General features: G+C 40.0%; 5 protein-coding genes across 8 annotated transcripts; 3 read left to right on the top strand and 2 right to left on the bottom strand.

Annotated features, from left to right (window-relative positions):
• Positions 1-32,306: 32,306 nt before the first annotated feature.
• tmem53 (transmembrane protein 53) lies at positions 32,307-34,359 on the bottom strand. Its single transcript, XM_063461909.1, has 3 exons — positions 34,107-34,359; positions 33,770-33,873; positions 32,307-33,623 (listed from the first exon to the last, which is right to left on the bottom strand). The coding sequence occupies exons 1-3, from the start codon at positions 34,159-34,161 to the stop codon at positions 32,922-32,924; spliced, it is 861 nt and encodes a 286-aa protein (XP_063317979.1). The 5' UTR covers positions 34,162-34,359; the 3' UTR covers positions 32,307-32,921.
• Positions 34,360-34,711: 352 nt separating this feature from the next.
• On the bottom strand, positions 34,712-39,482 carry toe1 (target of EGR1, exonuclease). Its single transcript, XM_063461884.1, has 8 exons — positions 39,146-39,482; positions 38,988-39,028; positions 38,789-38,885; positions 38,408-38,566; positions 37,950-38,063; positions 37,456-37,604; positions 36,865-37,027; positions 34,712-36,663 (listed from the first exon to the last, which is right to left on the bottom strand). The coding sequence occupies exons 1-8, from the start codon at positions 39,257-39,259 to the stop codon at positions 35,911-35,913; spliced, it is 1,590 nt and encodes a 529-aa protein (XP_063317954.1). The 5' UTR covers positions 39,260-39,482; the 3' UTR covers positions 34,712-35,910.
• Positions 39,483-39,760: 278 nt separating this feature from the next.
• si:ch73-382f3.1 (uncharacterized protein LOC100151273 homolog) lies at positions 39,761-42,960 on the top strand. Of its 2 annotated transcripts, XM_063461567.1 has the most exons (5): positions 39,761-39,867; positions 39,983-40,153; positions 40,401-40,560; positions 41,012-41,187; positions 41,372-42,960. In XM_063461567.1, the coding sequence occupies exons 2-5, from the start codon at positions 40,004-40,006 to the stop codon at positions 41,753-41,755; spliced, it is 870 nt and encodes a 289-aa protein (XP_063317637.1). In that variant the 5' UTR covers positions 39,761-39,867; positions 39,983-40,003; the 3' UTR covers positions 41,756-42,960. The 2 variants fall into 2 exon arrangements, with proteins under 2 accessions (XP_063317637.1, XP_063317636.1); XM_063461566.1 differs by lacking the exon at positions 39,761-39,867 and having other exon boundaries at positions 39,880-40,153.
• Positions 42,961-45,840: 2,880 nt separating this feature from the next.
• On the top strand, positions 45,841-50,243 carry selenop2 (selenoprotein P2). 2 transcript variants are annotated; one of them, XM_063461115.1, is made up of 5 exons: positions 45,841-45,946; positions 46,530-46,784; positions 47,511-47,723; positions 48,007-48,115; positions 49,259-50,243. In XM_063461115.1, exons 2-5 carry the CDS (start codon positions 46,558-46,560, stop codon positions 49,532-49,534), a joined length of 825 nt encoding a protein of 274 aa, XP_063317185.1. In that variant the 5' UTR covers positions 45,841-45,946; positions 46,530-46,557; the 3' UTR covers positions 49,535-50,243. The 2 variants fall into 2 exon arrangements, with proteins under 2 accessions (XP_063317185.1, XP_063317184.1); XM_063461114.1 differs by having other exon boundaries at positions 46,526-46,784.
• A 295-nt stretch (positions 50,244-50,538) lies between these two features.
• Positions 50,539-57,105, top strand: elovl8a (ELOVL fatty acid elongase 8a). 2 transcript variants are annotated; one of them, XM_063461116.1, is made up of 8 exons: positions 50,539-50,675; positions 52,567-52,627; positions 52,724-52,911; positions 53,675-53,755; positions 54,473-54,529; positions 54,792-54,906; positions 55,025-55,152; positions 56,883-57,105. In XM_063461116.1, exons 1-8 carry the CDS (start codon positions 50,670-50,672, stop codon positions 57,048-57,050), a joined length of 804 nt encoding a protein of 267 aa, XP_063317186.1. In that variant the 5' UTR covers positions 50,539-50,669; the 3' UTR covers positions 57,051-57,105. The 2 variants fall into 2 exon arrangements, with proteins under 2 accessions (XP_063317186.1, XP_063317187.1); XM_063461117.1 differs by lacking the exon at positions 53,675-53,755 and having other exon boundaries at positions 50,540-50,675.
• The last annotated feature ends 14,261 nt before the right edge of the window (positions 57,106-71,366 follow it).

The raw sequence follows: 71,366 nt of genomic DNA, 5'->3' as shown, positions 1-71,366 counted from the left end.
CAGAGGTGACGGTACACGTCAGGCTTGGCCAGAAACTGACAGTAACCACGAAGAACTTCTGGTGGTGTTTTTATGTTGAAACCATGTTTATGCTTACTGACAAAGTATTAAAGATTAGATAACATCAATCTGTCTCTACAGGAACTCCAGGATTCCAAAAGCAATAAGAGAAAAAGAGAGTAAGTATGAGAAAAGTCCAACAAGACACAAACTGCAGTTTTGGGCTGCAGTGACTCTCTCACAACTGCTCTGATTAGTCTCTTCACTGACCATCCATTGACTTCTTGTAGGTTGCTGCTGCTGGTGTGGACACTTTAGTCAACCCCGTCAACACACACCATCACCCTGTCGTCTCTTCCTAATCAATACGGGAATTAATCATCCAAAATATCTACGTGACAAACCAATTATTAATCTGCGCTGTCAAGTCCAATACAGTGATAATGAATTTAGTGGGAATGCTGTGGACTCCATTTGTTCATTAACTGCTGATGGCTGCTGTAATGACTGCTCAGTGTCACCTGGATAATCTACTGCTATTGGAAGCACTGGGCACACACTCAAATACACACACACACACACACACACACCCACACACACACAAAAGGATATATGTATAAATATATGGAAAATTTTTAGAAAAACAAGTAAAATAATTTCCCCTCCCTGTCCTCCTTTTTCTTCTTTCCTTCATTTTATCACCATTTACTCTCTCCTCCTCCTCTCCTCCATCTCTTCTTATTGATGTCTTATCTCCTCGCTCCAATAAGCGTCTAATCAACAGCAGAGCGAATCAGATCAGATCACAGCAGGATGATGAATCTGGGAATCATTTACTGGGGCTGACCCACTCTTCTAAACCACAGGAACATATTTTAAGGATGATAGCTTGATGAAATGATGATGTGTACGTTCCACACCATGAGTCTACTGCTTGCACTAAATAAGAGCTGCAAAACTTAGGATTATGTTTTACTGCAAAATAAAAGGCATGTTATTAATCAAAGTTTACAAATTTATAGGACTGTATTTTCCATTTCTTTAAAAGTCTTCCATCATACACTGCTGACATTATATACTGTTAGTTTATACTGTAACTGGTAAACCAAAAACTAACGCAGGTATCCCTGACCTGAAGTGATCAAAATGTGAATACTGTAAGTTTGACACAGTTTCATATTTCACTTAATGGTATGCATTCCCAAAGCTTTTTAACAATGAAAATGTACTTTAACAATGAGCACTTATATAAAATAAAAAAATATATAAGTTATTATTGGTGCTTAAATGTGATGTGAAAAGAAATAGAGAACTATATCCTATTGCTAGGTGGTTGCTAGGCCATTGAAGTTTTGCACATATGTGACCACTAATCACTTAACTTATTCACAGTTTTGGATGTGTGAAAATTTTTGTGACAATGGAGGATCAAGAGGATCAAGTCCCCAATCACATAGGCCTATAGGGAATGGTCCAGCAACCATGTGCCAACCAGGGAGGCTAGAGAAATTTTCTAGGCTGGCATGAAAGTGGCATGGGAATCAAATGGGGTGAAAAGTCAAAGCCATTTTTTACCCATGCTGGTGTTACCTCCTGTAATGTCCATTTTATATGGTTAAAATACAACCAAATACAGTAAGTATACACATGTTTCATTTAAATATAGTCTGTAACTTTATTTTCTTTAGCCCAGATAATTAAACAATTCAGTTACATAAAACATGTGAATTTTGATGTATGTACTGTATAGCCTGTAAAATAAATAAGTATTTAGGTAGTATAAAATCCAGAAAGCTACACAACATGGGGCGGTTCATTTGGTTCAAACCAGGGCCGCGCAGAGATGTTTAAAGGGGCACATAGAACCTAGCTGAAGAAGAACAACCCACATTCATCAAGAATCTAATATAAAATCACATCAAACTATATCACTGGTGGGGACAATGCAAAGCAAATGTAGCCTATGTTTTACCTGATGGGGTACAATGTTGCTGTTGAGGGGTTGCTGCTGCTCCTGTTACTGATAGCGCTCGAGGGCAGGGCTGTGGTGATCTGAGATTGTAGACTGTAAAAAGTCCATAGGAGAGATGGTAGCTGATTAAACATGTGTTATGAGATAATAATAAAACACAAAGATTGGTGACAGCGCTTGGAACCATAAGGCAACAAAACTGTGAGAAATAAACTAAACGCTGCCTGTGAGTCACTCTTTGCCTCTCTTCCTCCTTCCATCTCCTCATCTCATCTATCACTCTCCACTTGGTGTCCATCTGAGAACAAAGTGTAATTTGCTATTGAATTTATCGATTATTTAATTATCCACACTTAAAAACTCTTGCACCTAATCCATAATAAAGTAATAATAGAAAAATGTTATAGAACCAAAACATTGTGTTTATTGTTGTTTTTATACTTGAATACCTCTGCAATGCATAAACTGGTACATGTGTTATTGTTACCTGTGCTCTTTTTAATCCAGCTGCTGAGAGATCCACTGCCTCACACAGCTCCTTTTGTCACTGTTCCTCCTCATGTCCTTACAAGGCATGTCTGGACAATGTTATATCATGAGTCATAATTTAAAAAATCTATACACATAAAACACGCACACACATACACACACACATACAGTGACATTTTATACCTTCTCCAGAATACTGTATATAATATGGCCACAAGTTTGCATCATGGTGCTGATCCAGAATCCTTCCGTTATTATTTATTCCTAGTGCTGTAATAATAAAGTAATTCAAATTAAAAAATTAAGTAATAAATATAAAATTATGTATTTATCAGGATTCAATTTCTTAGACTATCCTCTTTAAACTGTAGAGACACAATAATTTTGCTGTTGTAAAATCAGGATTTTGTCATATTTGAAATATAAAGCCAATATATTCTGCTTCTTAATGATTTTTTTAAAAAAATACAGTGTTTTTTCATAATATCGTAATTATAATAATCCATAATTATGTGGATATGCATATCAGATAGTTTTTACTGAAATATAAGTCCTCCAGAAAGGCAAGGAAAAATATGTTCCCTAAAACGGTGGACAGAGCTACAGACCCATGACACCCTTACCCAGTTCTAGCAGCTAGGACCAGCACTACTTGTGAAGTTAATAAAAGGACAGGTATTGTTTGTCGCTCTGTTGCACACACAGCACGCTCAGTTGTTTCAATTCGTCAGTTGTCACAAGACAACTTACCAACGTGTACATAATAAGCTAATACTCCTGTGTGCTATAGACTACAGTGTACTCTGTACACCTACTTACTGGTTTTTGCTTCATCAGTCTCCCAATTAATTTGTGTTTATCCTACAGCTCCGCACCGCTCAGACGGCAAAAAAACCCCGCGCATACTCTTTCCGAGCTCGTTCCCGGCTCGTAACCAGCGCGCTCTGATGGAAAGGGAGATCATTGGTTAATGGTAGTCATATGACTGATGCAAGCCATATTCTTTTCTTTAAACTGTGATTAATAGTGAAATATTATTGTTGAGGGACATAGGCACGACTCCACACGCACACACACAAAAAAAAAAAATTAAATAAAAATTAAAAAAAATAAAAATTTGCCTCAAGAAAAGGGCACTTGGGGCACTCATGAGGAAAGGGGCAGGTGCTCAAGCCCCTTCCGCCCCTCCCGTGCACGTGCCTTTAAGTTTTTTTGAGATGAAGCGCAGATGCAAAGAATGTACTTTCTCCGATTTGGCTCCAGCAGGCAATGAGGTGTGCTTACTGTATCTCGGTCAATTTGAGTTTCATGAAACCGTGATAAACAGGTATTTATGTTTCTACACTTTTACTTGCTGGGTTTATTTTGATTACAGTGTTATTGCAAACCATGTCACATGATGGTTTAAGTTATTTAATTTCACTGAATATGTCAGACAAACTAAAGTAGCATTACATTTTATGTTTAGACACAGTGATGTTTCTAAATGTACAGTGGCTTGCAAAAGTATTCGGCCCCCTTGAACTTTTCCACATTTTGTCACATTACAGCCACAAACATGAATCAGTTTTATTGGAATTCCACGTGAAAGACCAATACAAAGTGGTGTACACGTGAGAAGTGGAACGAAAATCATACATGATTCCAAACATTTTTTACAAATAAATAACTGCAAAGTGGGGTGTGCATAATTATTCAGCCCCCTGAGTCAATACTTTGTAGAACCACCTTTTGCTGCAATTACAGCTGCCAGTCTTTTAGGGTATGTCTCTACCAGCGTTGCACATCCAGAGACTGAAATCCTTTCCCATTCTTCTTTGCAAAACAGCTCCAGCTCAGTCAGATTAGATGGACAGCGTTCGTGAACAGCAGTTTTCAGATCTTGCCACAGATTCTCGATTGGATTTAGATCTGGACTTTGACTGGGCCATTCTAACACATGGATATGTTTTGTTTTAAACCATTCCATTGTTGTCCTGGCTTTATGTTTAGGGTCGTTGTCCTGCTGGAAGGTGAACCTCCGCCCCAGTCTCAAGTCTTTTGCAGACTCCAAGAGGTTTTCTTCCAAGATTGCCCTGTATTTGGCTCCATCCATCTTCCCATCAACTCTGACCAGCTTCCCTGTCCCTGCTGAAGAGAAGCACCCCCAGAGCATGAATCTGCCACCACCATATTTGACAGTGGGGATGGTGTGTTCAGAGTGATGTGCAGTGTTAGTTTTCCGCCACACATAGCATTTTGCATTTTGGCCAAAAAGTTCCATTTTGGTCTCATCTGACCAGAGCACCTTCTTCCACATGTTTGCTGTGTCCCCCACATGGCTTGTGGCGAACTGCAAACGGGACTTCTTATGGTTTTCTGTTAACAATGGCTTTCTTCTTGCCACTCTTCCATAAAGGCCAACTTTGTGCAGTGCACGACTAATAGTTGTCCTATGGACAGATTCCCCCACCTGAGCTGTAGATCTCTGCAGCTCGTCCAGAGTCACCATGGGCCTCTTGGCTGCATTTCTGATCAGCGCTCTCCTTGTTCGGCCTGTGAGTTTAGGTGGACGGCCTTGTCTTGGTAGGTTTACAGTTGTGCCATACTCCTTCCATTTCTGAATGATCGCTTGAACAGTGCTCCGTGGGATGTTCAAGGCTTGGGAAATCTTTTTGTAGCCTAAGCCCGCTTTAAATTTCTCAATAACTTTATCCCTGACCTGTCTGGTGTGGTCTTTGGACTTCATGGTGTTGTTGCTCCCAATATTCTCTTAGACAACCTCAGAGGCCGTCACAGGGCAGTTGTGGAGCTGTTTTGCAAAGAAGAATGGGCAAGGATTTCAGTCTCTAGATGTGCAAAGCTGGTAGAGACATATCCTAAAAGACTGGCAGCTGTAATTGCAGCAAAAGGTGGTTCTACAAAGTATTGACTCAGGGGGCTGAATAATTACGCACACCCCACTTTTCAGTTATTTATTTGTAAAAAATGTTTGGAATCATGTATGATTTTCGTTCCACTTCTCACGTGTACACCACTTTGTATTAGTCTTTCACGTGGAATTCCAATAAAATTGATTCATGTTTGTGGCTGTAATGTGACAAAATGTGGAAAAGCTCAAGGGGGCCGAATACTTTTGCAAGCCACTGTAATTGCCTTTATTTTAATTAGTTCTCACGATGACAATGCTGAGCGATCCTGTTGGTGAACTTAGAATAAATCATCTGTAAACAAAGAACTTGTCCGTGTGGTGACTGACGGGAGTAAAACCGACTCGTGAGATAATTAACGACTAAAAAATACATCTATATTTGTAAAGTATATGGGGGACTAGTCCATTGTTTTTATCAAAGTTTCAATCTGGTAGAGAAGCGTTTCTTTCTCGATCCCACAAGCACCACTGAGGGCCTACCTGCTGCATAGAGCCGACTGGAGGACCTGTGTCTGTCAGACCCTGTCACAAATCCCCGCCCCAGCTCTCAACTCTGCACTCAACAGTTTCCTCGTTTCATATACTACTTCTAATAATAATAATACATTTTATTTATAGGCGCCTTTAAGACCCTCAAGGTCACCTGTGTAAGAGGGGTTAGTATGTATGGAGAAGATCAGATAAATTTGGATGAGCGAGGTTATGAAGCGCTTTGAAAGTAAGAAGCAGGATCTTGAAATTGACACGGAGGTGAACTGGAAGCCAATGGAGCTGTTTAAGAACAGGTGTTATATGTTCAGTGGATCTAATTCTGGAGATAATACGAGCAGCTGTATTTTGAACTAACTGCAATTTATGGAAAGATTTATGAGGTAGACCATAGAGAAGAGAATTACAGTAATCTAAACGAGATGTGACAAGAGCATTGACAAGTATGGCGGTACTGTTTGGAGTGAGTGAAGGACGAAGGCGGTTAATATTACGGAGATGAAAATAGGAAGACCGAGTGATATTATTTATATGTGCTGTGAAGGAAAGAGTGCTGTCGAGGATGACACCAAGACTCTTAACCTGAGGGGAGGGTGTGACAACAGAGTTATCAATGGATAGTGAAAGATTTCTGGTTGGGACTTTAGTCAGTTTTGATTTGGTGCCTATTAAAATGAATTCTGTTTTATTGCCATTAAGTATGAGAAAGTTGTGAGTAAACCATATACTGATGTAATTACAGTGATTTTAGTAAAGATTATTTACTTTTGTTACATAGAAGAAAGAGTAATTTGCTGATCTTGGCCCATGAGAAGTCCATAACAAATAACTTGGATATGGATAAAAAAAGAGTTTTTGGAAAGGGAAGCAGGAAACTGTTATAGAGTGGATTTAGGAGAAAGAAGAGTGGAGCTGTTCAGTTGCAAACAGAGTTCAGTTCCTTGCGAAACAAATAAGCTTAAAACAAGACAAAATCTGTAATGTTCTACAAATTAATTTGAGAATTCTAGCAATATTTTTGGCAATTATTATGCCAACCCTTTTTAGTTTTGTAAATATTGGCTATATTAAGAGGTCTTATTTTATTCTTACTTTATTTTGCAAATTTATTTGAGAATTAGGCAATCCAACTAAGATAGATTTTATGTTGTTGGTTGTAAAGATCTGGATGGATATTTTATTTTATTCTTTATTTCTATTTTTCAGTTTTATTTCTCAAGATTTTGTGGATTGTATTTGTGATAACTTGGCCTACCCTTTTTAGTTTTGTTAATATTGGCAATATTGAGAAGTACTATCATTGTACTATTGCTGGGTTCAAATATACTTAATATAGGCCATCCAATTAAGGTAAATGTCATGTTTTTAGTTGTTAGAATCTGATGAGCAATATTTTATTTTATTGTTTGTTGTTTTATTTTTCAGTTTTCCCCCTGAGGGTTTGCCACCTTAATGTGGTCAGGGGGTGTGCATGCCCCCACCTTCAGGTGGGGCATCCAAGTTGGTCAGGTCTTAGGGCAGAGGCCTGACAAAGTGCAATCCAATTACATGGCAAAAACAGTAATCCAGAGCACCCCCACCCCTTTTCCGCCTCCATTGCCACCATGTGCCCATTTCTGTCTGGCCCTTCATATATGCCTGTTTAGACTCGGCCCAGGGTATACATAGGTTTAATAGACAGGTATAAAAAAAAAAGCTTCAGATATTTTTGTTTAAACTTGAATACCTTTGAAGAGCAGAGACTCTTAACTACATTAAAAGGGCTTGAAGTTTTCATTATTTGCACAGCCAAAATAATGATGAATCATGTCATGCAGTCTGCTCTGTGTGTGGGTCATCTTTCAGTATTTCTGCCCTCCATGTTGTCTGATGCCAGCTGCCTTCTCATCTTCCAGCAGTCTACAAATTTGCATACAAATGAACATCTAAACGGGCTCAATGACATAATTGACTCGCAATTAAAAATTTTCTTGAGCTGGTCACTTTGCACTGGACGGACCAAGTGCACAAAATGAAGAAGGACACATACACACATAGGAGAGAAAATTGCTGCTATTTTGCATATTAATGAGAGTCATTAGATGTCGCTTGGCAATAGCTGACAAGGGGACTTATTTATGCCCTGGCCCTCAATGCCTGACTGGGGAAAAGTGTCCACTTCAGCGACCAGCGCTAATTGTTTCTGAGCATGTTGTCCGGCCGATCATCATCATCATCATGGGAAATTAGGCTTGCTTCAAAAAGACGACTTGGCTGACGTTGAGCATGGCCTATTATGATAACTCTGTGTAAGCTTTTAACTTCTGGTGCTCTACAAGAGCCAAGCTTTTAACTTGGACCCATTAAGGGCCTTGTATCTTGCTGTTTCACCCCCAGTAACAACTATTGAATCCAAAAAGCTGAAAGACGAGCCAGAACAGGAAGCCATTATGCTAATATTTTGATAAATCAAAGTGGGGACGTTGTATGACTTGCTCCGTTCTGCACAGAAAACAAGCAGAGTGCAAATATGTTAACTTAGACTGTTTCAAATCAAATACTCTGGTGTTAATCTCATTAGGCTGCAACAAAAAACCTCTCCAATAGATTACTGAAGTCCTTCACAACAAAATGATACTGTCCATTTGCTACCTGCCAGCATTCATGACAGCCCAGCACAACTCTTCTGTGACATCTGCCAGTGATTTGTTTCCATTCAAAATGTTATACTAAAAAGGACTTTGATAATCGTATGCTTGAAAATAGGATGAAGACCAAAATAATCCCATATTATGGCAGTAGTTTTAGCACTGTGTCATGGGGTTCTGCTTTTGCCGGTAAATACACCTTCACTGCATTAAGAGGGTAAGTAGCAGCGAGGTATTGATAATCAAATGAACTTAATTGATCACCACCGAGTGTGATCACCTTCATGAAAGCAGACCTTTTAGCAGTTTGCTGGTCTGAAGCATTCAGGTGTGTATTAACACAAATGACAGAGTCTTCCCAGAAATTAACATCTCACAGATTTACCCCAAAGTTGGACCATGCAACGCTCAGAAAAATTGCAAGAATAAAAACAAAAAAACCCTAAGAGCTACTTCTTAGACCAGGGGAGGGAACTCCAGGCCTCAAGGGCCAGTGTCCTGCAGGTTTTAGATATGACCCTGGGTCAACACACCTGAATCAAATAATTAGTTCAATACCAGGCCTCTGGAGAACTTCAAGACATATTGAGAACTTAATTTAGCAATTTAAATCAGCTGTGTTGGATAGAGGACACATCTAAAACCTGCATGACACCGCCCCTTGAGGCCTGGAGTTGCCCGCCCCTGTCTTAGACTCTACAGGCCTCAGTGAGCATGTTAAAAGTTAAAGTCCTTAGGTTAACAGTAAGTTGTTCTTTATACCTAAGAAAACATGAATATGAAGCCATCTATCTGAAAAACATTCCTCCACAATAATGTCAGAGGCTGATAAAGTTATACAGAAAACAGTCACTTAATGTTAAAGGTGGTTCTACAATTGAATGATGAGGTGTACTTAATTTTTCATACACCTGAGTCCTGTCAGATTTTTTTACTGCTGTACATGAAACGAATAAGCCCCATTGTCTTGATTAAGGCGTATCATCATGCTCCTTCCTCTTTCCAGTATTGTTACTTCATATGAAAATTTACTTCAGCTGTTCAGCGTTCATCCATGGAAGAAGGAAAGTGCCTCTTGAATCTAACATGAAGACATACATGGTCAGGTTTATTGCATTATTTTTATCACGTGGATGAGTAAATCCAAAATGTTTAAAGCAGGCAGTTATATTATATCAGACACAAATTTATAATTAAAGAGTAATTTTGCATGAAACTGCCACTCAATTTGCAATCCAGTTGTGATGAAAAATATTTCATTAATTCATAAGAAACTCCTCAATATTTCTGATTTGATTAGATTTTGACCCTGTAAGTCATCATTGGCTTCTCGCCATATTGTAGCGCGAATAGGCTTCATAAACCCACTGTGACCATAAATTGGATAAGGGTACGGGATGGACTGATGGACAGATGAATGGATTGATGGTAGAGTACAGGTAGGAGTTGCCCTAATCCTACTCTACCCTAACCCTGATATTTTTGGAGAAAGGCTAAATGGAATGTCTTCTGATAGTCCAGGTTAAAAGGCAGCGCTTGGCGCTACTGTCAGTAACAAATGGCGAAAGCCAAGTTTCCATTTCCAGCATGCAAATACTTATATTGTTTAATTGGCATTGTAGATATGTGACTCTTTTGCTGTTTTGTTAATACTCAGCCAATCAGGTAAGTAACAAAAACTAACTAATTTGGACATGTTACATTAGTGCATGCAGATTGTAGTGCTTAAAACATTCGTGTGGCAAACAGAATGTCACAGGTTTGATTCCAGACATAAATTCCCTTTGAGGTTGTGTCAAGAATTGTATCTGATGCCAAATAAAACATCTGGAGCTCCCAGCTTTGGTGGCCCCTTATGATAATGGAGCACCTTTTTTAGGTTATTGAAACTTGTCATTGGCATTTTCTCTATTTGTAAAAAAATAAATAAATAGATGCATTGATAAAGTCAACTAAGCCCCTGTCCTAATACACAAAATATATCCAGACTTTCTTAGCTTTTTATGATCATTTTTACTTTGTATGTATATTATCTAATGTCTATCTTACAATGTGTACTATGTGTGCCTGTATATCTACATTTTAGAGGAACCACTAACATGTAGGTTTACAGGCTGAAAAGGTCTCTTTCCTCCTCTGTCTCTCTCAGCTGGAGTGCCAGGCAAGCTGCTCTGCAGCGACCCAGAGATGAGGAGTGTGACAACAAAGAGGTGGAGGACAAGGAGGTTTTAATGCACACACACACATGCACACACATACAGCAGTGTGCGGTAGTTATGGTCTCGACAGCTTTAGCACCCCCATATTGTAAACAGAGGGGTGGTGACCGCCTCCCTGTGCTTGTTAACATCATCTCCGTCATTCAGCAGACGCGGCACTGTCAGCACCTTGCTGTGCCCCGACACAATCAACATTAACTATGACACACACACATACTTGCACAGACACACTGACTATGTACGTTGATACAACAATGCATTCAAATTCACACACACACACACACACACACACACACACACACACACACACACACACACACTCCCAGCAGCAAATTTGTCCACGTATACTGTGATAAATTTACACACAAATATTCACACACACACACAGCACTGCATATCTTGGCAGACCCCATGCAATCAGCATTATCCATGTGAGCTCCTTAATGGGCACCTCGTAAAACACACGACAGCTCTGCTACCAAGAACATCCACAGGAGAGACAAACTACCTGCGCTGACACACACACACACACATGCAGCACAACTGTGTGTATATTTCTGTATGTGTGTTTTGGCTATCATTATTGTATTGTAGTTACACTACTACGTTGTTAACTGAATTTAAAACCTTTTGATAGCCGTATGTTCTTCTCATGTTATCTCTTTTCATTGTGTGAAAAGTGCTCGACAGGACCACCATCAGTGGCAGTGACAGGTAGTGTTGCCAATGTTCCCAAATCTCAGTAATAATTTTGGAGAGAAGTGGTTGGTGCGGCAGTTAGTACTTATTTTTTAGAACATTTTTACTGTGACAAGGCAGGCATTATGAAGCCTCTTTTATTTTATAATCAAAATAATAAGTCTTGTTTTCATGGACCACAGCAGAGCATTTTGAGACAGGCAACGATTAACTAGTAAAAAGTACACTTTTAAAATGTGTTGTGACATTCGCTTTCCCACAAGCCAAAATTAAAAGGCGCACGGAGGACAGAAAGTCAGCACCAGTGATGCGCTTCAAGGCTCAGCTGAGCTGAAGATGCTATCAGGTAAAGCTGGTCCAGCACCACCTGGTGTGTGTATGCTTGTGTGCATAGGAAACTATGATTACTTTGACATCAAAAGGGAGCATGCCACCCATGTCAGATATGTTGCCCTTTTTGGTAACGGCTCCAGAGGCCAAAGAGGCTAACTGCCGTTACTGCCCCCACCTCTGTCACCCACAACCGCGCATAGCCTCAATCCCATTGTCCAATGCACACTCACACACTGGGGCATGCTCACGGCTGGCTGCAGCCCTCACAGTGATGGTCATTCTGTCTCCAGCCAGCTAGCGGCGACGCTTTTGCCGCAACTCAGAGTGCATTTGACCTTTATCCTTCCAGCCCTAATCAGATTGTGTCCCTCTTTATGAAATCAGACGCTAAAGGTCAGCAGGCTGTTTAACATGGGATGGAGGCCCAGAGCTATGGAATTTGCCTTGGCAGTAAATTACCTTTATTATGTTTGGTCCGTGTGATTCTATACCCTCCCAAAGGCCGTAGGGCTGTGGATGTGGTGATACATGGAGATGAGTTACATGGCTGCAGTTTTCATCAAAACCCCAAAGAAAGGCTTCACAACAAAACCCGGGCTTGAGTTTAGAATGGTGATACACAGTGGCTTACGACACACTAATTGAAATATATTCATTTACTAATAATTACAATCAACAAGTTGACAACTTGAATGGATGTTGCGCTTCGGCTTCATTTCTTCATGCTACAATTGTTAGTCTATGGGCCTGATGTCATCTTAGCATGGGAGATGGATGTTTGATTGGAATTCCAAATTATTATTAAAACAGTTAAAGTAACTCCCTGATAAAAAGCCACACAGTTTGCCCAAAACATTTGCTTGAAAGTGTTTCATCAGTAATAACGTATAGGCTATAGGTTAATGATATATCTAATGTTTTAAATGCTGTTTAACAAAGCTGCCAGCTTCCATTGGATCTGCTTCATCATATATTAGTAGTTGCTATCCCAAGACTAATTTGAAAAGAATCCTCCATTCACCAAATTTCACATTAAAAAATTCCATTTCATCCAACAATTTTTTCTTTAAATACTAAAGTGGCCTGCCATCTTTTCTCACACTCACATAGAAAGTTAATTGATATAAATGAATGAATGGATCCTGGAGCATGGCAGCCACATGTGCAGTCTCTGTGGATTTTACCTTTTGTTCTCAAGCATTGCTCCCCAGAGTTTGCAGACTATGCTCTCTAGACAAAGTTATGTGCCACCGACCCTTCCCTCACATCAACTCTGAAACCTCACAGTCATTAGCAGCCGATTGATGAGGGAAATGGTATTAGTCTGGAAACATTTGCAGCTCATCCTGAGAAGGAGCCATTTTTACAATTGGTTTAAGGGGTTATGAATGTGCACATGTTCTGTTTGAAATAGGCAATGTTCATTTTTTATCTGTAATTGTTTCTGTAGGAGGCTTTTAGTGAGAGATGAGTAAAGATTCTATTATAATCCACTATCTGCTTTCTTTCTTTCTCGTGCTCTTTTTCTTTAAAAAAAAAAGAGAAAGAAAAAGAAAAGCCTGATTCTTTTTTACTAATTAACAAGATAAAATAACAAATATATGTATATACAACAAAAAAAAATCCAAATATAATTAAATCAACCATTGAACATAAAGATAATGATGTTTCGCATAATAACTGTTGTCTTCGGTAATGCTCACCACCATCTGGCTTCTTTTATGTTACTCACTGTGTGTAAAAGGCCTTGAAAAGGTTTCCTCTTTGATGTCTGCACGTATCGGTTTCATCTCCATCATCATTCTGTTAGTGGCCCGGAGTGCAACGAATGTCAACCTGAATATATAAACCTTATCTGTTCATTCATGACACAAACACATGTATTGTGTACCACACACATACATATGTCCAGTTTAAGGTAGGTACAATGTCACATGAGTGATGATCACCAGGTATGAAGGGATGAGGTATAAGGAACTGTCTTGTGTGATGGATCAAAGGGTTACATGACAACCAGGCGAGGACTTTCTGCTTCACGGGAACATTTTTCAAATGGACATCACGACAAATCAGACATGATGTGTGTGCATGTGAGAGAAACAGATCAGCCCCTAAAATAGACAGAGTCCAGTATCTGGGATGATGTGTTTTCTTCATCTCAGGTCAGTCTGTCTGTCTGTGTCTTCATCACATCTTTCCTTTTGTCTCTAAGTACAAATACACATGTGTGTATCCCAGCACACTTGACATGCAAAACTGTCTTTTTGGTATCATTTGAAGGTCCATGTACTTTGCTGGTCAGCTGGACATGTTTTTAACCAGTCACTAACAGTGTTGGGTGTAATGCGTTACTAAGTAACGCGTTACTGTAATTAAATTACTTTTCCACTGAAAAAGTAGAGTAACTAATTACTGTTCATTTTTAGGTATTTTAATTACAGTTACTTACAATGTACTTGCGTTACATTGTAAAATAATTAAACTCGCTGAATATCATTATTAAATTTCAATAATTTGTCTTCTAAACATAGAAGTAAACTCTGCCGCCTTAACATCGCTGTAGTGCAGGTGCACGTCATTTCGCGCCAGTTTGCTGCATAGTCGTATTCTAAAGAACATGACGGACTCGGCTGAAGCGTGTGGCTGTTTTATGAAATGGACATATTCCCGTCTCTTCACTTTTCTGAAACAAGCAGACAAGAACATTACAGTAATATGTAAGCTATGTCCTGGGGAGAAAAAACTATCGGCCGCTGTTAATAGCAGGAGTAATCTACTGAAGCGCCTGACACGAGAGCATAGACGAACACTTCTGAGTGATCCTTGTTCATCATCCATGGATAACACCGCGGCAACTCCTGCTAAGCAGGCAAAACTTGATTTTACTTCAGCAGCACAGAAAGCGTCTGAAGGTGAGCTTAAAAAATGATTGCAGGCTACATTGTGGAAGAGATGCTACCGCTGCGTACTGTAGAGTCTCCGTCTTTAAAAAAATTTATTTATTATTTAGAGAGTTTAATTTCTATTGTTTGCCCACTCAAGGTTTATAGGGATTTTAAGAAGTATTTAGTTAAATTACTTATTTAGTAATTAAGTTACTTTTCTGACACAGTAATTAGATAAGTATTTTAAATACAATATTGACTAAGTAATTAGTAATTAATTACTTTTTTAAAGTAACTTACCCAACACTGGTCACTAATACTGCAAGCCATAAGTAGCCATATGACAGTTTTATTTAACGGGTAAATTGCAAGTAGTTTGATCTCATGTAAGCCCTACAGTATGTATCATTTTCAGAAAGCTCTGATAAACAATCACAGTGAACATTTTTGTTTTCTAGCTTAACCTCTTAAGCACGCACGCACCCAAAGATGGGCACAAAAGGGAGGAGATCGTGGAGATCAGAAACCGCTTGGGGCTTAGCAGGTTAAAGGGCGCCGAGTCCTTTTGGACAAATAAAATGATTAAAACCTATCTCTTCAAACCAACCTGATTCAGATATAGGTGAACATTTTATAACCATTTCTGAAAAAATAAATCTGTCCACACCTAAAAATGTATATGAACATTCACACAGTGTGTGTTGGTGTAAATGGCAGTAGAGAATTGGTTGCTTTGTTTTAGAAATTACTTTGAAAGAAGAACAACAATAAAAAGTAAGGCTAGATTTTGACAACCAGATTTTGATCATGTAATTTCATTTCCAGGCCATCAAATACTGTCACTAAGGTGTTCTGTGGCCTTGGCACCATAACTACAACAATACTGGGTCGGTGGCACAAGATTGTCAACCATGAGGCCACCGTTGATGTCTTGTGTGGGAGCTTTGTTTTAGACATCCCAAAAAGTTGATTCACATCATCTGGAGGTTGCATTTTCAGTGGGAGAAATTCATCACTCATCCAACTGACTTCTTTAATCTCAGCTCACTGCAGGTTTCTTCAGTTGGATAACGATCCAAACAGATACCATTTCATAACAATGAGCCAAAAGATCAGTTTCATGATCACTGATATGCAAATTGCCATGACCCATAGTTTGTATGGAAGATACCAACTGGGGAGTGGGGAGTGCAATCACTGTATTGTAAGACGTTAAAACTGTTAGGCCCTTTCCTCGATTCAGAGATGGCTGTTTCATTTTTGCCTAAATGGACTCCTTGACTCTTCGCACAAGCTACCATTGCTCCCAGTCCAAGAGGTGTAGATCCTCATCACTGAAAGAGTGGCCTCTAGGTATAAATAGATGGCAGTCCTGGACAGTTACTTCTTCTATTTTCTCCCATCCACTTAGCCAGAGGTTGTTTGGTTTCCCCAGTTTATAATTCACAGTAATCCCCTTGACAGTCAGCTCTGTACACTATTTTGTTTTCTAGCTTAACCTCTTAAGCACGCACGCACCCAAAGATGGGCGAATCAACTTTTTGGGATGTCTAAAACTGTTTGTGTCAGGACCAGTTTCTAGTGTAGCGTGTTTTGGTGTTTGAAAGTCACCGAGACGCAGTATTTTTAAAATTAGCTGATCACATGCCACATACAGGATTACCAATGGTTTTTGTTTCGGTAGCATTGTCCTTCTTCTCTCCTGGATCATCTGGAGCATTACTTAGGACTCTTCCCTGCTTTGACAAATGTCCAGCTGGGATAATTACATTTACAGGGCCCCTGAGATGACTGACCATGCATCGCTTTACTTGCTGTTTTGTTCATGCTTAGGCACTACAACTACTTGGTTAAGTTTAGGAAAAGGGTTTTGTTAAAATGTTAACAATGCACATTGAGAAGTGACACTAAAGAGTGCCCTTTGCCTTCAGGTCACATCTAGGCTTTGACAAGGGCCTTTGACCTATTTTGCAAATCCAACGGACAATCTTAAGACGGAAGAAATTTAAGGCCAAACTACATTTAAGGGGGTTGATTTAAAGGATAACATTTTATAGTAGAAACTATGCTTATTTAATGTGTTTAATGTGTAAAGTTTGCTAGGCTACAAATGTCTTTGGTTGGAGTGACAGAAGGTGAAAGCTTCTCATGGTGACAGAAATCCAAGATATCATGAGTCACTTATCAAAGACCAAACCATGAAGCCAACGTGTGTGCCCACACCACCATCTCCGGTTTCTGCCAATACAGGCTAAAATGCATTCATGCTAAAGGTTTTCCAAAACAGTGTCGGCATCACTTCCACAAGTGTCAGTTTATTATGTCCTTCAATAGGACACCATAATAGGACACAAAATTTTAGCTAAGGTTATGTGTGGAAAAAATGAGTGCATATGAAACTGGTCGCAGAAGGTGATGTCCCCAAAATCTCCTTGTGATTGCTTTAGTTGCTAGAAGATTGCCTAGCAGACTGTTCTCGAGACCTGTGCAACTGAGACCTTAGTATGGGCATAACCTGAAACGATGGCTTCACCAAACCAGTCATCCCTGCAAAATTCAATAAATTACAAGATGCTTGGTTTTTCTCTCTCAGCACTTCACATACAAATCCTTGAATGATCAGGCCCCATCACATCTTAAAAACTTCATAGGACCATAGAAACCAAATGGAGCACTTTAATGTCAGACTGCTGGCTTACTTGTGGTTCCGAGCATATTAAAAAGTAGAATGGGAGGCAGGGGCTTCAACTTTGATGTCCCTCTTCTGTGGAACCAACTCCCAGTTTGTAATTCGCAGACAGACACCCTCTCTACTTTTAATATTAGACTTAAAACTTTTCTTTTTGATACAGCTCATGGTTAGGGCTGAATCCAGTGACTCTGAATCCTCTCTTAGTTATGCTGCAATAGGCCTAGATTGCTGGGGGCTACCCATGATGCAGTGAGTGTTTCTTCTTCACTCACCTTTTTCACTCTCCCTGTGTTTATACCCACTCTGCATTTTTAGTTATTATTAATCTCTAACTCTCTTCCGCAGCATGCCTTTTGTCCTGTCTTACCCCCAACCGCTCTTGGCAGATGGCTGCCCTCCCTGGTGCTGCTGGAGGATTCTTCCTGTTAAAGGTTTTTCCTTCCCACTGTCGCCAAAGTACTTGTTCACAGGGGGTCATATGATTGTTGTGGGGTTTTCTCTGTTTTCTCTATTGTAGGGGCTTTACCTTATATTGAAAAGCACCTAGAGGTGACTGAATTGAATTGAATTGAATTGAATTGAACATGATCTTTGATTTGACTAGACCAGTGATTCACAGCCTAGAGCAGGAACAGCAAATGAGGCAGAAAAAGTTTGGCAAAGCACAACAAAACACTCATTAGTCTGTTTCACTCATAAAACCATAATACTCTAACTTGAATTTGAAAAAAGCTCATTTACACATTAAACACTCTACACTTGTTAAGCTTGGACTCTGTTATCATTACAAAGTCCACCACTTAAGCCTACAACATAAATACAACTACAGCGGGCTGTACAGTAAAGACACTTGAGTGCATATGCCTTCCATCAAAAATTAATTTGAGTAGCTTTGATAATTATACAAGGGCGTAAAATATTTAACAGCGAGTGGTGGGAGAGCTGTTTAGGAGAGCTAGGATGAACATCAACTTCATCCAGAACAATAATAATTACAAACTGCTGACTGCTCTCTCTCAGCCGCTGTGCATCTCACTGTGTCTCACTTATTCAGCTCTGGTTCTCTCGCTCTTTGGTTCTCTGTGGACATGACTCTTTCGGCACCTTTCTATTTGCATCTCCCTCCCGCTCTGCAGCAAAGAGGCAGTGGGTGGGGAATGGAAGGAGATGATTTAAGGTAATGAGAGGAGTAAAACATCATTAGTGCAAATTAACTTTTGTCAGCTGAGGTGATCTTGGTGGGGGCACTTCTGCCACCGGCGGCAGCTCGGATAATGGCAATTTATGCATTAATGTGTGTTATAGTGTGTGCGCATGTGTAGGTGTGTGTGGTGACGGCCACCAAGGACGCTTTCAGTCTTAAAGGGCAAGTCCAATCTTTTCAAAGGCCCTTCTCAGACACCCTAAATGTTTTCACGAGAGTTTCTAATTCTCTAAGTATTTTCCACTCTGTTAGTTCCCATTTTGTAAAATCAGTATTCCTAAGGGGGCTTTTTTAAGTTTAAATATGTTACCTCCCTTCGTGCTCTTAGCACTAAACTGCCTTGTGAATTATTTATGTTACAGCACCAGTTACAAGCCAGCTCTTGCATTGCCACATTTTGTGAATATGAATCGTAAGCCGACACGGACTCTTGCCTGCAACTTAACTTAAGCCAGCTTTAAGCCAACTATAAAACCAGCTGTAACCTCTGTGGCTAAAATGTGAAGCCAAAAACTGCAGTTCTTCAGTTGCTGCAAAGCAAGCTAATCACCATGGACTCGCATGTTAAAATGTCCAACCTAAGCCAAGCAAATAACATGTTTGCCACCTGTGTCTCTATGACACAGATTGTAAAAGGTGAAAAATCTCTTTTATACCTCACTTATTTAGATTCTGCTTAAAGTTTAAAGTTTGAGGTGTGGTCACCAGAGACCACTGCAGTGGAATTATTTCTCATTTAATTTCTTGCTGTGTGGTACAACTTGTCCAAGAAGTTTCAGTGTTGGTAAGTGAAATTTTAGGAGTCTGTTATTTAGCACTTGTGTCTTTGTATTATATCCGTTCAGTTTTTAGATGTGGTTTGCCAACTATGTCAGCTGATAGCTTATTACTCCACACTCTGCTCTAAATATGATAATTCCTGCTGAACATGCTTCTTTTACTCACTCAGTCTGCACAGTACAGTTGCCTGGGGAGAAAATACCTAAAATCATTATGCACTTCTGATATTCAGAATCAGTTGTTGGTATTTGTATTTCCTCTTTCACTGGAAACGTAACAGGTGCATGTAGTTCTGTAATGTCGCTGCTCTCTCTTGCTCTTGGTCTCCCTTACTCCCTCCATCTCTCTGTCTTCCTGGCTTTGGCAGCACAGGGGAGGCACGGTCATGTTTAATGCATGTAGTTTGTGTTGCACTCAGTGCTTGAGAATGGGCTCCAGTCCATTAATTGGTAACAAACGGCTGTTGGAAACAAGACAGGCCCAGCACAGGTCAACCAGCTCCAAGGTCTGGAAGGATGTGGACACTGATGTCCGCCCTGGGCCATCCACTGTCTGCAGCTGTGCTTCATAGCAACTCCTTAACTCAATAACTTACTCTTAGTGCTGTATTCATTTGCGCATGTTTACACGCAGCGAACGGTTGAAGAGACAATAATCTGCTGTGTGTAAACCGAAAACAATTAAGTAAAATACCAACTAGGCTACACATACACAACATACAGATGAAAATGTAGATTAGGTGAGATGGAGGGATGTGATGAAAATGACTTCCATCTACATACAAAGAGCAGGACTGGGGCATACCCATTGCTAATAAAATCAAGTGATCAAACCTCTGCTTAAATATGGTTTATACTGCTAATGTAGTCATTTTCAAATTTTTAAAATTTCTTTTCTGTTTCAATTTGAAATGGCCGTTAGGATCTGAGCTGTTACAATTAAAAGCTTTTTCTTTTGGCAAAATCCTTATTCACCCACTTGAATAGAGAAGGGAAAGATTCCTTTATTCAGTATTGTCTACAATAACCGAAACGCAGTGTCGAGATGAGATCATGTGACTGACGTGGACTTTGAAAAACATTTCTTTGTCTTGTGAAACTCTTGGGTTGTTTTTTCAGTATGCTTTGGATCAGTTTTGCAACATTTAGCTAAATTTGAGCAGAGTGTAGACTTCAGTATTCATTCGGCTGCTTCTATCTATCAGCAGTCATATCAACAAAACACACTATTCACCTGATTGCGGCGACAGTCACACATGCCTATACTATAACGCTGCTGCCACCATATTTCACTATAACACATATTACACATACCGTATTTTTCGGGCCATTAGGTGCACCGGATTATAAGGCGCACTGTCGATGAACCGGTCCATTTTCATACATGAAGCACAGTCAGATAAGTCAAACTTTGCTCAACTCATTCTTCTTGCTTCCTCCACCTCTGTACCACTGATTCATTAATGTCGAATTCTCTCTTCTGGAATGTGGGGCCTCCCTGCTGCTGCGGAGTCGGGGCGGTCTGCTTCTCTCCACCCCAGGGAAAATAGTAACACTACCTGGGTCTGGGTGCAGTTTCCCCCTCCAGGGGCAAGGGTACCTAGACCTGGGGTATAGAGTACGCTTGGGGAGTGTGATTGTGTGTACAGTGTCTATTTATGTCTGTCTCCACGTTGGGTGAGTGCTGAGTAATTGCATATGAGAGCATGAGGGTGGGAATGGATGTTTGTATCTGTGTGTGCCTGTTTGTCTGTGTCTATATGTCAGGTTGGGTATCAGACGCCACCTCTCTAGGGACATCTCAGGCCCTCCATGGTATGGAGGCCTATCTCCCCCCACCACTCCCCCTGCCAGTGGCAGACGCCCTCAGACATCGGTGCATTGGTGGTTCTTTGTGTCCGGTGATGGGCGTCCAGGTACCCACCGGCTCACTCCTGGTGGCTGCTTGTCGGGGCCTGGAGCCTGGGGCTCGCTCGGGCTCCTTCGGGGGTGGGGTGCCCTCGGCCTCTTGGCTTGGGGCTCGGTCACTCTGGCACAGCTGGCTGCCGGCGGAGCTCACGGGCACGTCACTGCAACCCCCCCTGGCTTCTGCTCCGCGGCTGCTGAGCGACCCCTCATCTGGGGCTCTCCTCAGCTCTTTCCAGGATAGTGGCACGGTTGCCCCTCCGTTGGTCTTCCTTGGTCTCCTTTGCTCTTGGGGCCTCTGGATGTCTGGAGCCTTGATCTCCTCCATGCCTGCTTCATGCCCAGGAGGACGGGGCTATGGCTCCCCACACCCTCTAGCAGATCATTACATGAAGGAACCTTTTAAATACAAGCACGCTCATGCTCACAGGTGTACACACGGGTGATCACACACACAAACTACACCCTTTTTGGCTGCTACCTCAAAGCACACTGTGCGCTGTCGATCCTACGTGCTGCACAATAATATTCAATATTTAGTATTTACTGTTATATTCACATAGATCATCGCGATGTTGTTGTTTATTATATTGCTCTCTTTTTCTTTGCTTGTTTTCTCTTTTTTCTTTCTCAACAGGTGATCCAGGTGATTGATATATGTATTTTTTTGTCTGTTTGTTTTGTTGATTTTTGGTTTTTGCCCTTTATCACCGTCCCTCTTCCCCGCTCTTTTTCTTTCCCTCTTTCTTTCTCCCTTTTCTTTTCCCCAGTCAAGTCTGTCCCGTGTTCAGCAAATGAAAATAAAATAAACAATAAAAGCAAAGGTGAATCAAATAGACCAATACGGCAAGGCTGGGATGGTCCATTTGGTAAAGTAAATCTGTTGGGGATCTTTCTTTGCCTTTAGACAACAATTCTGATGGCAAAAGAACCAAACAGGACAGGCAAAAATAAAAAATGTTGAATTCTCTTGCAGCGACTCTATTCCCATGTTGTTGCAGTATATTAAGGACTAACCTCGTATGGATTATCTCAGTTGTTCTCCTGACTGACATTTGGTCCGTTTACAGCATCCTGCCATGCTATTGCATTTGTCCCTAACCCTTGGGAACCCTCGCGTTAACTTTTATCGTGTGGAAAAAAGTTAGCGTTCATCCTCCAGCTCCACTGTGTTTATGTTATGCTAACATAGCTGTGTTGCTAACGATCACGTAGCACATCATTATATACCAGCTAGTCCAACTTCAGTAACCCTACAAAAGTCACTGCTGTTTAGTTTTCTGTCTTCATTTATGTTGGAAGTGATAGCAGAGCTGTACGCTTTAATTTTTTCAGAAATCTCTCAGTCAGAACATGGCATATCATGTTTAGGTGGAAACTAATGAGCTAACTTCCTGCTAACTTCTAACTCTGTTAAATTTAATAAATTCTGTTTTCATGGATGCCTGGATGTTAAACTTAATTGTTACACCTGGTAAAGCAGCAACGCTGATCATTTTATTAAAAATGAAAGAATTTAGACAGTTTTTAACTCTCAGTGATGCCGCAGTGTTCGTTTGACTTTGGGACCTGAAGCGGACAGAGTTTTGGACCCAGATTACTCCGCGAGGCTCCTGACTACGGCAGCCGTAATGCTCCGACAATCCATCAAGCGGTGCAGCTTCGTAGTTTACCAAAGTCGTACTAAAACGTTTTTTGACAGATTTTTGAGCGCCGTGTACCACATAAAATCGGCTTGAGGTCAGTAAGCACAACCAGAATTCATACATATGGCGCACCGGATGCACTGTCAATTTTTGAGTAAATGAAAGGATTTTAAGTGCGCCTTACGGTATATAGTGGCACATTAGATGTTTTCTGGCCTTGGAGTCTACTTTTTATTTTGGCTTGTGTAGGCTGACCATCTTTGGCTAAATTAACCTCTGATTGGTTCTTTGATTGAGTCAATGCCTCCGTCTTTTTTAAAAGACCGTTTCTTTTCCAACTTAAATTTTTTAATGGCTCAGGTTAAATCACTGAGCTGTCATAAATATCTAGATTACCATATATAACAAAACTTACCGTTCATACATGCAAGCACAAGTCTTAAGTTTTTACACCAAATTTAACGAACATATCTTTACTCTGGGCTACAGAAAGTGTTTCCTTTATTCTCTACAAAGAATGTGGGTTCATTTACCAGTGAGAATAAATTATTTGTAATTATCACCACAGGAGCATCGTGCCGAGAGAGAAAGAGAGGGAGATAAAATCTTGCGTGTTAATCAAGCCATGATGAATTGTCCATGTTCGTACAAACACAGCCTCTTCATGAGTCCCCTGTGCATTCTTCACACACACACGTAACCAGTACAACAGAGTGGGCGGAGAGGACAGAATTAATTCTATGAAGTGAGCTGGCAAAGAGACAGTGTATGTAGATAAGTGGCAGGAGTGTAGACTGCGTGTATGCGCTTCTATGTGTGTGTTCAAATACAAAGAAAGTAAGGGATTAACTGAGCACTGAGTGTGTGTCTGTGTGCGAGTGGGGAGAATGCCAAGCAGAACTGTGGCTGTGGACGACATATTCGGCAATATGTTACGTTCAGTCTGTGACTGTGTGTGTGTCTGAGAACATAAGGAGATGTACTATTGTCATCCTGGTCGCGGTGGCAATGACATATCTTAATCTACTTAGTTAGCGGCCAGGGGTCTTTAGCTAACGGATTATCAGCCAGATTTGAGTAATAGACTCCTCATTTAGCTTTAATGCGTTTTGCATAGAGAGCAACCTTCCCTCATCACTCTTTAAGATGAATCGGCTTCCTGGCTACAAGATTAAGGAAAAAAAAACTTCTAAAGATATTAGTCTGCCAGCAACTGCATAAATCATAACATTTTGCTAATGCAGGCAAAGTTAAAACTCTTACATAGCTTTTGTAGTGTACAAGCAATACAATATGGGAATTTAGGTATTTCCCAACCATAGAGTTCTGCCCTTATATACAGTCTCAAGTTAAATATAGCAGCAACGCTGGTTTTAAACTGTAATCAATCTCTTAAGCTCTCACTGACCTTGACCCATACTCCAGGTGAAAATCTCTCCAGAATCTAGCCTTTACTCCACAGCTGTAATTATAAACTGAAATGAATAATTTGATATTTTTAGCTATATATATTTTTCCACTTTGATGTTCAGAAGATGCATATTAGTTTGATATCTGTACAATAAATATAGGTCAAGGTTTAGCTGTAAGACTTCACCAAGGAGAAATAGCTAGCCTTACTCTGTCCTCTGTTTTTCCTTCATAGGAATCTACTGTAACGGAATTTTTATTTTATTTATTTATTTTTTTAAATTGACAGCATTTTGTGCATTGAAAATATTAAATCTTAAGATTAAATGGCACAACTGGCAAAATAGTACTAAGCTAACAGGGGGTTTAATTCTGGCACCTTGTGTTGTGTTTTATTCTTTTGAGGGGATCGCCTGTGTTTCAGGAGAAAAACATGACTATGGCAATATTGCACATATTAGAATCATAGAAAAGAAAAAAAATACAATATTCTTGTAAAGGTTGTGATCATATGTTTAACCTTTGAGCTTGTTTAGTTGAAGTTTCTGATAAATCTATTAATGATACACAGCAGGAATTCAGGCTTGAGAGTCTGTAGGATGACTCTGGTTCCTGAATTATTCTAAGCAGGCCACTGAACTGGATGCTGCAATATAAAATGCACTAATGTAACTCTTGATATGAAAAAGCACTATCAAAACTAGAATAAGAATAAAGAGAAACAGGAACACTACGATTCACTATAGTGAATTGGTCAAACTCATTTCAGTTGATTATCTTAAATAGTCTAATTTTGGAGGATTTTTTTTCTGTCTTTTGATTATGTTTAGTCTTTGTGGGGTTAAACAGTATTTAATACTCCCAACACAATCACACACACACACAGCTGGACATCCGATAAATGATGAAGATTCCCCATATGAAGACGGCATATAGCTATGTCGACTACCCACAGGAGAGAGGTTTCCTTTTTTTCATGATTTATCATCAGATACTCTTTTAGACCTCAGTAGGAGAGTTTTAAGTTCATACTTTTGCTTTCTTATGTTTTTCAGTTGGGCAAAATTTACTGACTGTAATGTAAGTACTGCTTATGCCCCATATGGAAAAGATATATATAAATCTTATAAAGTTTGTATCTGTCTTGTGTGAAACTTGTATGAAAAGCATACAAGAGTGAAAACAGATATAAGATCCCTTGAAAAATTATATAAATGAAACTTGTATGTTTTGGATACTTCCTAAAACAATATATGAAGGTGGTCACTTTCATGAGTAAATCATATAAACCTTATATGATTCACTATATGAAGTAGGCCACATCTGATGCAAGTCTTTTATAAGTTTTTTCTATTTCTTTTCCATATGGGGTATCAAAAATAAACTGCTGGTTATTTATGCAAAACATCATCCTTTAGCAGCCTAAGGTCAAAATGTGTACACGTATTTTACACTCTAGTTTCATAGTATCGTATATATTTTTCTTTTTAGATACATCAGCATCCTCAACCGCAGCAAAGTATGTATGTATTTGTTTACTGCAAACAAGCAAAAGATTTATGTAAAAAAAAAAAACTACTGCAAAATCCCAGTCTTTCTTTCTCATGTATATGAACACACACACACACACACACAGACTTTCACCCACCACACAGACAAACACAGACAAAGCAGCCCTAGGCCTACCACTGTCATCATACATGGGACTTGGCCTGTCTGTGTGAGACGCACAGTTTGTTTGGTAGTTTTAATTTGACAGGGCTCTGAATAGAGCCTCTGGAACACACACTAACGCTTGCACACACAGACCTACACACACACACACCTTTAATTTGACAGCGCTCTAACAAGAGCCTGCTGCTTGTCAAATGTTCTCCAGTGGCAGCAGGGATGCGCAAAGCCGAGGGGTTTCTGTTCAAGGACATCTGTGAAGAAGCACACACACTCCTTCAGTAGCACACACTCGCTTTGAATAGGCTGAGAGAGGCAGCCCACTGTACGGCGTGATGGGAGAGAGGCTGCACACACGCTGAGGGGTTTCTACACTGCTGTTCCTCTCACTCTCCATCTTCCTCTCCCTCTATGTCTCCCTGTCCTTTTTTTCCCTCTTTATCTAACATTCCATCGTTCTTTTTCTTTTTTTTTACTCTTTAGGTCTTAAGTAGAGGGCTGAGGAGCTGAGATAGACCAGGGGAGATTTTGATGACGGCTCCCCGTATGGTCCAACAATCGCTTCCCTTCTTTAACCACACACACACACGCACTTACACACAGACACACAATATTCTCTTCATTCTTCAATCCAAACACCATGAGACCTTTTAAAGTTACTCAAAGGCAGATGGGACTTTGGTCCTGATCCTCTGGATTTCATCCTATTGAAGGTGTTTGTTCGCACACATGACGCACTCCTTCTTGGGTGTGCATGTGTGGGAGCTCCCATGCTGTCTCGGACTTGGCGTCCACAGGACGCTTTGCTCATTAGAGGGAAGAGAGGGTGACTTGAGTGACTTCTATTCGGCTCCCCCGCTCAACTTGATCACAAGGCTGGTCCCGCGGAGCAAGAGAGAAAAGCAAGGTTTCAGCACCGCGTGTGTTACACGGCGAAGACAGCACGACCCAGCGGAGCACGGTGTGAGGAAGATGCAATAATCAGTGATCAAATTAATACAAAATCTGGCACAAGCTCCTATTAGTGGAAACATTTAACTTTCTCTTTGTGCTACTTCACATAAAGGGAACACCACCCCCACCCCAGAGAAGAAAAATCACTGTTATCAACTGGAAAGATAGTATGTCAGACGTAAAATCAAAATGTCAAACATTATATAAAATCAGTCCAAATCACCAGAGAGGAAGCCACAAAGATTTGCCATTAGATGATATCTCAAACCGCGTGTATCTTTGGGTGTACGTGTTCCTGTCAGATAAAATACTGCACATCCCCATCCAATGATCTAGAAAGGGGGTTCACAGGGTTGCATCCAAAATGTCAACATGTACATAAATACAAACATTTCCTTTCGATTCAGAGTGACATTAAACGGATGGGAAATTGTTGCCGAGAATAAACCGAACCACCGAGACAAAGTTCAGTGTTTGGCTTTGCATGATAACCAGCAATCCAAAGTGCAGAAGGGAAGCATTCGATTGCATTTTCTGATAAAACCGGCACTAATGTGACTCCATACTGGAGATGCTTGCAGGTTTTTTTCCGATGATGAAAAGCCGCTAGGATTATTTGAATCCTGTAAATCACAGCTAAAAGTCAACGTGTAAAGCCAAGGTCTATGAAACTATCAGCCCAGAATAGAGAACACAGACGATATGTTACCGCATTGCCAAGTGCTACCACTTAATACCATTAATCTTGGTGCTCTCCCCCTCATCTCTCACTTCATCTCTGCGTTGGAGTGCTCGACGTCCTCTAAAAGTATGGATCTTGACCGCAGCCATTTTCCTCGGAAGAAGGAAAGGCTAAAGAGAAAGCGCTGACCCCTCTTCACTGCAATTTTCCCCTCATCAACTTGTGAGACTTCATTAACTTCCTTGGGGTAATTTCGTCTTTCAGTGCGTTTCTGAAAGGGTAGCATGACGTTTTCCTCTCACCCTCTAGCTATTCTCTTTTCTTGCTTTTATCTTCCACCCTTACCACAAGCGATTTCTCTTGAGAGTCAATTGTAATCTCTGAAAAAATTTGGAAAAGAAAGGGGGTAGTAGGGTTTCAGGGATCTGATGTTGCCGTTCACCTGCAGAGGTCATTCCAGCACCAACAGTATCCACTTTTATTCAACTCAAAGCAGTCCCAACATGAACTGAAGTAGCTTTTGAAGATAATGTTCCCCTCAGGAACCAAGAATAATATATCCACTGTACTCTAGTTGGCTTAGTGCAAAATTCAGGCTTTACTGAGAAGCTGCAGCATGGAAAGTGTGAGACAATGCTGCCCTCTTCAGGAATATTTGTGTCACTCCCTAGAACGAAAGGCTTGCAGGTTTGCCTTATGGATATTGCGAGTTTCCAATTGTCATTAATGCATCATTTACATACTGTTGATATTTTTGGGGGTTTTTTTTTGGTTGGTTTTTATTTTTATACTAAAACAAATGCTAATCTTAACCTCAGGCAATCAGTATATGTCATTTTTCCTTTTATTAAATTATTCTACTAATACCAAGCAGTGGTGGTTTATGTTGGTAAATGTCATTTTAAAGTTGGTATGCAGATTCTTAACTGCCAATGTGGTGGCTGACATCAGCTGTAGTTATTCATGTTAGGAAGGTTTAGACTGCTATGATAGCACAGAAGAGTTAGAAATAAAGGCAAATACTCCCTTGGTTTTACTCTGCACAGCCATGAAGGGTGGATGAATAAACTGTACAGTAGCTCTTCCCCTTTTTTCTGTGTTTCATAGTAGCATGAAACCATACCAAGGTTGTTATCACTGGCTTTTTACCACTATGTAACATTGCAAAATTTGTGTTTTAATTACGCTGTATAATTAAATAAATGCAGTTGTAAATTCTTATATTTTTATGCCATCCAATAAGAAGTTTATGTCACAAGTAGTAATAAGACAGCATCCTCCTTGCAACTTGTCATCTAGAGTAGAGGTTAAGCATGCAAGACCCTCAACCTCAAGCAAGCACTTTCAATTTCCTGGTGAGAGGCCACCTGTTTCCAAACAACTGTGGTTTGACTCCAACGGACTTCAGTCACTCTCAGACAGACTCGTTTGCAAATACTTGCTGTCTAATTTTTGAAAGCAGGCAGATTGCCAATAGGTTGCAATGAGTTTGAGTCAGTCTGCACCACTGAGCGCAACTCATCTGCACTATGTCTCTTTGTAATATCGGACTCGACTGGTTGGTGACTGGTTGTCTTCTAGATATACTTTTATATAAAAGCATTGCTGCTGAGCCCCAGTGTCATTTTGCAGTTAAATTGCTGGCCTGCAGCAACTACATCACTATTTTGGAAGGATTATCTTTTCACATCTATAAGATTTTGGCTGAAGGCTGAATGTAAATAGTTCATGTTAATTTTTATCAATGTAGATGTCATTCAATTTGCAATTTTTGCAGATTTATTATAATTAAATGCTATATTATCACAAACAGATTATAAGTAATGTCCAACTTAACCCAGGTCAGTTGCGAACTGATAGTTGACTAATTGTGTCTTATTGTAGTCTTGATGCATCAAAGTTGTTTAAAGGTGGCAACTGACTGTGAGTGGTTGTAGACCAGGTCTCTGTCTTTAAAACAACCAATTTAAAGGCAATGAGATTGCCAGTTTAATGCACATGGTTGCATTCTTTTTGGAATCGTTACTATCAGAATAGCTCTACCATTCTCAAATCTTCTTGTCAATGTTTCTGGGGTCATAGAAATACAGTCTACGACTGGTGTTGATTTAACTTTGAGAAAGAGAAAGTGAAAATTAAATATCACAGCATTTTGACTCAGAGTTATTGAGGCAGCCATTGCAGGACATCAGAGAGAGACTAACAGCGGATCAGGGCGGCCTGTCTCACAATGCGCACTCCAGTAAGCGATGTTCATCTGTCTGTGCCGATATGTAAACTTTCCTCTTTCTCCCTTTCCTCCAAGCAGTTCTTCATGATACATGAAGTGCCAGAGCCTGGCCTGGCGCAGAGACAAATGCCAGCCACTTGCTCTTTCAAATGTCAAATCTGACATGTCGTAGACATTCAATAACCATCCCTGCCGGACCATTTCAGAGCCGTGCTCTTCAAACAGGCCCTGATGTCTCATGACAGGAGTGCGGGTGAAATGGTTGGATTGCATCTGATGTCCTCCCTTCAGTAAGCCCTGCTGATAAAGTTTATTAAAGTAGGTTATCTGTTCTTCACCAAGTACAAGAGGTGAAGGAATCTGGAACTGACATAAGACAGCCATCTGAACCATTCAAAGAACGGTTTCTCCAAATTAAAATTCCCTATAATAATCAGTTTTGATAACACTGCTATTAGGATAACATTTTACATGAATAATTAACCTCCTAGGACCTGGCGTCCATATATGTGGACATCACATTTTGGGTTGTCTAGACCAAAATACTAAATTTTGCTCGACAGGGGCCTGATGTCCACTTGCGAGGGCATTATACTGCCACTTTTCTATCGAAATTTTAAATGAATATCCTCATATGTGGCTCTCATTTTTCTTAGAAACAAAAATCAGATTAAAAAAAATCTGTTTTTACATTCATCGGGTCCTAATCAGCCCAAATATCAAAAAGAAATTAAAAATGCATGCCATGGAAGAGTTCGGGTCTTAGGAGGTTAAATCAGAGGATTTGATTTATAGGTGACAGGAAGGACTCATCGAGGGCCTGGGTACAGACAAGAAAGTCGACCACCTTCCTGTAGAGGACTAAAACACAGAGTGTAAAATGATCACCGACCATGCAGCTGTGGTGTGTGTAGCCATTTCATGTTTCCAGTTAGGTCCCTTGCAGATTCTTTGGATCTCTTTTTAGTTATTCAGCCACTTTTCTTACCCAGTGCCTTCTCTTTATTCAATATCATCATGGTTTTGTTCTTGCTTTCCTAAAAAGTGGCCATGCCACGGAGAAGTATTCAGGCTGGTGGTGAATTCCTGTACATTTAAATTAGATTTATATTCCTCAATTTGGGCTGGTGCTCTAGAGGGCCAACATTGAACGTCGTTAACCCATCAGCAGAACCATTATCTGCTCCTTTGTGCAAAGAGGAACTGGATGAGCATTGTCATAGCTACAAAATGACCTCCAGCAGCACACTAGTGTTAATGTCTCTGACCAAACAATTAGTAACAGTCATGAGGGGGGCCTTAGGGCCCAACATCCTCTAGTAGGCCCTGTGCTCACTGCCCAGATTCAAATTATCGGGCATCAGGATGAATGGACCCATTGTCAGACACTACGCTGGTGCAGTGGGTCCTGGGTTCCTCCTGGTGCACAACAATGCCCAGCCTCATGTGGCAAATATGCAGGCAGTTCGTGGAGGATAAAAGAACTGATACCACTGACTGGCTCCCACGCTCACCTGACCTAAATCCAGTAGAACGCCTCTGGGACATTATGGTTCAGCCAATCTGTCGCTGCCAGGCTGCACCATCATCTCATTATGAGGATGCCTCCAATGTTGTCAGGTGATACTACTGATGCCAAATAACTTAGTTTTGGTTTAATCTAACCACAAGGCAGACCTGTGCATTTATGTGGGCTGCAAGATTGCAGTCCATTAGCATAGTGTGTTACCAATGATGTTCTTGAGGATTGTGGTCCCAGCTGCCTCCAGATCATTAACTGCTCCACCTGATGTAGTTTTTGGCTGATCCACCACTTTTTCCATCATCATCTCACTCCATGAGGAAAGATCTTGCATGGAGCTCCAGGCTGAGGTTAACTGATGGTCATTTTATATTTCTTCCAATTGCACAAGCAATTCTCACCTTCTTGCTGATGATCTTGAGCCCATTATGGCCTTGTTAGGGTCTACAACTTCATCTCCAACATCCTTTGGTCCTAAAAATGGATTCTGTGGACAGGTGTGCTTTAGACACAGAGAGACTAAGAGTATGTGTAATTGATTGATTTTAATGTGTGCATCATATGGTAGCAAGAATTCTGGCTTGGTTGTAGGGGATCAAATACTTACTACTTTGCTTTGCATCATTGGGAGGAATAGCTCTTATGTAATGTGTCTTTCTGGACTTTTGGTTGATGTTTTGTCTCTCACTGTTAAAATGGAACAAAAACAAGTGAACAGAGACTGTTCATTTCTTCGTGAGCAAAGTAAAATAGTCAGCAGGGGGATCAAATTATTTTCCCCACTGTAGATGTTTCATTGCCGGCTTTTGTTCATTGGAACATGCTGCACTATGGCCACCATGTTGCTCAAGAGGAATCAGGCTTCATAATGGTTTGTAACACAACATCGTTATGTCATGAGACCTATTATTTGGCAAAAATAAACAAGGCATCTTACCAAAAGAAATTTACAACATGTTCTGAGCATTCAGGTTTATTGAAGGCACGTCAGTTAAAAAGTACACATTAGTTGCAGAGGACATATACATTCATTGTTAATCAGCTTTGTCCTTCAATTAAATTCATGTTAAAACTCACATATTAGGGCTGGGTATTTACTTTTTTTTCTTGCACAGGAAAATAAAAGGAATTTACTCTACGTGGCAACAATTTTCAGAGTTCCATTAATGAAGAAAACATTCAATCACGTTTAAAATCTGCCTTCCTTGAAGCACCCTTGCATTCTCATTCGATATAAAACCATTAGAATATAACCACGTATATATTAAATTTAATAAATAGGAGATACAGATCAACCAGATTTTTCATTTTCAAAACTGCTTACCACTACCGCTAATCTACAATAAATCACATTTCACATCAATATTAAATATATTTAAATTATCCTAAAGGATAGAGTCCAAATTCTCCAGTGTATAGCTACTGATTGGATTGTATTCATCATCAGGTTCATGTGGTATATAACTGCTTCACATACTTCATCAGCACGCGAGACAGTGTTTGATAAACTGGCAGGATTTCACACCCTACTGTCACACTGACTGACTCAGCAGTCTGGTTTTCTTCCCTTTGTCATCTGCAAACAACAGCTTTGCAGAAATTTCAATGACTTTGAATGTGTTGTCTCTTTTTTGTTTCGATACCTTCCAACTCCTTCATGCAGGCAACCAGGAAGTCATGGCACTTGAGAGTATACTCTTCAGGAAAATACCGGAAATGGCCAACATGGGGGCTGGAGACAAAATCAAAACTGTCCACAGGGACACCTTTCTGCTTCAAAGTCTCCAAAAAGACCTCAACATCTTTGTGCCTAATCACCTGGTCATCCCTGGAGTACAGGAAGAAATGAGGCCAGGCGGGCGGCCTGTCCTGCACGGCATCGTAGTGGTTCTTGTGAATGTACTTGGTCAACGGGTACAGCACGATTCTCAGAAGGAAAACAGTCACAGCAAAGAGCACTAGGAGGATATACCTTAAAACAGGACTTATTTTTGGCCCTAAGGTGGCCGTCAGTGCACGCAGGGCCCCACGGACGTTCCCGCTACCTGGAGCACTGTCCATGATGGCCCCGACAACAGACAACGAACTGAACTGTTTGTCACTGTGCAGCAGTTCTACAATGTAGCGGTAAAGCATGAAGCCACCATTGCTGAATGTGTGAAAGAAAATAGGACTGTTCTCCACCTCGTAGTCATAGAGGATCTCCAGCAGTTTGAGAGCCGTGTTTCTCAGCTCCTTGTATCCAAACGACTCGGAGATGAAGACAGTCTTCAAAGGAGCCGTGTAGCGGATGGTGACGCAGCCCTGCAAGCACAGAAAACAAAGACAATGAGCATGAATGAGAGAAGTGGATGTATAAAATACTGGCCAGTCCTGTGCAACATTTATAATGCCACAATCCTCATAAAGGGATGAGAGCAGGTGATTTGCTCGTGTCATATAGTTTGAACCTGTTCATTGTAGATGGAGCTGTATTTCGAGAGGTGCTTGTCTTTGCATCCAGCCCAGCCTAACAGTATCACAACTGGCTCCTTTGTCCCCTGCCAGTGTCTCTCTGAAAACAAGGCACACGATTAAAACACACACACAAAAAACAAAGAAATAAAAAAAAATAAATGAGGCAAACAGTCACAGCAAGCTAGGCTAAATTAGCTCCAACTGTCCAAACAAGCAGTTACCGGGGAAAAAAAACCCAACACATTTTTAACGCGGCTTTGTAATACACAGCTAGCGTGTAGGCTAAGCTAACAGAGGCATGAGCACACAGTACAATGAAATGTTGCTTACCCGACGTCCCTGCATCTGGAAACACGATGTTGTAGTCTATTTCATCGGCTGCCATTTCTGATTGCTAGAGTATCAGCTGCGGTTCTCTGAAGTTAACGTTATCTCGCTCATTTGGCCGTTACAGAAAAATAACTGTAACTGTGCCACAGAGCGCTGAGGTGAAGCCCCTGTTAACCAAAGGAGACACGCACATTAAAGGTCCGCGGACTGTCACCAGCTCCTCCACGTCACACACTCCTTCCTCCCGACCGGAGTGTTTCTTCTTCGTTGCTTTTTTTTCAGCAGCGTCAAGATGACCTTACTGCCCGTTACCGCCCTCTTCTGCATGCCAGGCGCCACTGCGTCTACAATTTTGCTTCTGCTCGTTTAGCTCGTCTTTCATGTCATTTCTCAGTGTGTCCCATAAACGAAAAACTACTTGAAAAAGAAAGTAAAAAGTAACAATTGTGCATAAAATACTGGGGGGGGGGGGTTCAGATAACTTGTCATTGTAATAGGTTTTCAAATTCCCTTATAATTTCTGCGAAAAAAAAAAATCTCACAAGTAACACAATCATTTGAAATATTAATTTTTAATTAAGCTAAACTTAACTCTCTATGTGTGTTTAACTGAATGGTGAAGCTCTCACAAAGAACACAGGCGTTCGCTTGACAATCACACGACAGCGCACAGAATAGCCAAAGTCCATATATGTTATCATTAAGTAGAACCTAAATACATAATTTATCAGTTCACTTATCACATTTCAAATTGTTCATAGATAATCACCCACAGCATGTTATAACTTAAATTATTTAAAGTACTAAAAATCTGATTAGATGATTTGGGGCCTGTCTTATTGTAGCTCAGCTAATAGCACTTAAAGAAACCCAATAGATTTTCTTCTTCTGACAACTCCTTTATGATTGCTACAGTACGTTTGCTTCCATATCACCCTATCCTTCTCATACCAACCTTCTGCATGTCCTCCTTCCCTGTATGCATAGATCCTCTCTGTGAGCTTCCTATGTTCCTCCTGTCTGGCAGCTCCATATTCAAAATCTTTTGTTCACTGTATCCACTATTCCTCCCCTGTACATCCAAACTTCCCTTTTAATTATAAGTCACACACCTATGGATTGTTTTTATCTCAATTACTGACGATTGCCAACTCACATTTTAAGAGGAAAACACATTTAATCTTTTAATCAACTGTAAGCATAATATTATGGGATATTTTTTCAAACGCAGAGCTGCATTGATTTTAAGAAACTGGGTGCTCATTCATCATTGTTGTTATAATTCCTCGATACTCAAGGGATCTTAAATGTAATATTTGACGAATGGATTAATGATTGCATTAGAAGGTGGTGTTCTATGAGAGTTATGTCAGAGGTATCAATTCCTCCATCCTCCAGGAACATTTCCCCATTAGGATAAAATGATGATTACACCAGAACTGTCCTCTCATTCACAGTCAGGAGTAAACCTGCCATTCACTCACAGCTTAGCACTGCTGTGTTTAGGGCTAAATGCTAACTGCCTAAATGCTGACAATGACTTAGCATGCCAACACTGAAATAACACAAATTAAGCTGAGGCTGAAGGAAAAACTAATATATTGACACTGGTATTTATTGGATTGATTTGATCTGGACAAAGGTTTTGACCAAGTATGGAGACCACCTGATTTGGGTGAACCATGACATTTACAGAAGGTCAATTACAAGCAAATATATTTCAAACAATAAACATCCCCAATGGTCACTGGATTCAAGTCCAAGTCTGTGGGATTTACTCCTTACGAACCAAGAGAGACAAAATTTAACACCTTCCGCCCCACACCATCTCCATCTTCTGCATGTGGGCCTTGGACGACTTGGAGAAGGTACTCTTTACCACATTGAGAGGCGCTGCCTTGCCGCTCAGATAGACCTTGTTAAGACAGGTAGGAAGCCACGACTGCTCCTCCTCCTCCTCCTTGTCTGCTTCTCCAGCTTCTTCCTTCCTGATGACGGTACAAGAGTAGGCGAAGATGTAACCTGTCATAAAGGCGTCAAATCCTGCCCGATGTGTCCCTGCGTCAGCATTCTTCTTCTGGGTTTCAATCCCAGCTGAGCGGTCATTCGTCTTTTCTCTCCCTGCTCCTGTCCCACTCCCTACGCCACTTTTTCCATCATTTGTGTTGTTTTTTGTGTTCCGGCTGTCATCAATTGAGGCTATTGTTATGTTCTCATCACACACACTGTTCCCCTTGCTGTCAGTCTCCAAGCTCTTTCCTTCACTCTGTGGGGTGTTTCCATCACTGTCCATTGCTGGCAAACCATCTGGGCACATCTCAGCAACTGTCCCTCGCTGGTCTCCTAGAGGATCTTCTGGATCCACTTCCATGTTGGGGATTTTATTTTCCGGAGCACCATCAAAGATGAAGGAGCCCTCTCCTTCACTTCTCTTCTTCTCTCTCTGTCTCTTCCTTTTCTTCCTCTTGTCCTCCTTATTTTTCTCGTCCTGGAGGATGATGCGGTCTGTGTCATGGGATAACGGACACTTTGTGCCATTCGGACACCAACCAAATGCCTGGCAGACAAACAAACAAACAAACACAAAGTTAGGTAAATTAGTAAAAACACACACAATTTCATGATATCTATTTGGCTCCTGCATTATAACAGACATACAAAAAAGAAAAAAAAACACAGGAGAGAAAAGAACACTTTAGTTTTCCACAACTGTACAACTGAAGATTCCTCTGGGTAAAAATCCAAGCTTGAAACTTACAGAGAAGCGCTGACAGATGTCAGTCTGTTCCTCAATAGAAGCGACAGCTGGACACTCCCTGTAGTCCACATAGGTGGACATGTGACCAGCATACTGACAGAACTCTATGTGAACATGAGGTCCAGTTGCTCCGGAGTCCACACTGCGACCATTATCCAGCTTACTGGGAAGAAGAGAACATGATATGAAAGAAGAGGGATATGTGGCTGATTTTGTTTGGCTTTAAAGGACAAACAGGGTTAATGTTTCAAAGACAACGTACGCTGACATAATTATGGACACCAGACTTTTCTGCTCTGCTCCAAATCTTAGCACCTTCATCATCGACTTAGCCAACAGGTTAAAAAAAAACAAAAAAAAAAAACGAGTTATCAATTATTTTAAGAGGTGTTAAAGGGCTTTGTTCTTCGGTTTTACATACTGGTAACTGCTGCATTACATTACAGAGGACACACGTGGAACAGTCCTGTTTACCTTTTAGAGAACTTAATTAGCATCAAGTTGTGCAAATTATATCAGTGGCAAATTAATGTCCACTATAAAATTCAATAAAAACAAAAAAAATAAATAAATAAAAAAAACTTTACTCACCATTTCTTGTAGGCGTACTCAAGATAGGAGGCAGAGAGTCGAAGTTCAAATTCTGTGACATATTTGGTGTCGTATATCCCAGCGGGAAACATCTCTGACAGGTCAGCAGTGAAGGTGGCCAGGCGCTCGGGCAGGTGAGCATAGAAACTCTAACAGAAAAAAAACACAAACATTCGTCAATCTTCTCAAACATCTCTTTGTCCAGAAAGTCATTAGAAATGTTGAATCAGTTTTGTAAAACATATCCAGGCCCAAGACAGGCAGCATTAACCTTGGAGTTTTTCCTTTTATTGTAAATGTACACTACACAAACGTGCTCTGGCTGTGAACCCAGGACCATCTTGATGTGAAACAACAGTGCTAAACATCAATCTTATAGAGTAAATATAAGAGTTCTATTATTATAAAGACTTTATAAATGTTAAAGGTATTTAGAAAATGTCATAAACAGATTTCACATCTTAGGAAAGTGAAAACAAGACAACAACTTGCACCTGGTACAGAAAAGCCATGTCAATGAGACCATTGTGTAGCACCAGGGGTTTCCGAGCACGCAGCAGCTCAGTGAACAGTGCTCGGATGTGAACGCCGCGGTCATCTGCGCCTCCCTTACGAAGAACAAAGAACAGAGAGGAAAATGAACTGACATCAGAGGCAAACCTACTGCTACTCCCTGGCGTGATAAGTTAGACACCTTTTATTTTATTTTATTTTTTAAGAAAAAGGTCAGCAGATGTAATATTATTTGAAAAAGTAAGTACACCTTTTGACTGAGCAAGCTCTACATCCTTGTAGAGCTTTTGCATAAGTGCGTGTTAGTCACTGTACATGTGATGAGCTGGACAGAACACAGTCGTGGTAAATAACAGAGAAAAGCAGCAGAGTGAACACAGCTGGTACACAACACTCAGAATGGATGACACAACTCAAAGCAGCATGCAGGAAACGTTACCTTATTGTTGCCCTTGCAGTACGGGATTCCGTGGCCGTACTGCTTGTTGAAGTCAAATCCGTGCTGCACCAGGAAATGCACTGACTGGGGCTCTATGATGTACTCCTCTGAACATAGAAGGGTGAGGTTATACACCTGCACCAGGTACGAGTCTGCAGGCTGGGGGAAGAGAAGGAAGGATGAATCACCTGTGGCATTTGTGAAGTCTGCAGTGGCAGTTTCTGTAATTTGATACAGATCTAATAGCGTTATTTAAATGTGTATAACAGTCTAACTGGCACTGCTGTACAAACATGTTACACTTATGAGTACTGTGTAATAACTGGTTTAATGTGTAGTACTTGACAACATTTAAGCCACTCTAAAAGGATCATTTTGCACCTTTTGATCAAGTTTCTTGTAGCAGGCGATTCCCAACGAGAGGATGGAGCGGGACCGAGCTGCATGACATATAGCTTTGTATCTGTCCTCAATGGATCTGAAATATTACAAGAGTCAGAGAAAAATACAAGCATCTACTTCCCAAGGCTTCTTGCACAACCTACTAATACTATTTCAGCTCAGAAAGACTTTTACTCACTCAGCCAGCAAGGACTTCCTGTTCCCAAGACCGCTCAGCTCCTAAAAAAACAGGAATGTGAATTTTCTGCAAACTCCCACATTACCATCTGTGCATCTAAAGTGGCGAGAAACCTGGAAGAAACCAAATTCTTTCAATACGTAAGAACTTGTAATTACCGTGTCCAGTGCAACGAAGGACGCCGTTTTAATAGCCACGACCATAGCAGGCCAAAGCTCTTTAAAGTTTTCATTCTGGACATCAATGACAGGAACTACCAGCGAAGATGCCATGCTTGTCTTAAACTGTCTTAAGTTGCTGACGACTACCTGAAATATGAGCTAGTTTATCTCAGGAAGAGTTTTAATTAACAGTTGCTAGATTTCCGAGACATTACGCGTTGCTTACTTGTTACAGTGTCTTTAAAATCGCAGTGTTTACTTTAACTGCTGTTGTTTTTTGGGAGTATTTAATTGTATCAACCGCTAACAACTTCCAAAAACATTTCAACGTGCTTCTTTGGGTCCTGTGACAAAATATCTCACAGCAGTTCGACTGTTTCCTGACTCCAAATAAAGAGCACTTGCCACTAAATACTTGCAAAAAAATTTTTTAAATTAGTTAGCGTAAAACGTTATCAAGCGTGTGTGCTTTATGTTTTCATTTGACCGCTTCTGTTTCGCTTTTTGCGCTTACGTGGTATTTTCAATCAGGCATTCCTGACAGACGCATACAAACAGTGCGTCACTATACTTGACCACCGTAGGGAAGTGCGCCATTTTGGCTCAAACAAAGTCAGCTATATTTTCTCCCCGTTAAGATGATATAAGTTGTTTTCGTGTTTTTTTTCTGTTAAAAATCTACAGGGCATGACTGTGCTTTCCACAAGTTAACGTTTGATGCAAGTGTAACATTTTCTCGTTTTTAGAGCGTGCACGCAGTTAGTAATGATTAAAAGTCACAGCTTAGCTGTACTGTAAGCCAAGCTAACTTAACATTTGGCTTTGCTGTTGCAGTTTGTTGTGACTGTGTGTGCAATGGGTGGCTGCTCCGCTCCAAACTGCTCCAATTCAACCAGCATAGGCAAGCAGCTGTTTCGGTTCCCCAAAGACCCTGTGCGGAAGAAGAAATGGGTGGTGAACTGTCGACGGGACTTTGAACCAACTCCTCACTCCAGACTCTGTCAAGTAAGTTTACAACATAGTAGTAGAAAAAAAAGTAGACCCAAATCTAAACAGACTAGAATCATGGATTAAATGAATAAGTAGAATTAGGATTTATATATTTATTCACCGGATAATTATCTTCTGAGTTCAGCTAATTGTCAATCTTTAACCTTTTGTCATAATATCTATAATTCATGTTATTGTCTTTTGGTTTTTTATTATTTGGATTGAGTGTATGTCTTCTTTTCACTTGCTTCATTTCTTTAAGGACCATTTTGAGCAGAGCCAGTTTGAGGAAATAGCCAGGTCTCCAGCTGGGGGGAAGAAGCTGAAACCTAATGCTATCCCTACTCTATTCAATGTTGGAGAACCTCCCTACCCCGCATTCACGGTTCCCTACATCCTGCACCCTTTGAAACCTGAGCCAGGTACTGGAAATTTAAGGTGTAAAGTTGCTCTGGATGCTTTTTACTCTGATTAGAATTGAATTGAATGGATGGATTTTTGGTGAACTACAAAATGCTTGCTGTGTGTGAAAGGTCACAACACTTACTGTATAGTTGTCTGTTATCTCTTACTTTTCACATCATGAATTCCTGTAGAAAGCATTTCTATTGGAAGATACAGTAAAAACAGCCCAGCAACACGTTGCACATAAGCAGTGTTGTCTGGTTGCTCGTAAATGTAGATGAGCATTTTGGAGAAAAAACAGAAATATTTGTCTCAACAGAAAAACCCAGAAGTTCTATGTGCAGTTATTGAACCGTTAACTTAGCTCCATGTCTCCAGAAATATTTAAGAAGATATCTTCTTGTTTGGTTTTTCTACTCTAGTTCTCAGAAATTTAATTGCACTTTTTTCCCTTGTGTTTTGGTGTAGTGGAGAAGGACCTGAATTTCGGGGACCATGGCTATGCCAGACGCACCCCTTTGCCTGGCTTGGAGGAGGAAGATGCGGACAGAACATCTGAAGATCAGCAGCCCTGCACACATTGCCAGCTGCTTAGGAAACAGCTGGAACAGGAGATGCAACACACTGCAAGGCTGCAGAAAGAGGTAGGACAGCTGATGACTTCCCCTGCAAATCAAAGCCTGGTTTGTTGTACTTTTTTTTTTTTTTTGGAGAGCATTGTAAGGTTTCATTGCGTTATGCAAATTATTATGAAAGTTGTTACAAAGTAATGAGTGTATATGTGCAATAAAATGGCCCAAACTAACCATACACTCCTGTTTCTGTCAGGCTGAAGAGATGAAGAAGCGTCTTTATCGACTTGACCGGCTTGAAAAGGGTCTCCAGAACTTTCTGTATGAGGACCAGATCCGAGCCCTGTCACTCACCAAACGCTCCCGACGTGCTGTCTGGTCTCCGGAGACAATCCTGAAAGCCCGGAATATCCGCTGTGCGGTTGGCACCAAGGGGTACGAGTACCTGAGAGAGATTGGTTACCCGTTACCCTCCTATAGGACTCTGTGTAACCGTTTGGAGACTAAGATCATGGTGACGACTGATATGAGTTGCGAGGAACTAGCAGAGCTAGGCCTGGGGCTCATGGCCACCTGCGACAGTCCCCCTGAAGTTGGAGATAATGATGAGGAAGAACTGATAGGTGTTTTGTCTTCTTAGCAGTTTGCGTGAATTGCTAAAGACTAAAGAGAGGATTTGCTGAATTGCTGTGAGGGACATTGTGCTTTGTATCTCCTCCTTGAATGACTTGACGTGAATTTGCTTTTGTTATGTCAACTGGTTGCACTTGCAAATGCTTATATGCGTGTGATCAGCTGATAAGCGATGCTCAGGCAGCAGTTAGCCTACAGTTTTACTTGTAGTATTTTCTTCCCACCCTGCTGTTATCCCATCTGGAATCAGATACTGATGATTTTTTTTTCAGGTCCCTGATGCCAAAGAGGTGTTGATAAAAATATAACCTTTGGTGTTGGTGCGTGGCATTAAGAGAATCTATTTGAAACAGCTTAAATGTCAGCTTCCCTTAGCTTGACTAAAATGCCGAATAGGTGCTCGGCAAAATCCAACTACCATCATGAGACCAGAGGTGGTAGGGGAAACAGTAAAGCTTATTACAAGTGAAACAAGACTTTCTACCAGAAGACTGCATTTCCTGCTTTGGAGCTAGATGTTTACTAATGAGTTCAACATAGGGGAAGATTGGGTTAAAATCAAATGAGCCCTTAACAATGATAAGCATACACATTGAATTGTGGGACTATGAGTATAGTGTGCATTAAAATCTGATATGTCATGAGTTGTTAAACGATTCTCGATATAAAAGCAACTGAGAGCAACCAGCACCAAAAGCAAAGGACACTGCTACGCCAGAACAGCAGGAAACAGGGATGGACTCGCCACCTATGAAAATGCTGACCCACTGTGAGCTTGAACATGTGCAGAGCATGTGTACCATGTAGCTTGTTACTGATTGTAGTTGAGAATTGTTTAGAGGAATCATTTGCACAAACCCTGACAAGTTTGATGCTTGTGTTTTTAAAGTCAAGTGTCTCACGTCTGAGCTTGGCTGATATTTTACTGGCTCTGTTTACATGTATAATAAAATTAGTATTTGGGATATTTAACTTTATTTAAGTTTCATATAGACACATCTCATTACAGTGTTCCCTCGACATTGTGATTTTTTTTTCTTTTTTCTTATTTATTTTCAATCTTTTTGTTTTGTTTTGATTTTTTTTTCTTTTTTTGGGTGGGATGTAAAGCACATGATTTATGTCTTTAACCATAACACGGGTTTAGTATCAAACTATATTGTTCAATCATACCTCTCCAATTTAAGCATTAATAAAACTGAATTTCTGTACCTTATTTTGGTCACATGTACACAACTGAGACCCTTGCTGTTTTTCAAGAAGGTTCCAAAAACGATGTATGGAAAAGGAAATAAGAGTAAATCCTGCACTGGTGAATAACTTAATTCTGCACTACAGTGTAAATTTCACTCTGAGAATTCCCCCTTTGCTCTGTTTTGAAGTGTTCAAATTTTCTGGATAGTTTAAGTCAAGGTACAACCTCAAAATTTTTACAGAAGCTTGAATATATACATACTTACACTAATATTTTATTAAATGTCCCTTAGCAAGTTGTACCTCAACCAGACACCTTTGGTAGCTGTTTCCATTGGTACGGACATGACTTTTAAGCACAATCCACAAATTGTCGATACTGTTGAGTGTTTTGGGAAGGCCATTCTGGCAGCTTAATGTTGGCCTGCTTTGTGTGTTTGAGATCATGTCATGTTGGAACAACCAATTATGTCCATGTTTCAACTGTGTAGCTGTTAATTTGTGATGTTGAGATGCCGATACATTTGGGTCAATTTGGAGGCAGTCCTCTCTCATTATTCGGTCCACTTTGTGCAAAGTACCAGTACCACTGGCAGTAAAACAAACCCAGAGCATGATGATCACCATGCTTGACCACTGGTACAATGTTCTTAAGTTGAAAGCCTCTCCTTCACTCCTCCAAACATACCTCTTGTCACTGAGGCCAACAGGCTCAGCCTTTGTCTTATCTGGCCATAAAACCTTTCTGCAGAAAGCATCCATTTCTCATTCATGAGTGAGGCTCAAGTTGTTGATTTTGAAGCAGAGGCTTCTTTCTTGGTTGGCATCCACTCCCATGGCAATGTAAAAATCTCTCCTCTGTGGACAGTGACCCTGGTGTTCCAGCAGTTCCCAGTTCATAGCAAATGCAAACGTTAGTGGTTCTTAACCAGTTTCCTCTCATTTGAGGGGGACAGTTTAGCTCTACTATCAGACAGACAAGCAGTCGAACAACTTGTACTTTTGATAGTTGTTTGCAAGGTTATTATAGTTCACTTAAACTAGATGTGGAAACACACTTAACAATTTTATTAACTGAAACAGAAATAAAAACTTGCACAAAAGATTAAAGTAACATGATTTTGTGAATTTGGGAAACTAGCTAAAATATAAATAAAAAAACAGGAAAATACTTAGTTTTGGTACGTTACTTTGGTAAAACTCGACTGTTTTTTTGTTTTTTGTAATACTCATTTTCCTAAATCTTGCCTCTGATATATACCCTTTATACAATAATAACTAAAAAGACTACAAATAACACAAAAACTAATAAAAACTCAATTAAATTAAAAGCGAAAAGTTAAAATAAAATTAAAACCTAATTTAGAAAATACATAACTATAATACCTGAGTTCCTGAGACCTTCCCATTGGGAGTACTGGTCAATACAGTAAACATTACCTTTTTACACTGGCAAAGAGAAACTCCCAGTTGTGCTCAATTATGATCCCCAACAAGAAGTCGAAAGATATTGTAGAACCTTGAGCAATACTTATTAAAAGATTTAAATGACTGCATGTATGTATTTGAGCCTGTATGTATAATTTTGGTCCTGTGTGGATCAGAGAAAATCCAATAAATTTAAACTTGTGCACCAGAATCTTGTTTTCTAAAAGTCATTAAAGTAATGCTGTAACTGTAAGATCATCCGTATAACAGTTCAAAGAAGTTAAAAGCCCCAAATGACCATGAGATTCATGCTCATGAGTGGATGGAAACTTGTGACTGCAACTATACACGTTCTCCATGTCAGGCAGCTCACAGTAACAGCTAATATTAGATACTAGAATAAAAATGAAAGCATATTAATTTACTAGTGATAAAACTTAAACCCAAGTCTCATTAAATCCCACTGTTGTAACTTAATCTCAGGTCATGTGTGTTACTTTTCCCCACATAAAACAAACAGCTGCCCAGGTTGGACTTTGAGCAAATCGGTGACATAAAAGCCAATATATTTATTTACATTGCAATGGCAAGAAAACTTTAAGTCAGTGTAAACAGATGAACTTATTTTTTTCTACATTTTTGAAGATTAACCATCAAGGTTCACACAAAGCATGGTTTTCCTGCCCGTCCCTATTTATTGATCAAACAGCTCTTTTCAGTACATTTTTTCAAGTTGACTCTTTCGTGTTGATTATCACTGATTTTTGGCCTTTGAACTCTTTCTTAAATGGAGCCCTGTGTTTGTTTGTCATGGTGACATTCACCTTTGCACACTCTAAAGCTTGGCTCGCATAGGTAGGTAACTATGATTGAGCAGCTGAAAAACTGCACGTTTACTGTGTTCACCAGCTTTTTATAGTGTAATGTGGAGTTAACATCTGACATTTAACACCACACACAAAGTACAACAGAGGTGGGTGGTAATGTTTTCGGTTTTACGGAATAAGAGTGGGCTCAGTAAAAACCTTTGGATAATAGTCTTACATGCAGCACCAAGGGTAGATTTCATTCTGAAGGCAGCAGGAAAGTCTGCACCAAATCTCACTCTAATCGTAACTAAATCTAAATTATCCAAATATTTAATTTGACATTTTACTCAAAACCACATGGTCTTCACAGAGTGCTATAGCCTAGATGAGTCAGTGCTATAGCCTAGAAGTCGAATTACTAAAAATGTGCAGGGAATCAAGGAACCACGAATATCATGTTTCATATCGGTCCACTCAATAGTTATAACCACCTAATCAATAACTGCTTGTTCAGTCAACAAGGTAACCAGAATTTTGTGGTAGTACATTAAATTAATAAAGAGTGTGATTTTACTCAAATTTACTTGCATTCAAATAAAGTCCTTTGTTTAGTCTCTCTCTCTCTCTCTCTCTCTCTCTCCCCCTCTCCTTCTGTCTCTGTCCCTCTGTTTGATTTGGGGGAAGTGCTTAGTCAACCTCAAAGGCTTTAAAAACAACAGGGGTTTACTGTCTGCATGTTTGGGTCGCAGAACAGAGAAAGAGAAAAGGTAAGATCACCTTTTTGGGCTTAAAGTGTTTGTTTTTAAGGCTTTAAGTCTTTTGTTCTGAAGGTCAAACATATTAACTATTGTAGGGGTGTATTTTGTGGAATTCCAACTAATGCACTTTTACCACAGAGATCTGTTCCTGTCTTGTAAACTTTAATACTTGTTATACATCTAAACATTTAAATTTGGAGAGGAAATTATCTAACAAAAGTGATCCAGATCACGTTGAAACAGAGAGACAGTACAGTCTGAGTCTGTCTCTGTCTGTCTTTGTTTTGATGCTTGCGTGCTCTCCATTTGCCCCAAAATACCTCTGTGTGCCCGCTGTTTACCCTGGCTCTTTTTGCAGATTATCTTCGCATGTAAAGACAGACACAATGATGTTTTGCTCTTTTAATTATTTTTGGATCCGACTGAGTGCTACTGATTGAACCCCAGACTGCCTAGTCTGCATGTGCTATCTCCTTTCCCCTGACTTTGTGCCGCAAAGCCTTGGAAAAGATTTTTTCTCTTCACATTAGGTGCAAAACATTTGTTGTTTTTGTTTGTTCAATTATTGCACAATGTCTTTCTTGTCAGGTAGATACAGTCCAGGCTGCCAGGGAGAGACAATGGGCTCTCTCTTGACGCTGTGGCTGTTCGCAGCTTTGCCAGGCCTGCTGTGGGCCTCACACAGCACTCTGATTGTGGAGGGGGACAATGATGCCTCCAGGATCTGCAAACCTGCCCCCCAGTGGGACATTAAGGGATATGCACCCATGCAAGACTTGTTGGGAAACGTGGCTGTTGTGGCGCTGCTGAAGGCGTCCTGACAATTCTGCCTCAAGCAGGCATCCAAGTAAGAAAGTTGTAATAGTTGAAACTCCTATTTTTAAGTTTTATTTTGAAGAGTAAACTCATTAACCAGTTGTATGTATTTTTTATTGGCTTCTTAATAATACAATTTTACTTTATAGTCTTGTTATTTTCTAAAACCTTTTTTCTGAAACACTATTTCCCAATAGTCCTCAAATTTGTATTTTAGTTTAAAAAAAAGAAGTCATTTTAAATAGACTACTAGATGGCATGCTGTTAAAGGAAAAACAGAAAAGGAATCCACACCGTCTTTATACAGACCTTAAATCTCTCATATGTTGAAATTGCTGGGATACAACACTCCAGTATACTAATATTAACAATATAAGAAGAATTATATATTATTAGAAATGACCATATAATCTGAGCTGATTTTTTTTGTCTTATTTTGAAGAGTAAAAATAAGCAAAATGTAAAATAAACATGATCTATGTACAAAAGGTGTTTTTGTGGAGAGACAGTTGCTCAGAATTCCTCTTATAAGCCTCTAAAAAAGATTCTGCTGCACATTCAGTGTAGTAAAGATTTATCATCCTTTTATTGCTGTTTATGTCTCTTAAAACTGGAAGACAGAGAAGCCATCCTTGTTCCTTGAGTCAAGGCTTTGGCGTCCTTTGATTCTAGAAAGACCTTTTCCAACTGTCCAGATTAACAGCGATGTGAGATTATACCCAGCTCTCTATCTTCTCTTCCATCTGTTCATCCGTAGAATTGGAGGCCTGCGTGATAGGCTGAATCGCAGCAACATGACTGAGGTGTCTTTCATAATAGTAAATGAGCGTGACGCTCATTCCAGAGCAATGTATTGGGAGCTGAAGAGAAGTGCTCCCACCGGGGTCCCCGTGTTTCAGCAGCAACCTTTACAAAATGATGTGTGGGAGGCTCTGGACGGAGACAAGGATGACTTCCTGGTTTATGACAGGTGAGATGAACCTGCCCTTCATGACATTTACCTCATATTTTTGATTTTATTTAGGGCAAAACACTTTAAATGTTTGAACTTTGCTTTAAATCATGCATGTGAACAGTTCATAGATAGCAGGGTGTGACTTAAAACAGGGTAATGTAGATAATGGTATGATGTGTACATCAAGGAGTGGAGGAGAGAACATGCAGTGTTCAAACATGTCATATTTGTATGCATCATGTGGACATTATGAATTTGCGTTTCAATTCTCCCTCTCTTTCTGCTTCATTTTCTCCAGGTGTGGTCTCCTCACCTTTCATATAGTGATGCCTTACAGTTTTCTGCATCACCCTTTCGTAGAGGCTGCAATCAGAGCTACTTATCAGAAAAATATCTGTAACTGCACTGTGAGTGATCAGTGGAAACATGTGTGCGAAATGAATGAAGTCCAATGTTTTAGTTCACAGAACTAATCAACAGACCTGGGCGTACCCCGTCATTTATCCTATGACATCTGGCATGGATGGATGCATGGAAGGATGGATGGATGACTGGATGGATGAATGCATGGAAGGATGTATGAATGAAAGTATGGATGGATGAATGCATGGATGGATGGATGAATGAATGGATGGATGGATGGTTAAATGAATGGATGAATGAATGGATGGATGGATGAATGGAAGGATGGATGGATGACTGGATGGATGAATGAATGAATGGAAAGATAGATAGATGTATGAATGAAAGTATGGATGGATGGATGGTTAAATGAATGGATGAATGAATGGATGGATGGATGAATGAATGGATGGATGGATGGATCATTGGATGAATGAATGGAAGGATAGATAGATGGATCAATGGATGGATAGATGGATGACTGGATGAATGAATGGAAGGTTAGATGGGTGGATGGATGGATGGATGGATGGATGACTGGATGGAAGTACGGATGGATGGAAAGATGGGTGGATGGTTGGATGAATGGATGGAAAGATGGGTGGATGACTAGATTGATGGATGAATGGATGCCTGAATGGATGGATGAATGAATGGATGGATGGATAAACTACTCAATATTTTTATGTTCTGTAATGTTTCCTTTTCATAGTGAGGGACTGGCAAGGAATTGTTGGCCAGCTTCACATTAACTTGACTGGGATTTATTGGTAGGTTGGCCTCTTGTAGTTAGTTGAGTTGTCTTGAGTTGGCCCTCAGTTTGGGTTCTCATCAGCCACAGGAATAAATGTTGGGAATAAAACTGGTTTTTTTTTTAAAAAGTAGTAATTAGGTTTTAAGAGCAGCAGAGCATTTCACAGCAATGAGGCTGACTAAAAACAAGGTAGAGATTATTAATCAGAAACATTAGCTAATGTTAATGATAACTAATAGCAAGTTGATAACATTTTACTACATCAGTGTTGTGCCTTTACTTTAATGTGCTGCCCCCAAGTGGCCGAAATAAATGCGACAATTGTGAGTGTGACGCAGCTTTAACTCAAGAATAATGAATATGGTGTGTGTGACTGTGTATTCCTCTTTTCCAGAGTAATTCTACTTCATCTGTCGGTAGTAACAACATCACAAAGAATGGCACAGCTCAGCTTGTTGACGAAGGTTCAGAAGTGGCAGACACAGCTTCTGGAGGGACTCACCACCACCACCACGACCATCATCATGATGACCCCCCCTCTCATCATCACCACCTCGATCAACATTCCAGTCACCAGAATCAGTCGCTACATCAGCAGGATCAGGGTGATTCTACTTCTCATCACCACCACCACCATTCCCCCCATCAGCAGCACCAGCATGATCATTAATCTGGCAGCAGCACTGATAACTAACATTTGTAATTTGCTTTAGTGCAGTTTAGTGTAGTTTGATTAGAATCTGAATGTTTTTTGTGCATTTTTATTTTATTGTATTGTCTAATTATAAGCAGTGATTACACTGTGGTTTGTCTACTGGCATTTCCACACTCCACATCTCTGTGTGGATAAAGTAAACATTCTCCACCATCTCCTCACATTAATGAAGTCCGCAGTGTAAAAGCTGCTTGCAGAAAACTGTGGATGGATGTGTGTGGCGAGATGGGATGGATCAAGAGTTACTGTCACCCACACAGAGCCAGGGGAGGGTGTGCAATGCTGCTGAGCAAACCTCAGTCAGATTACTGTTTAAAGTGGATATGACTACCATTTATAGCATGTTTCATGATGAATATTTGTAGTGATTTGTGTGTGCTAATTGTTCTTTGCTGCAACTTTTCATTTAAGGAATACAGGAGGTGATTTAAAACTGAATATACTAATCATATGTAATCATTAGACACTGTGTTGCATGTAGAAGACATCCATAGTATTCGCTTCTGTTTGACCCACCTGATCCACTACAGGCTGCATGTTTGCTGTGTGACTCATGTTTCTTCTTATGAATTCAGAGTGTGGAAAGAAGCATATAAATTGTTTTGTTTAAAAAAGCAGATCTAGAGACCAAGTGATTTTTATTAAAAATTAACATTAAAATGGACTCTTCTGTCTTATGTCTATGGTATGTGTCCTTTTTAACTTTAGTAATGACAAAAACCTGGCAGTAGCAAGGCAGTGTTAAATGGATTCAATTATTTTAGTTTAACTTCTTCTTTTCCCTTAAACCAATGGTCTGTTGCTAGTTATCTAGACACCAAGTGATTTATTATTTTATATATTAAGTGAAAATTCAAGCTGTATAATGAATTTATTCGACTTTTTGTATCATATGATTTTGAATTTTCTTCAGTCACACTTGCATTAGCATTTTCAGATAGGATTTAGCTGGCAGTTACACACCGTAGTACTGTATGTTAAACCGCGCACACACATTGATTAACTCAGTCCTGCTTAGGACTTGACTGAGATGCCGCATGCTCTGACAGGACAGAGCTGAAGAGAGAAATCACAGCTATAGACCATCACAATGAAGGTAAAGTGAATGTTATTTTGAATGTGAATGTTATTTTCAGCTGTGTTTACTGTAGATTCTCCTCACATTGTTGGAGGCTGCCGTGGTTAAAAGCTGTTATCTTAATGATAACTGCTGCATAAATGAAGATGCATAGGCTCATGCTGTTATTTTGAAAATACTGTTTATTTCTGGTCTTGAAAGCATCTTCTTATAACTTTCCCTTCAGTACTACTCTACACGTGAAACCTTAGCACATAGGAGTTCTGTTTGGCTCTGTTAGGGATTGTTTTCCGTAAATCCTTATGAGGACACAGGTAAGGCTTAACTGCTTAGCCTAGCTCTGGCCACACAGCCTGCTGCTTCTAAATAGTGCTTTAACTTACATTAAGTAGCAGAGTGCATTTAATATTAACAGACTGTTAAAGAACAAATTTATCTCCTCACCACTGCATATTATTGGTTATTGATGAATAGACTGTAAATAAAAGATAAAATTAGTCACTGATTTCTGGACTCTGCTTTTGGAAGACTCGACCTTATCATTTTATCCTGTGCCCCGTTGCATTTTTTGAAACCAGGTGTTGGACATGAGAGTGCCGTGCTAAAGTCATCAGCTAAGGCTAGCAAGCTTGGCTAACAAGCTGCATCCATCAATAGTATAGGTGCAACACAAAGACATCAAAACTGGAGCACCAACTTGCTGTAGCCACATTATTTAGCTTAGAATTCCAGTAAAAAATACTATTAAAGGCACCAACACCACATACATGCTCAAATTCAATACCAGTATAGTTACCAGGCTGGATACCTGTTATTTTAATGAGTGACATTTTAACATGGCAGTCTACTGGGACTGATACTCTTTGGAAGCCATTAGAAGAACTGCACTTTCGGACTCTTCGGCATTGGCTTCATTGATGGTGGATGAAGCATGTGTTAGCCTGGAAAAAGTAGGGTTGTTAATTTATTTCCATTCTTTGATCCCATGGCAGTCCAGTAGGAGGTTTGAAAATATACAGATTTCCCCCCTTACTTGTATTTTTTTTCTTTTTTATATAATAGTGCAACTAATGAATCAACTCTTCTGAGACATAGCAGTTTAGAGCAGTAGTGATCCAGTTTATCTGTAAAAAGACTGTATATTTCTTAAGTTCTACCCAAGCCTGAGGCAAACATGGGGCAACACCACAAGATGAGTCTGATGGTGAAAAGTAAAGAGAAACACACCTGCTGTACACACAACTTTCATCTTCAGACACTAGATGGCAGCACTGTAATACTTTAATCACACCAGGACACGCGTCACCCTGTCGTCCACATCAGTCAGCCACTCATCAAGAGGATTATTAGTTATCATCCATTATCAAAAGAGATACGTTTGGATTAGTGCACATATTCCCTAAATTGTAATGCAGATTATCTCCTGGTAGTTTAATCAATTTTGCAGCGAGGTGTTGTTTGTTGCAAAATACTTTTTGAGAAGAGTACTATTTATGAGCGTGCGAAGTGCTGGGAACAGTTATTTGTACTGATATAAAAAAGTTTATATGAGTACATTTTATGGTTTGTACCAAAAAACCTGCAAATGACTTTATGTGTAGTCATCATCTTATGATGAGGGTTTTGAAACCAGACCTCGTCCAGTGCAGTACAACAAAATGAAACTTTAATGCAGTGACAAATCATGTTTAGCCTTACCTTTGCAGAATGAACACAATATTAGAAAAATCAATAATGTAGAACAGCATAAATGCCATATAAGCAAGTGTGATCATTATACCAAAAAAGGCGTTTGATGTTTTCTGGTTTTTTTGTGAGAGACTTATATTATCCATTTCATTTTAAAACCTTTGTGTTTGCTTCAGCTTTGCAAATTAAAGTTTCTCTTACTTATTTTTTTCTGTTTCAGGATTTTCAAGCTATGTGGCAGAAAGTCCAGTTATTTTACCATGGGATTTTGGAAAAAGGAGGCATGTAAATTAATTTACCCATTTTTTTCTCAGAGAGCAGCAGTTTCTTTTTTTCTGAAAGTCTTTCTGCTTTTCTCTCACCTTCTTGTCATTTAGACAAAAGGACAGACAACTGGCTTCTGGTCTATTCTCCTGTGCCAATTAGCTGTGTCTTCCTGTGTTACTTGATCATTATATGGGTGGGGCCAAAGCTAATGGCAAGGAGGCAGCCAGTGAACCTCAGACCTGTCTTGATAGTTTACAACTTTGCCATGGTCTGCCTGTCTGCCTACATGTTCTATGAGGTAAATACCATACTGCTTGAAGGAACTATCGGAAAAGACAACGGGGAGCTGGAATTCAGAGCAGCTAAAAGGAAGTCAGTATAGGATAATACAACAACTTCCAATGACATTAAAACCACCTGCTTAATATTGTGTAGATGTTACTCATGGGACCAAAAGAGCTCTGATGTTTTAGGGGATGGATACAGAACCACTGGGGGTGTCCTTCAATCCCTGCTGTATCTCTCTTTTGTGTCCAGTGATACATAAATGCCAACAGAACCTCCCACTCTTTTGAGATAATCAATGTAACTCACTTCACTTCCCAGTGGTTTCAGTTTGTAGCAGTTTGTAGCTAGTGGATTCTAGTACTTGCATGTCAACTCTCCTAAAACAGTTATTGGCATATAAAACACACAGAGCAAATAGATCATAAAAAAATAAACCATCCAAATGGCTGTCAAAGTTTGTGAATCTGTAAAATCCTAATGTGAGCTATAAAATAGTTTAATATAGGCAATTTTGGACAGAAACACCACCTAAAGCAATCCACATCTGTCGGAGTGTAAACAGACATTTTATCATCGGCTCTGTTTGGGAGTCTGTGCTGCGCATCAGTGGCTACATTTTCACCGTGTACAGTATGATTTAAAGATCAAATGGTGCATGGTTCATGTGTCCTATTCCTGCATGGAATACTTGGTAAAGGATTTTTAACTATTTAATGAAAAGTCATTTTGCTAAATGAACGAAAAAACAAGCAGAGGAGCTTTTCTCTTTCCAGTTTACAACCTCTTCCTGGTTGGCAGGATACAGTCTGCTGTGCCAGCCAGTGGACTACAGTGACAGCCCATTGGCCATGAGGGTAAATGTTTTTCACTAAATGAATTTTGACATGTACAGTACTGTGAAAAAACTGTCGAGCCATTTCTTGGATTTTGTTTCCGAGCAGCCAGACTGTTTTGGAGAGCAATAGCTCTCCAGGCTTTCTGAAGTTTATCTTTGGACATTGGTTGCTTTTTCACTTATTTTCAGTCCAGTCCTTGTACCTGACCATTTTCAAAAGAAAGTTTTTTTGTTTTTTAACCCACTTAACGCCGACTGATGAGACAGTGTTTTGTCTACACATAATAGACAATTTAGCAAAGAGCCAATTTTAAATTGGATCCTTTGTTACAGACATCATGTCATAAAAGAAGAGGTGGCAGGCCTAAAAAGCTGTCTACATCAGATAAACAGTATTTGACAGTCCTGTCTTTGGGAAGTAGGAAACATTATAAGAAAGTATCCTAAGAGAGTTGTTCATAAAGTTGGACTTTGCAGCTCATTGGAATTGTACAGAATTGTTTCCATTTATGTTTGCATATTTCCGTAAATCTCTGCAATTCCAATTTTCATAGAAAACTGTAAAGAATGCTCATGGCTCAATATTTTTTACAGAACTGTGTATATATATATATATATATATATATATATATATATATATATATATATTTTTTTTTTTTTTTTTTTTTTTTTTTTTTAAATTGTTTGAACTGCAGTGCACGAAGGTTAATAATGTACTTTTTATAATTTTGGACAGATGGCCCGAGTGTGCTGGTGGTTCTACTTCTCCAAAGTTATAGAGCTCTGTGACACTGTGAGTTTCAAGCACTTTTTGCCCACTGAAGCGTCTTTCAGTGGGCTGGTTTCAGTCATTATGCAAATGTACTGTTTATAAGATTGGGGAAACCTGCAGTCAGCCGAGACTGAAGAAGTCACTTGGATGAGTGACGAAACGTTTCTCCCACAAAACGCTACGTCCAGATGAACAGAATCAACTTTTGGAGATATACGAGCATGTATTTTCATGGCTGCAAGACGCTTCTGCCTAACGGTCTTTGTGTGATTCTGTGATTCAGATATTTTTTATCCTAAGGAAGAAGAACAGTCAACTGACCTTCCTGCATGTCTACCATCACGCCACAATGATCTTCAACTGGTGGGCTGGGGTTAAATATGTGGCTGGTGGACAGTGTGAGTACAACCCACTAGTCCAGTCTTACAAAATATTGCGATTAAAGAGTCTTTGAGCAGCAAACAGAAATATTCAAGAAGATAATATATGGTTCTCATTCAGAGTGTCTGTGTACAGCTTTCCTGATAGGTCTGATTAACTCCCTCGTCCATATAGTGATGTACATGTATTACGGCCTGGCAGCTGTGGGACCAAGCATGACCAAATACTTGTGGTGGAAACGTTACCTCACCACCCTACAGCTGGTCAGTATGCATCTCATTCACATTCATTTTACAGTGATCCTCCTCTAACTTAAAAACGATCTCCTCTTAATTTTTAGCTCAATTTTATGTTGTTGCATAATTCATTATGGCTCATTAAGCCGTCAGTCTGTATTTCTATCTGTAGCATAAAGGCAGTCACCTTCCTGACTCTGCTATGTGTACTTTAAGAGCTTGTACAATAACAACAACTACTAAGCCATCAAAGGTGATAATCCTGAAAAAGCCAAAACTGGCTTTTTGGGAAAACAATATATAAAGTGGTGGATGTGTGTCAGTTAGAAATATTTTCTTTGTTCTCTCACACTTAAATAAGACCAAAAAGTCCTTATTCTGATAGGCTTAGTCATCACCAACGACGACTTAGATCTCAGAGGCTTAATAATTTGGTTTTGATGAGCTTAACTTGTAGGCTTCCTGATTGGTTTGTCATTGTTCTGACTGACTGCTGGCAAAACGAGACAGATTAGCAGCACTGATGCTCCTCAGCTAACTACTGGACCATCTGTTTTCTACTTATAGTCTAATGAAAAGACAATGCATCCTGTGCTTTTTTTCTTTCCCCTATGGCTTCAGCTTATATAGGTCAGTATGGTGCCTGACTGCCATTCTGTGACAATAATTGCACTGACCTTCAAAACGACCCCCAAGCCATCATTAACACTTGTCTTTACAATTTATTTAACTGAAGCTGAGGTAGTTCACTCGTGATTAGCTTTATGAATCCAATGGACACCTTCACATAGTGACTTATTTTCTTTTTTTAATGAGTACTTTTGCCTGTGTTACTCTCTGCTGACAACCCTACTCTGTTTTTATAAAAGAAAGATTTTAAAAACAGTCATATTGCATAGTATCTAAATGTAAATGTAAATTGTGGTTACACATATGTTACTGAGAAACGACCAAAAAATCACCACATACTGCAAGATAACTAATCTTTACTATTTTTGTTTCCATGTGAGCGTCACTGGATGTAAGATTAATAATGACATCATCGATATTACATATAATTTCATTCCTTTTCACGAGTAACTAAAGAATAACTTTGGAGTCATTTCCATAGACTGTATATAAAAGATGGGCTTAAGTCTGCATTCTTTCTAATGGCCAGCAGAGGGCAAACTTCTCTGGTTTCTGTTGCTTGACAAGACAAGACAAGACAACTCTTGCTTGTCTTGTCTGGGACGAGTTTATGGTCTTAATCACTAATTTCCAGTGACACTGAAGACAACTCAATTTTAACTCAATTTTTTATATAAAATATAATATTATATATAGAATTGTAACTTGTGGTTCAGTGAGAGAGTAAGCTTGCCCATGTGTCTGGCATGTCACTACCCTATAAGCATGTAGTGCCCCTCTGTTTCACTCCTTTCTTGTCGTTTGAAAACAGCAAGTTAAAAGAGCCCATTCAAGACAACCATTCACTAATTCATTATTCACTAATAACTTGGTAACATCACAATGGCTTTGTCCATTTTCTATATACAGACTGTGGATATTTCTCCAACCACTCTACAGCTGTACACCCAATATACAGAGGAACTTGCTGAAAGTGTTCAAGCCTATATAGCTCATCTAGCAAGTATGAAAATTGCCTAACTGTTACCCCTTACTGCTTTCATCTCTTACGTGACCATCAACTTGTAATTTTCTTGTACTCAGAGTGCCCTGAAAGTCTACCATCATGCTATTGTTTCTCTTTACAGCTCCAGTTTTTCATAGTGACTATCCATACCACCTACAATCTGTTTGCTGACTGTGACTTTCCTGACTCTATGAACATCACTGTTTTGGCATATTCTCTCAGCCTCATCATTCTCTTCAGTAACTTCTACTACAGAAGCTACCTCGTCGAAAAGAACAAGAAAACTTAACTCAAACTCAAAACTGTTATGAGAGAGGGAAGAAAAGGAAATAAAAAGAAACAAAAATCCATCTCTGTTTGTTTGCTATCCTGATCATTTAATTTTAGCGACTGTTTGGATGGTAATTCCCATTATGTATGAAAAATGGGATATAAACTTACAATATAATGTAACACCAGACAGGTGAAGCATATTTACCCCCATAAAGAGATGTGTGCTTCACAACAGTGCTGGTTACATTCATGTGCAGTGAATAGTCCTATTTTTTCATCTAGCAAGATCCCAGACACACTCAATACATGTTAACTGTGTTTGCTCCCCCAGCTGCTATTAGAAAAATACTTTTAATCTCCATTGGAGGTTTTACACCCACTGGATGGCAGTCAGATGTAGGTTGACGTTGCCCATACAGAATGGCACTCCATGCTCTCTATATATTTATTCTACTTGTGTTTGCCTCCAAAGTTCCCAGCACATAATCCCCTCTTACCGATGGGGAGACACCACACCCACCACCTACTTATCCACCCCATCTGTCATGATGTAAAAATATAACTGGGCAGACGAGTGAGACTGTTCCATTCTCCAACCTTTGCAGACAGTAATGAAAGGACCATTAAAGGAAGAAATAGATTAGCCAAATATGCAATACCTTATAATCAATTCTCAGACTAGCATATCAGTTTAGACTCTCCTATGTTTAAACTCAATAAGAGATGACAATGAACATGAAAAAGTTGCTAAATCAACATTACAAAGGCAACATCTTAGCCTGTTATTAGTGATATAGAATCTCACATTTTTATGTGTTTTTCAAAGGAATATAACAGAAAAGAAGCAGAAGGGAAACAATTGCTTGCTACAAAGGAGAGTTTTAAAATGCAAAGCTGATCCCCGATCCATATTAAAAATTAGAAATTATTACAGCCACAAAATTGCATTAGGCAGCAATTGATCACAGGCTTTTTAAAAATGATCTAGCCGCAGCTCTAAACACTTTAATGAATCAACAAATGATGGTTTTAGTTGCACCATCCTTTCTCCACAGGCCTCTGTTATCAGCTTTACATATTCACATTTTCACAATTAAACACCTATTTATGTCCAAGTATGGTGCAGTTTCAGTACATATATTACCATCTGATGATGGTATCATTCCTACAAAAACTACCAAAAACTAAGGTGGTGATGCAGACTGTTGATCATAGACTCTTAACTGTACACCAGCAGCATGAATTCAAACTTTTCACTTGGCCCACTGAAACGTTGCTGCAGCATTATGGTAAGTGCTGCAGATAACCCGTTGATCCTTCAAAGAACAACAGGCTTTTCCATCTGAGTAAACACGCACACATTTCTAGAAGGATGGGGAGAGGCGGCTCCTTGGCAAGGTCCTGCACCTGTTACATTAATTGTGACTGCATGATTAGATTGCCAAAAGTATTAGTGTAAAGTGCATTAATGTGGAGCATTTTGCTGAACTTCTTATGGTGTATTTCTATGTTCCTCTGAGAGGCCAAACGGACTGCAACTTAAGAAAACACCAGCAATAAGAAAAACGCTGCCAAAGCACACAAAACACAACGGAAATAGGAAAAAACAGATTTCCAAAAGCACAAGGGAAGTGTTTCTGGGGAGACAATAACCCGACTGACCAGTTGCAGGAACCAAAATATGCTAAGAATTGCGCTGGGAGACAGTTAAAAGAAGTGGAGGATCTATTGGTTTTGTGAGGAAAGAAAAGATGAGAGGTAAGTGTGTTAGCCTAACTATTAGCCTAAAAATCCGTCATCAGTATTATATGAATCATGATAAAACACACCTAGGTCGTATTCAAATTCATGGGCTGCGTCCTCCTGAGGACCCGGCCTTCGCGGTCTACGTGGGCCGGGTCCTCAGAAGGTCGGGTAGGCCGGAAGTAAACGGCTGTGAAATTGGACAGTGTAGCCTTCAGATTTGCGTCACCGCTGTCTCGGTGGAGTTTAATAAACTCGTCCGTCTGCTCCTTGCTATCTAAAATATAACAGGACACTGGCGTAAATTCTCGACCCTCTCACACTTCTGTTTAATCAGTTTTCTGTTTGACGTTTATTCAGCTGTGTGAAAATCCCGGAGGAACCCACCCGATGGATTAATAAAGTTCTATTTAATCTAATAATTTAATAACTTTAATCTCAGCCAAACCGATTTACTCACAAACAAATGAAACACTGAAAAAAGCCAAACAATAACATTTTTAGGTTATCTAAGTGACTTATATATTACGTTTAACCTGAGTAGCGAAAGACCGCGGTGATCTGAAAATGATGTGCCGGGAGTTGTGCCATTCTCGGCGGCTCCAGTGACCCTCGAGCTCCCGGCTAGCTATCAAGCTGGTGGATAACAGATGTCTCCGAAAACGTCGGAGCACTTTTGCAAATATGTGATATCTTGATAAACCGAGCAGATATTTGAAGTTTACACAGCTACATTCTCGCCTTGAAATATGTTAAAAGTTTATTATGTGACCGAGAAAGATTAATAAGAGTAATTTTAAAACTTAGTAGCAGCCGCCATTGTTGAAAACTGGAATTGGCTGGGCCGCACTATGAATTCTGGGATATGGTGGGCCACGAAGGACACACCCGACCCATTCTTCAAATTCGGGGAAAAGGAGGACGCATTTGTTGGCTGCATTCGGAGGAGTCTACGAATTTGAACAGCCTTTGTTGCGTCGCTGTGACGTAATCGGCCTACAAATGCGGCCTCAGGAGTACGCAGCCCATGAATTTGGACACCCCCCTAGCATGTTTTGGGTTCCTGCAACTGGTCCGTCGGGTTATTGTCTCCCCAGAAACACTTCCCTTGTGCTTTTGGAAATCTGTTTTTTTCCTATTTCTGTTTTCGTTTTTCCTATTTCTGTTTTCTTTTTTCCTATTTCCGTTGTCATTGTGTTGTGTTTAGTGTGCTTTTGCAGCGTTTTTCTTATTGCTGGTGTTTTCTTAAGTTGCAGTCCGTTTGGCCTCTCAGGGCCACTGTATATTTCACTGGAACTGTCAAAAACTTGTGCTTATGTTCAAAGCAGAGCCCAATAAGTCAAGTTCAAATGTCAAGAAGTTTACATGAAACTAAAACACTACATAATCATTTCAGAAATCCTAAATAATCACAGTGTCGATCATTGTGTGCTTCAAAGGTAGGAGCTTTTAAAATGGAGAAGTCCTATGGGGCATTGTTTGTGTGACGCACGTGCAATGCATTCGTTCCTACACTGATTGACCGAAGCTGAAAAGAAGACTACAGACAAAAAGCACACATTCAAATTGGGTGGTATTAAAGACACTGGAAAAAAACAAAAACAAAACGTAATTCTCACAATGGCACCAGTACCACCAGTGGTGAAAGTAAGTATGCTGCAAAGGGTAAATAACATTACTGTCCATCCCTACAAGATGCTGGTAAGCACACTGAAGCAGGTCGAGAGGATGTTTCACCTGTAAGCTAAGCCTGCCAAGAACCAGTCTCTCCAGCACCTTCATGACCTTTGACATCAAGGTAACTGGTCAGAAATCAATAAGGCCAGAAGGGGTGGCTTTCTTTGGTACCGGCACTAAGCATGATGTCTTCCATAGCACCAGCACCTGTGCTGCCCAGCTGTCTGGCATCCTGCAGCATCTCTTCACCCTGAGTCTGCTGCAGGATGCCAGACAGCTGGGCAACTTCAGCACCCGGGGACTGATGTGACCAGGACCTCCAGACTTTGCCCTGATGTAGTTGCTCCATCTTCTTTGCTAGCTTAAGCGGTGACAAGACAAGTGGCGACTTCCATCACTCGTCTTGCAGTGGCATGCTTTTAATTTAGCCAAGAACATGAAAGTTAAAATAAGTCAGTGGAAAGTTTAGAACTAAGAGCTAATGACAAATGGCTGTTAATAAATCACCTGCATTTAAACAATAAATTATGGAAAACTGGTTTTGCTACTGTTTGATCAGGAAGAAAATATGTTTTAAGACATCTGAAGATATAACAGACTAACCTAACCTACTTAAGAGTGTATCACCAAAACTATTCTAATGACAAATGTTTTAAGTTTGTATAACCTTTCAACAGTTGTATGATTTCTAATATCTGACAAGCAGAGTACTGAACTGAGTGTGGTTCTCCATTGGCAGTTGGCAGACTATAGTGGACTGCAGAGAGCATCTGTTGCCAGATAGAAACAGCATCCAAAATATATGGTACAACCGTTCTGTGGGCTACGTTTGCTTGTGTTGTCATTGGTCCTTCAGACAACCACAGAAAGAACACACAAAGAACTGAAGTGAAGCCAAGTGTGAAAAACAATGAAAAGTATCCACTGCAGCAACAGTCTGTGCTTTTCATGCTCTTCTGCTGTCACTGCCTTTCTGTTCTGGCCCACTTGTCAAGCAATCAGCATTCAGCCTATGCAGAGGGTCATCCCCGTTGAGCTACATGCTGATGTATTTATTGGACAACTGCATAGAAGCACGTTTGTGTATGCTGAAAACCCCTCTCTGTAGGCCCTCTGAAGGCAAATACCTATGTAAAGTGACACAACCACAGTATCATAAAACACGCAGGTTTTGTTTTCTGAACAATCAAACCAATGCTTTAGAAAAACTAATGAATATACTGAAAATAAAGACTGTGAAACAGAAACTTGATGCTGGAGGTCTGCAATAAGGTTTCATGTGGAAAAAGGTCTCCACGGGAATTTAAAAAAACTGGAAAAGGACAGGCAAAAGCTGCAGTACCACTAATCAGAGTCACAGCAGTTTTAAAATCACAACACTGGCAGTTCTCTACATGTACAATCTTGCAGATGGACGAGTGCTGCAGACTTGGCACAGGGGTTATCATTGGAAATCAGAGTTTGTCTGAGAGCTCAGATTGTCTGAAGGACATTGCAATATGTCAATGATTTGGACAATGTCCAAGAAAAAAAAACCCTGTGGTTGTTCCACAAAACCTGAAGGTTAAACTTTGCAAAATAACATGAAGAGAAGCCTGGTGAATATCAAGAGCACATTCTTGGGTCTTATGACCCAAATGAGAAATCAGGGAAAGAGAAATCCCCATTTCTTCCAGTGGTTAATGTTTTTGTTTCATATATGACTTATGTCTCATACAATCACTTACTCATGGAAGTGGGCCCAGCTCAGAGGGAGCTCAGCATGTTCAGCATGAACCTGACCAAGTCCATAGTGAAAGGGAATAGTCAAGAGCACAGTACCAATGAAAATGGGAAACTGGTGTGTAATGAGGCTTGAGAGCAGAAACTTCTGGGCAAATGACATTCATAACTGTTGCCTGTGGATATACCGAATACTGGGTGATGAGACGACTCCCAGTAGCAGATGCCTGGAAGAAGGGGAATAGTGAGACATTATAATGAGACATAGCCAAAGCTACAGAAGAAAAAAGTGAAACTATGACCTGGCCAAGTATATCGCTGACTTGAATCCCATACAACACCTTCAGTGTAATTTAAAGAGAGCAGATATAAAAGGTTTTTGAAGAATTTGCACAATTTCTCTTCCATTCTGACAAAGATCGATTCTATCATTAAATTTGCACATATTAAGTATTGGGAGAAAAAGCATATTTGGATCTCACTATGAATAGGCTGCTTTTGCTGCATTGAAATGTTACTGTGGAGCCTGTGTATTGTATTTGGCAGACTTTACTGTAAACTCTTTATTCTTATTTCAGACAGTAGCAAATGCTCTGTTCTGTGACTTAGAAAGGACGGAGTAGCCTGCGAGCTAGTTCAGGCAGACAATTTGAGATGCATTGCATCATGCACACTAACATGTCTCACTCTCCCAATTTGGCATTTTCTTTAAGCTGCAAAATCTCTTCCTCTGACATGCCAGTACTTCTGCTACCCAGCATTGCTGTCTGCTATTCCAGCCCCTCCACCACCACAACGTCCACTAGCAGGGTCCAAAGGGACGTTTACTCGCCGCTCCCTAATTTTACATGCATCATATTTGCGGTATGAAGTTGCAGGCTGGAGATCAAACTCTGTTTGCACACAGGTATGCTAACTTCTTGGTGTTATATGTTTGATTTAATTTTCATTGCACATTTTGTCTACTACGGTGTGACAGACTATAAGCATGTTATTGATGTGCATATGCACGTGAATATGAGTGTCAACAGCACTGTATGACCAGTACTAAAATAACAACACACTTGTGTAACATTATAAGCCATATTTTGCTGCTAGCAAGCACTTAATCTGCTCTCCATCTCACCATAAGTGTGTTACAAGCACACACACACACACACACACACACACACACACACACACACACACACACTCAGCTGATTGCCAGCAGCCCATTTAAAGACTGATGTCCCTCAGCCTCGCTGCAGGCATAGCTCCAGGTTGATTACTGCTGAGTGCTGTACAGCTCAGGCATGACTGACTTTCTGGCATGCAGTCGCTTTGATCAACTTGCAGTTTTGCGAGCAGATGATGGGTTTCATCTTGAGTGTTTCAGGAGTTATGGCACTTCTGAGATTATGCCAAACTAAAATAAGAGGTGTCAACTGGTCGTTAACACTTTTCACTTATATATGGCCTGATTGCATAACTTTTGATCGGCATGGCTCTTAATTAAAATACTTTAACCACCACTGTTCAGAAAAACGCGAATAGACAGGAGGACTTTGAAACCGCATTGCCGTGAATGCACTCAAATGTGTTTTTGCTGAATCTTGTTTGTGAATGACTTTGTCTCCTTGGTAACTGTGCCAGACAGTGTTTGGGCCGCGGTCAGCTAGAGGCAGACTGTAATTAATAATCAGGTTACAGTGAGAGGATATTGAAGCGCTCTCAGAGTGGCTGCTGCTAACTTCCTAGCTAGTGAGAGGGACTAAGACACACACAGTCACACACACACAAATACACAGTTGTACACGCACACACATGCTGACATAATTGTTGGTAGCAAAAGTGGTTTGGGAAGAGGAGGCTGGTAAGTGTGCTTGAAGGTGGGCCACTAGGTAGTTTCATACAACGAGGGTTAACAAGAGGCTGCAGCAATCTCAGCTTGATGGGAACACACTCAGCTACAAGCAAGATAGCCTTAATCAGCCAACCAACCAGCTAATAGCCCCGTGTTAAGAGTGTGCATGTAATGAGCAACTGTGAAAATCTTAAAAAGTAGATTTTTGAGAAAAGAAGCTGTTTTTCCTCCAAATTTTGAACCTCTAGAATAAATCCCGTCTTTTAAAAGGCACTGATTGGACAGCTTGTGTGTGTGTACACATCTTTTTTATCAACAAGAGAAACCCCACTTGTGGTGTTACGACTGCTGTCGTGTTTGTTTCATTATGTGTTTCCTGCCATGAAGACGTCTGTATTGTGGGGAGAAAGCGTGCTAATTGCACTGTGCAGGTGGCCGCCTGGATGGAAAGACTTCAGCGTACACATGACTGGCTCCAGCTCAAGGACTACAGCCTATATAAGGAGCCAAGATGGCTGCTACCTGCAGAGGATCATTTGCTTCCCTTTCAACCAACCAGCCACATAAGTGCTTGTATTAGCTGAATTTTGATCTGTATTTAGAAGGAGTAAGTAGAGATGAGTTGCTGCTTCCTTCTGTAACCACTTTCTCCTGCTTTTTCTATGTTTAGGGAGGTAAACTCTTGTGTTGTGTGTTCATTACGTTTGGGCAGGTTATCTAAGCCTAACTGCCAAAAAGAACCCTCCTTTGTATACTGGGCCTTATTGAAACTGCTCATTTCATCCACAGTTGAACATGAGCTGCTTTAATGTCCATCCATATTTTTGTCTTTGGCTGCCCCTCAAAAACAAAAGGTTTGAACAGCAAGTGGATGGGGCATCTTGACTTTTATATACATGTATTATAGATCTGGTATATAACATCTATGCATATACAAGTCCTTTAACATTTAAGATGAGGCAATACACACACATATACACGCAACTAGGCGGCTGGGTCAAAACATCTCCAAAATGCAGCTCTTGTGGGGTGTACCAGATCTGCAGTGATCAGGATTGATCAAAAGCAGTGCAAGGAAGGAACAGTGGTGAACCAGAGACAAGGTCACGGATGGCCGAGGATCACTGATGCACATGGGGAGTGAAGACTGCTCTGAGTGGTCCGATCCAACAGATGAGATATTGAAGCTTAAGTTGTGGAATAAATGAATGCTGGTTCTGATAGAAAAGTCTCAAAACACACAGTGCATCACACTTTGTTGCGTATGGGGCTGAATAGCTGCAGACCAGCTAGGGTGCCCATGCTGAACCTCTGTCCACTGCAGAAAACGGCAACAACGGGCAAGTGAGCATCAGAACTAAACCACAGGGAAAAGGAAGATGGTGGCCTGGTCAGAATCATGTTTTCTTTTGGATTGCATGGATGGCCAGGTGTGTGCATCCTGGTGCACTATAGGAAGAATGCAAACCGGCAGACGCAGTGTGATACTTTGAGCAATGTTCTGTTGGGAAACTTTGAGTCCTGCCATTCATGTGGATGTTGCATTGACATGTACCACCTACCAAAGCATTTCTGAGTATCATATACATCCTTTCATGGAAATGGTATTCCCTGATGTCTGTGGTCTCTTCCAGCCCTGCCACAAAGCAAAAATGTTTCAGGAAGGGTTTGAGGAGTGCAACAGTGAGTTAGAGGTGTTGACTTGGCCTCCAAATTCACACAAGTCTCAGTTCAATCAAGCATCCATGGGATTTCCAGACAAACAAGTCTGATTCATGGAGGCCCCGCCTCACAACTTACAGGATTTAAAGGATCTGTTGCTAACATCTTGGTGCAGATACACAGCACAGCTTCAGGAATCTAGTGGAGTCCATGCCTGGATGGGTCAGGGTTGTTATGGCAGCAAAAAGGGGACCATCACAATATTAGCTGGTGTTCATAATATTATGCCTGATCGGTGTGCGTGTGTGTGTGTCTACTCGTTACATGCTGTTTCCCATTTTCAAAACTGGAGAGAACAAACAGAAGGCATAATGGTGAAATGAATGACAGGTGATGTGAACTCACATTAATCATGGATAAGGGAAAGGTTGGATTCAGCTCTGCAGTTTGATTGCAAATTCAAACTGATTTGAGCACCTTCACTGTTTACTCTGTTTCATTCATAGTTGATTATTTTAAGATGGGCAACACAATAGCCAAGGTTAGGGTGTGTACCACCTTAAGCACTAATTACATTTACATTTACGCCTGAGGTTTGATATTAGGTATTTGAAGCATTTCATCAAATGAAAAAAACCTTTTAGAAAGTTTTCAGTAGCCAGAGTATTTTATGGTTTCCTTTGTATTTTTTCAGTAAATGTTGGAGGTCAAACAAGTTAAATTTAGTCCATATGACACTGAAAACTATGAAGTGCAAGACATTTTCTAAGAAAGCCTTAAATCAATCACCAGTCCAATTACTCTTCCAAACTTGTGATTTGATTCTTTAATCACATCTATCCGCATTCAAAAAAGGGGAGGTGGAGACAGGTGTCACACACAGTTGCAACACACAAACCATATTTACTATAAAACAAACTGTGGTTTGTCACCAACCAAAGAAGAGTTCACATCTCTGAGGCCTCTCGCATTAAACTTGAGTTAGACGATTCATTAAGCCATAATTCATTAACTCTGCAAGACACAAAATCCAATGAGCTACATCATTGCTGCATTTGTCACAGCAACGGTGTGTAAAGGGTTTCAGTAATTATGGCAATAATTGAATCAAACTGTTTAGGATAAAAATATTGTTTTCACTCAAAATTAGATTTTAAAATTTAATTTTGGGTTTGTGCTGAAAAATGGCCCGTATGCAACCACACTTCCGTGGTAAAACTGGCCTCTTGGATCCATATCAACCTTCATCACGTGCTATTGTGTGAGATTTGCAAGAATCTAATTGGGAAATTTGAACATTTGAAAGGTATTTGCTGGATAAAACTATTATGAAGCAAATGAGGGGGGAGTTACTGTTGTAAAACTTCCAAATTAATATTTTTAATGCTCATTTCTGTGCATGCTTGACATTGTATTTCAAAGGCATTTCTTCTACTATGGAGACGAAATGTCAAATTAGGCTCTTTGTCCATTGGCAAAGCCTGGCTTACTTCTTCACCTCTCTGCATTATTTAAAGCACAAAGGTATTTCCCTTACCCCCTTTCTTCTCCTCCCTTCTCCTCTTTCCCTTTACTCTTCCCTTCCTCTCCTGTACTTTCATCTATTCTCCTAATCCCTTATCTCCAGACTCTCCACCACTTTCATGTCTTCTTGCTCCTCTTCCTGCCTCATCTTTGTTGGCATCCACACATCCTCTCTTCCCCGTCCCTTTGCTCATCTCACCTGGTCTCGCCTCATCTTTTCCCTCGGCTCTCTGCTTCTTGCCTGACTTGCCTCACTTGTTGTCCTCCTCCTTCTCCCTCATCTCCTCCTTTTCTCCTCCTCTTCCTATCCTGCCCTCACCCCTCCTCCCTCCACGTCGGTTCGCCCTCTGATGATTGCCGAGCACATTTCATTTGACATAAAGACAAAGGGCTGAGTACACATGTGGTTTCTCTTGTGTAATATGAAATATTAATGCAGGCATAATTTGGCTCCCTGGGTGAGGGGTGGAGGTGGGGGTGGTGGGCTCTCCGTAATCACCAGTGACTGCTGTTTCCTTCCCCAAAGGATGGTAAGGCTGTCAGGAAGGATTGAGAAACAGCAAAGATAACAACAACAGAATGCTAAGTGTTGGCGGCTACTGTGGCCTATTTCTGTCCTGGTGTTTAATGGTTATATTGGCTCATTGCCTGAGTTACTGAGGCAGCTCTCCCTCTCAGGCTTTTCAGAGTTAAAGGTGCCATGTGCAGCATTTTCAACCATCAGTGGTCATGCTCAAATTAGTGGTGATAGACTGGTATAATTACCATAAACAATTGGTAGTCTCTCTTGCGCACCAGTGATATTGCTAGTCCTGCTTCTCACAAACACGTTTGCTTCAGAGAAGCTGTTTCTGCTTGTTCCTCACTCCTTCTGTTTGCTTCACTTGTTTTCCTGAGGATAAAAAAACTTTATTGACTTACTAAATCTACCCTATGTCCTTGTGAGATGCTGTTCTGTTATATAAAGCAGTAGAAGGTGGAAAACATATAAGTATATTTAGTGCTGCACTAGAATATAAACTTCTACACAAATGCATTTCAAATGGAAATATTGTACTTTTTTACCCCTCTATATTACATATAGTTATATATATATATATATATATGATTTTGGCATGCAGTGATCAAACCACTGAACAGTATGTAATTCACCCCAGTTTTAGTTTATATTGTAATGTAAAGATTTTGACTGGATGATAGAAAGAAATAAAACAGTTCCTTTAACAGGAAGAATCCTCCAACAGAACCAAGCTCACTGAGGCCAGCCCTCTGCCTCGGCTGGAGCAGGTTATTAGGCTATGTTTTAAAGCTAGGTGAAATTCTTCTAATTTAGTGGAACCCCACTATTTTTCAGATTTTGCATTTCCAAACTGAAGTTTTCACCGATCCACTCAGCTTTCATTTTTAAAGGGTTACCTTTTTAAAACTGTACAGTCGACGAGATGATCCCCTTTGTGTGGGTGTAAAGTTTAGGCTGAAGCCATTAATTTTGTTAATATGTGATACTGAAGAGATAAATATCACTTATGTAAATTTGATTACAAAAACAAACACTGTAAAACAGACATAAATTCACAATTCAGCTGTTTTGCATTTTTCCCTCAGGTTTTGCAAATTCCAACGTAAGCAAATGCGTTTGTGTTATGTTCTGTCTCTACACCCTTAGTGATACCGGGTTTGATAACACTGAGCAGGTTTGTTTACATCCCAAAATAAGAAAGAAATGTCTGCTAGGTGCATGTGGATTAACACCCTTTTTCAATACATTTTACTAATCTGATCAGCTATATAAGTATTGACATATAAGACCATAATGACATTACATTTTTGGCTTATATAACATAAATTCTGTTATGTTTTTGCATGCATGTCATTCTGTCTGCAAACACGATATCTCAAAAAGTTTTGCATAAATTCTGATAAAACTGTAGGGCTGTAGAGTGCAGTACAGTGCCAGGTTATAACCATTTAAATAAATACAATTTGAACACATGTGCAATGTTCCTCGATAACCTGAACACTAGTTATAATCACTAAACATTTGGACGAATTTAACTAAAAGATGAAATCAATGCTCCACATGTACTACGCCATTTATACATTAAAAAAAATATGTTCAAAATTATTTCATGTATAATAAAATAGGTTTCAGCCCAAGTACTGCCCAGAGAGTGAGCTGCATTGGTGGAGTTTTGCACTCTCACAGCGCTTCTTGTTTATTGTGTAAATGCCATATTGACATGTTACCATGTGATTCATACAAACAGCATCCTATTTGCACATCTATCAACCCAATATTCCCTCTCCAATTGGGCTGTTTTGATTTTCACCAACTCCTGGGAGAGACATCCAGTTTGTAAGCTTCCACATGCTCTACTAGTTAGAGACTGCTGGTTGGTAACTGCAAAACACATCTCACATTTTTGTTTATGTGCGTTTTATAACCAAATATTCCTCCTGCTGCAGCAGTGAGCAAACCTTATGCTATAGTCACACTGTGGTTTGAGAAAGCAGACATTATTTTGGCAGTGTGCACGTTGGGATGGGATTCTGGGTAAAGTGTTGCACTCCTGCTTTGAGTAAATGTGTACCTGATCAAACCACGTGGCTCATTGTTATCTGATAATGTGTGAGCATACACCAGTGTTCCTCTACAGAAGCATTTTCCACAGAGTTTTCATTTCCCTGTACAACATAGCACAAAACCTTAGCATCAAAGCCAAGCACGCGCAGGCACTCACACACTTTCTCCTCTCACGCCTGCCGCATTTACTCTTCCTATTCATCTCACACTGGATGACATGCAGACAAGTTCATGAATTGTCTTTCAAAAGTTTAATTCTCTCTCTCTCTCTCTCTCTCTCTCTCTCTATATATATATATATATATGCATATATATCTATATAACCATCTTTGTCTTTTTTTCCTATTTTCACATCGAACAATTGCAGACAGCCACTTTTCTCGCATAACACATAAACGCACACACTCACGCACACAGGCTCCAGTTGCATCACTAGTGAATTACCATGCCGTTCCGCGTTATTAAACATGACACTCGGCCCAGATAATGGAGCCTTTCTTCATCTCAATTTGGAAGGCTAATCTTATTGCTTTGATTAGCAGGGGCTTCATTTGCATATCAAGGCCTCCCCTCCTTTAATTCCTCCATCGCAAATCCCCTCTTTAGAGCTGTAGATAAAAGGAATCTATCTATATGTATCTTTCTTTAGAATCTTTTCTTCCTTTCCTCCTCTCCCCCTTCTTGTTCTTCATTAACTACTTGTTCGTTTGTTCATATCCTTGTTTTTTTCCTTTCTTGCATTTAGTATTCATCATTACCTTTAAGTCGCCTTTATTTGTACCCCTTTCTTGTGTATATCGAAAGATGCCTTTCATAAGACAAGAGGAGAGGGAAAAAGTAAAGCATGACTTCATCGACATGTGATTGGACATAATAACGTAATGGCCAGTAATCCTAGTTACTTATTATCTAGTTGGAATCGCACTTGGGGGAATTAGGGAGGAGAGTGGAAAAAAAAGTTTAGGCAAAAGTTGAAATTACAGCCAACTATTAAAATGTAACCAACACAATTACAACACTGACAATAAACTCAAGAGACAAGTGCACTTTGCTCACTATTCACTGTGAATTGAGAATAAGTTTGACCTCGAGACAGACGGGCAGAAACCGGCTGAAATCTTTGTTTTGTCTGGCATGTTCTGCATAACATCAGATTTTAGTGGCAGGAAAAATGAGTACCTGACATTGCAGTTTCTCACTGCTCGCCACACTGAATCACTGCGATGACTCAAATATATATTTAAGATTTATGTGTCTGGCACGGCGTCTGCAGATAATAAATGGCTATATCTAATGCTACACCATGTAATGTATTCAGTATAATAATGTGAATATCGTGATGGTTTATTTCTTTATGTGAAATTTTTTGTGTGAATTTAAATCCAAAGAAAATCCAGAGACTTTGACCTGATAGCAGTTATCCAAAATCAGAAAACTTAACAACTTCTCACAGATGTCTAGTCCTTTTCCACCAACGTGCTGCTGTTTCTCAATCTGGAACTATTTACACACATTTCCATCACCAGTGTGCCATCAAAAAAACTACTTTACCAAAGTTGGAACCATTCTTGCTAGTG

The sequence above is a fragment of the Pelmatolapia mariae genome, linkage group LG18, assembly GCF_036321145.2.
Source record: "Pelmatolapia mariae isolate MD_Pm_ZW linkage group LG18, Pm_UMD_F_2, whole genome shotgun sequence".
Lineage (NCBI taxonomy): Eukaryota > Metazoa > Chordata > Actinopteri > Cichliformes > Cichlidae > Pelmatolapia > Pelmatolapia mariae.
This window is presented reverse-complemented; position numbering and strand designations above follow the sequence as displayed.

Bases quoted from the DNA above. Each gene is read 5' to 3' on its own strand.
- tmem53 (XM_063461909.1), bottom strand. From the start codon at position 34,161: ATGGCAGCCGATGAAATAGACTACAACATCGTGTTTCCAGATGCAGGG. The intron at 33,874-34,106 runs GTAAGCAACATT...CCTTGTTTTCAG, and splicing joins TCCAGATGCAGGGACGTCGG to AGAGACACTGGCAGGGGACA. The intron at 33,624-33,769 runs GTTCAAACTATA...CTGTGCTTGCAG, and splicing joins GCTCCATCTACAATGAACAG to GGCTGCGTCACCATCCGCTA.
- toe1 (XM_063461884.1), bottom strand. From the start codon at position 39,259: ATGGCATCTTCGCTGGTAGTTCCTGTCATTGATGTCCAGAATGAAAAC. The intron at 38,886-38,987 runs GTGAGTAAAAGT...GTAATATTTCAG, and splicing joins AGGAAGTCCTTGCTGGCTGA to ATCCATTGAGGACAGATACA. The intron at 38,064-38,407 runs GTAACGTTTCCT...GTTCTTCGTAAG, and splicing joins ACTGCAAGGGCAACAATAAG to GGAGGCGCAGATGACCGCGG.
- si:ch73-382f3.1 (XM_063461567.1), top strand. From the start codon at position 40,004: ATGGGTGGCTGCTCCGCTCCAAACTGCTCCAATTCAACCAGCATAGGC. The intron at 40,561-41,011 runs GTACTGGAAATT...GTTTTGGTGTAG, and splicing joins CCCTTTGAAACCTGAGCCAG to TGGAGAAGGACCTGAATTTC. The intron at 41,188-41,371 runs GTAGGACAGCTG...TGTTTCTGTCAG, and splicing joins CTGCAAGGCTGCAGAAAGAG to GCTGAAGAGATGAAGAAGCG.
- elovl8a (XM_063461116.1), top strand. The intron at 52,912-53,674 runs GTAAATACCATA...TTCTCTTTCCAG, and splicing joins CTGCCTACATGTTCTATGAG to TTTACAACCTCTTCCTGGTT. The intron at 53,756-54,472 runs GTAAATGTTTTT...AATTTTGGACAG, and splicing joins ACAGCCCATTGGCCATGAGG to ATGGCCCGAGTGTGCTGGTG.